The 72,089-nt window shown below is 42.1% G+C and overlaps 1 protein-coding gene across 2 annotated transcripts; it reads right to left on the minus strand.

The window, feature by feature from the left end:
- Positions 1-24,839: 24,839 nt before the first annotated feature.
- On the minus strand, positions 24,840-29,182 carry mid1ip1 (MID1 interacting protein 1). Of its 2 annotated transcripts, none has more exons than XM_008107385.3 (2): positions 28,407-29,182; positions 24,840-27,208 (listed from the first exon to the last, which is right to left on the minus strand). In XM_008107385.3, the coding sequence occupies exon 2, from the start codon at positions 26,965-26,967 to the stop codon at positions 26,413-26,415; it is 555 nt and encodes a 184-aa protein (XP_008105592.2). In that variant the 5' UTR covers positions 26,968-27,208; positions 28,407-29,182; the 3' UTR covers positions 24,840-26,412. The 2 variants fall into 2 exon arrangements, with proteins under 2 accessions (XP_008105592.2, XP_062831262.1); XM_062975192.1 differs by lacking the exon at positions 28,407-29,182 and adding an exon at positions 27,734-28,308.
- Positions 29,183-72,089: the final 42,907 nt, after the last annotated feature.

Raw genomic sequence — 72,089 nt, forward strand, 5'->3', positions numbered from 1 at the left:
TTCCTACACAGAATCAGGCAGACACCCAAACAATATCCCATTCATTTTAATATGCAGATTTTCCATAAGATGGACTGTGTGTTAAGTTGCTTACCACCTTCAAAAGAATCCATCTCCAAAAGTAGCATGAGGCAACAGGTTGTTGCTGAGAAATTTAATTTGTGTCATGTTTTTAAGGCTAGCCATTACTTTTAAAATGTAATTTATAGTATGACTCCCCACATTTTTGGGACCAGTATCCACAGTTGCATTTATCCACATCTGACAAATATGTCAGTTTCTAGGTCCTCTAATATGACTCTATGATATTCCTAGGCCAGAAGTCTTTCATTTCACTTTGTTTCTGATTATGAATCTTGGTCAGCCAGGTTCTGTTACCTGTGAGTCAGGGTACTCTTGTTTCCACAGTTGATGCATCCTTTTTTGGTAGCCATGCCTTTGAGGTTCAGATTTGTAGTAGCATTTCATAATTGTGCAATTTTCTGGCATTGTATATTTTTGCTGCTTCTGTGACTGTTCATTTGTATTTTGATTCCGTAGCTCACTTGTCAATGGATGTCCAGAATCAGCAGCATCCACCTCGGTCCTTTTTATCCTGGGCAACCACCGAGCCAGTATAGACTTTGTTTTGGTTTTATTCTCCATAATGCTAATGGGTTAGGTGCTCTTGGTTCCATTCCTCAGCTGAGGCCTCTCTGGCTTGGTTGGACCTGCCGGTAGTTACACTACCACCAGCACAGCCCTCAGGGTCCTCGGAATGGTTAAGCCCCCCCCACCACGTCAAGGTGGCACCTGCAGGGGGATTATTATTATTATTATTATTATTATTATTATTATTATTATTATTATTATTATTATTATTATTTGAAACACAGCAAGATGAGTCCACAGCAGACACTCTGCTGGCTGTTGAATTGGATCACACGTCGGACACTTCCCAAGTGTCTAGGACTATGTGATGTATCGGCGAATAATGCGAGCAGATTCCAGTAAGGTGGCCTTCTGCAGCTGGCAGGTGGTAATTTTGTCAGAGCCGATTGTGTTTAAGTGCAGGCCAAGGCCTTTAGGCACTGCACCCAGTGTGCCGATCACCACTGGGACCACCTTGACTGGCTCCCCAATTTCCCAACACTCAAGAAACACATATTGACCATGATTTGAATATTTTAAAATGTTATTTGCATCTCTATATGATCAATTGCACAATTAGAACTTAGACATTTTAGTCCACTCTGTTCTGAGAAGAATTTTCCTATAATGTATTCCTCTTCCACTTCTTACATAATTTCTAATACATATCCAACTCTATGCCCTTATACCAAAATCTCCTTTTAAATGTTTTCCAGAGATGTTGTTCAGTTAGTCTTTTCCTGGATTGTTTGTGTCATAATGTTTTTTTAGTCTTTATAATGACAGAATACCCTTCTTTTCCTTATCTTTGAAAATGATTTGAGTTGCTTCTCTTTAGTGCTGTGATATTAAAATTGACAATAAAATAGATGTTAGGGTTATAGTCGTAGACCCTCTCTCTGTAAACAAGCTGCTTGAGAAGCTTTTCTTAAGATTTCCTTACCTTCAGGCTACTATAAAATTGCAAAAAAGAAACAAAATTATATTCTTACTAAAAATCTACAGGAAACTTGTGCATCTGGCAAGGAGGATGTGACACATTATTCAAACTCAAGTAGGATATTGCATGCAATGTGAGTGTCTCTTACTCCTGAAATACCAACCAGAGATGGCTGTAGAACTATATGGAATTATGGAAAGAAAGGATAGGAATTTACCCTTGCCTTAACCTCTCTTCTGGAATGCCGATGGTCCTGTGCAGAACCCAGAATGTGTAAGAAGTCATAAATATCAACAGAGAGGACAAATATGCAGTCAATTCCCTGTCAAAAGAGGAGACATCTCAACCTTCAATGAGCCTTGAAGCAAAGGCAAATCATCCATGTAATCCAAATCTGTATACTACTGAAATCTATGTGTGCAAACTGGCAGTCTGGGCACAGCCAGAAATGCTCTAGGCCTGCATCTATACTGCTATATGATGCAGTTTGCAGTGTAGACCCATATGATGCAGTTTAATGCAGTTCAAACTGCATTATATGGGTCTACACTGATCATATAAAGCAGTCCATACTGCATTATATGACAATGTAGATCCAGCCTAGTGAAATAATAACTCCCAAACCCTGGTCTTCCAGGTGTTTAGGTCTTTAGCTCCCAAAATATTTGGTCATTTGGTAAAGTGAGTGAGGTTTCTGGGAGTTGAATTCCAAAACACTTGGAGGACTAGATTTTGGGAACGTTACTTGTAGTTTTCTGTAGAAAAAAATCATTGATACTTGTTCCATAATTGTTTTGTCTGTCTTATTTCTTATTTCTTATGAAAAAGGACAAATGAGATCCATATAAATTTCAATTTAGGGATAAGCAGAATATGGTGACATTAATAGAGAGCTGTCCAATATAGATAAAGTCAGAATGAAAGACATTTGCTATACAACAGAAGGTCTGACTCATTTAAAATATCAAGGTCTTTTAGAAAATAAGCATGAATAATGTCTTGTTGTTCATGCTTATTTTCTGTTTGTGAATCCATACCTACCCAATTTGCCAGGGACATCCTGATTAATCCTGTGTCTTCCCACATTTTCAGCTTTCCCAAAGTCCAAAATTCAATTACTTTGCATTCAAGGAGTAGAAAATTGCATTTCCCAAAAGGTTCAGGCAAAACCAAACTTTTGCAAAGTCTCCTGACTTAAGTGTTCTTCCTTAGTCATCTTTGCGCACATTTGATGTTGCTTGAGTACAAATTCCACTGTTTTAATCTGTGAAATGTTGGCAGATTTGTGAATCTTTTAATTATCTCTTTCTCTAGTATATGTTTACATTTATAGTCTTGGTTTCTGTGCATAGGTCTTTTTTCAGTAACAATCAGTGTAAAAATCCACAAGGAAGGCCTCTTGAAACCTTTTGTTGTTGGTGGACATGCCATGCGTGTGAGAGGATTGTCAGTTTCCACTGTGGAAACAGCCTTCCTACAATCGAGATTCTACAGATACCTTCTTGTAGATAACTGAGAAATCCCAAAATAAATAATTAACTATGAATTATTCCAAAGTGAGTGTAAAACAGAAAAGCGAAAAGGGTGGAACAAGCTTTACTAAACAAGGTTTATAGATTCTAAACACAGTTTATTTAGCCCTGTAGAAAATGATCTCATGGAGTAGAAAAAAAACAGGAGGTGGATGCCAGGCATGCTTGAAAGGGCTAATAAAGGACACAGGATTTAGACAGAGAGTGAGTCAACAAAAAGCTATGCTCAGGGAGGAGATGACTTGGGAAACAAGTAGAAACATGATGCAATGTCATAGAGCCATAGACTTGAGTAAGCAAACAGTAGGGGTTTTGTCGTGGTGGGGGGGAGGAGGAGATGTTGGTATGAACATATAATATGGAATCCCTCATCCTACATATGCAACATCATGGACTATATTTTTAGAAATTGTCATAATTTGATATTATGACATAGGACTGCATCCACATGCACTTTACTCCAGCATAGATCTGAAGCAGCCCTGAATCCAACATGTAGATGCTGAATCTGGAGTCAGTGCCGGACAAACCAGGATCACACTGACTTTGATGGGCTTTTACCCATCTCAATATTGCTGCTTCCTCCCTACAGAGCTCCATATGAGCACCTGCCCATCATCTGTTGCATCTATTGATGTCAAAACAGGGCACACATGTGATCAGCAAGAAAGAAGAGAAATCAACCCATATTTTTTAATCATTCTCTTTGTACCTTGAATGAATTGTGGGATATTTTCTGATCTCATGAGAATTTCAAAGTATTTAGGGTTAGTAGTAGGCTTAGCATCATGGCTAGTGTTAGAATTAGGATAGTGGAAAACCTTAACGCACAATTCTTGTATTTCATGAAACCACTGAGAATCCCACTGGCCTCTCCCCTGCCCCAAATGAGACCAACGAATTGACAAACCAGAGAAAATCACTTCTGCTTCTCAACATCATGATTCCCTGAAAAATGACACAGAACCTTTTTGATCCAGTACAACAAAAGTAATGTTATCTTGGCTGGGATGAAAATTTATCCTAACAGGGGGGAAAATCATTAGATTTCTTGAATCAGGTTTTGCCTTTCTGCATTTTGACTGCGAAAGAGAAAATGTATACGGTGAGCAGCTGAAATTTGAGAAAGTTGGCCTAAATCTGATGCTAGTACCAACTAAAGTAGACCTAGTGAATGAGTTTCTGAGTGGTAAATCAAGACATATATCAATTCAATTCATTTAACGGCATACTCTATTTGGAACAGCAGATGGATTTAGGCAGCTGTTTACAATTCTTCAGATGAAAATGCCATTAAATGCCTGTATTGTATATTTGTTTCTGTGTAGATTTTGCAGCAAAACTCTCTATGACTTAGACGAAGGGTTAGAAGGCACGATTATCAAGTTTGCAGACGACACCAAACTGGGAGGGATAGCTAACACTCCAGAAGAAAGGAGCAGAATTCAAAACGATCTTGACAGACTAGAGAGATGGGCCGAAACTAACAAAATGAAGTTCAACAGGGACAAATGCAAGATACTTCACTTCGACAGAAAAAATAGAATGCAAAGATACAGAATGGGGGACACCTGGCTCGACAGCAGTACATGTGAAAAAGATCTTGGAGTCCTTGTGGACAACAAGTTAAACATGAGCCAGCAATGTGATGCGGCTGCTAAGAAAGCCAACGGGATTCTGGCCTGCATCAATAGGGGAATAGCGCCTAGATCCAGGGAAGTCATGCTACCCCTCTATTCTGCCATGGTCAGACCACACCTGGAATACTGTGTCCAATTCTGGGCACCACAGTTGAAGGGAGATGTTGACAAGCTGGAAAGCGTCCAGAGGAGGGCAACTAAAATGATCAAAGGTCAGGAGAACAAGCCCTATGAGGAGAGGCTTAAAGAACTGGGCATGTTTAGCCTGCAGAAGAGAAGGCTGAGAGGAGACATGATAGCCATGTACAAATATGTGAGGGGAAGTCATAGGGAGGAGGGAGCAAGCTTGTTTTCTGCTGCACTGCAGACTAAGACACGGAACAATGGCTTCAAACTACAGGAAAGGAGATTCCACCTGAACATTAGGAAGAACTTCCTCACAGTGAGGGCTGTTCGGCAGTGGAAATCTCTCCCCCAGACTGTGGTGGAGGCTCCTTCTTTGGAGGCTTTTAAACAGAGGCTGGATGGCCATCTGTCGGGGGTGCTATGAATGCGATTTCCTGCTTCTTGGCAGGGGGTTGGACTGGATGGCCTGCAAGGTCTCTTCCAACTCTACTATTCTATGATTCTATGATTCTATGATTCTATGTGACTCAAATGGAATCCTGGTCATGAGAGTTCAAGATGCAGCTAAACATACAACATACTTTTATGTATCTATCAGAGAAGCACTACTGAAAGATCAGTCCACACAAAATGAATGCATTTGCACAATAAAACAGCAACTGTCCTAACAATAGTTCTTGAGCACAAATGTTTTCTTACTAGGCCTGAGAGATTATTCAGAAGCTGTTCGGCCGTGGAACTCTCTGCCCCGGAGTGTAGTGGAGGCTTCTTCTTTGGAGGCTTTTAAGCAGAGGCTGGATGACCATCTGTTGGGGGTGCTTCGAGTGCAATTCTCCTGCTTCCAGGTGAGGAGTTGGACTGGATGGCCCACGAGGTCTCCTCTAACTCTATGATTCTATTATTCTAGTAGTATTGGTTTTAAAAGCCATGTTTGGCATTACCGCTAGCCTCTTTGTTTCAAATTGTTGTAATTTCAATTATTAACCCCTTTAAAAATCCAATATGAAGTCTCCCAGATTGGCAAGACTGCAGTTCCAACCATCCCCAGCCATTGCCATGGGAGAAGCTTCCTAAGGGCAAAGAGAGATTTAATCTAACATGTTTGTGGCATAGAAAATGATGGAAGTATGCCTTGAATGGAGCCCCCGGTGGCACAGTGTGTTTATTTATTTATTTATTTATTTATTTATTTATTTATTTATTTAATTTACAGTATTTATATTCTGCCCTTCTCACCCTGAAGGGGACTCAGGGCGGATCACATTATGTACATATAGGGCAAACATTCAGTGCCCATAAACACATCGAACCGAGACAGAGACATCAGACAGACAGACGCAGAAGCAATTTAAACTTCTCCTGAGGGGATGTTCGATTCTGGCCACAGGAGGGAGAAGCTGCTTCATCATCCACTCTGATGGCACTTCCTCACTTCCTCATTCCAACGTTGTAAATTACTTAAACTTGCCTCCCCACTTTTATAAGTGGTACCTTATTTCCTACTTGATAGATGCAACTATCTTTAGGGTTGCTAGGTCAGCAACGAGCAGTGGCTATATTTTATTTTTAATTGACAGGTGCTCACCCCGCCACGGGCTGGCCTCGAACTCATGACCTCATGGTCAGAGTGATTTATTGCAGCAGCTGTTTACCAGCCTGCGCCACAGCGCCGAGCTGCTGAACTTGCATACTGAAAGGTTGCAGGTTCAAATCCATGGAGCGGAGTGAGCCCCCGCTGTTAGCTCCAGCTTCTGCCAACTTAGTGTTGTGGCTGATAGGAGAGATAACACCAAGAGCAACCCTTTCGTTGAGGCTGAAAAGTTTAGTTTTATTTTCAGCTGAAGACTCTAGCATGGACTTCCATCCAAAAGCAAACCAGAGTGAGGATAAAGACATTGACATTGCCTTTTATACATTTTCAAACAAAGAAACCTGCTTCTACAAACATCTCATCATCAGTACGTCACTTCACATATCTACATACATGGGCATAAATATGCACGTCTCAACATTTTTCTATCTAAGCACTCTAAAGCCATTGTCCTCCCAACCCTGCTTTACGCCTGCGAAACGTGGACGGTATACAGACATCACACCAAACTCCTGGAGCGTTTCCATCAGCGTTGCCTCAGAAAAATCCTACAAATCTCTTGGGAAGACAGGCGGACAAATGTCAGCGTGCTGGAAGAAGCAAAGACCACCAGCACTGAAGCGATGCTCCTACGCCATCAACTCCGCTGGACTGGCCACGTTGTCCAAATGTCCGATCACCATCTCCCAAAGCAGTTGCTCTACTCCGAACTCAAGAATGGGAAACGTAATGTTGGTGGGCAGGAAAAGAGATTTAAAGATGGGCTTAAAGCCAACCTTAAAAACTGTGGCATAGACACTGAGAACTGGGAAGCCCTGGCCCTTGAGCACTCTAATTGGAGGTCAGCTGTGACCAGCAGTTTGAAGAGGCGCGAATGGAGGGCTTAAAGGAGAAACATGCCAAGAGGAAGGAGCGTCAAGACAACCCTGACCGGGACCGCCTTCCACCTGGAAACCAATGTCCACATTGCGGGAGAACATGCAGATCAAGAATATGTCTCTTCAGCCACCTGCGGACACACCCCCAAGACCCTGTAACTGGAGGACTATCATCCTCGGCCTACTAGGGATCGCTTAAGTAAGTGAGTAAGTACAGATAGAGATATAGATAAACAGAGCTATAGATTGCTGTATAAATAATATCTTTCCATTTTAAATACCTGGTATTGCTCTCAACTGATATCATTTGTTTAGTATTATTGCCATATTATATCTCTTGATTCCAATATTCTGACATTAGGTTCTCAAATTTATTATTGATATAAATTAAAAATGTATAAGTTGGAAATCAACCTGGGATTGTTATACCCTAAAAGATGACAGTCGGAAGGCCAAACAGGGTATAGGGTTACAGCCTGTGCTAGACAGGGTCACACTCCCCTGAAGGCACAGGTTCGCAGTCTGGGGGTGATTCTAGACTCATTCTTGGGCCTGGAACCCCAGGTCTCAGCAGTAGCTAGGGGAGCCTTCCCACAATTAAAACTTGTGCGCCAGCTGCGCCCATACCTTAAAATGGGTTTAAATTCACAAGAACAAGGTACTTGAAATTAATGAAGCAAGAGTCCGTAAAAGTCACTCAAAGGACTTAGTCCAAAACTGGATATCAAAGTAGGTCCCAAAAAAGGGTATCACAAATAGTCCAAACAGGATTAATTCCAAGGCATGAGTCAAACGATAACCACAGGAAAACAAGACTAGAGTGCAGGATTAACTTCCAAGTCCAAGGTATGAAGTCAATGAAGAAACACAAGACGAGGGTCTTGACTAGAATAAAAACCAAATGGCGAAGTCACTGGAATATCCAACTGGATTCACAGGCCAAGGCAAGACTGGAACTTGAAACAAGATACATGGCTGCAGGAAATACACAGGAACATGGAGCAAAGATCCTTCTTTCTTGAATAAGCAATGTTACCACCTCTGGCTGTGGCAGGGAAAGCAAACCATTTTAAGGGAGATCCAAGGTCTTCCTCCCATGAGAAAATTGCTCATTAGATTGCTTCAAAAGCAACCGCCTGCTTCTTCGCAAAGATTCTCGTTCCCTCCTCTGGTGAGTTATCGCTGCCTTCCTGTCAAACTCATTATCCCCCTCCAGAGTCTCAGCTCTCACATCCAAATTAGAATGTACATCTGGCATCCAGAGATCTGACCTTGACTGCTGTGAGAAATGCAATTCAAAATGCCTACTTGCAACCATTCTGTCTCTGGTCCCAGAATACAATGTGACAAACTCTGGCTGCATGCCAGGCTCTGGCTGCATCTCAGGCCCAAACCCAGAGTCAGGCCCAAACCTAGAGTCTTCTGGCAAAGCAGGTGCAAGGACAATTACAGGCTGAATGGGGCCAATCTCAGGCTGGGCTACCACATGCAGTTTGACATCACATTAACTTTAATGGCTCAAGTACTATGGAATCCTGTAGTTTGAGGAGGTATCAGGACTCTTTGACAGAAAAGGCTAAACACCTTGTGGAACTAAAACTGCCAGGATCCCATGGCACTGAGCCATGGTAGTTGAAAATTGTGTCAAATTGCATTAATTCAATAGTGTAGTTGCACCCTTTGTTAGCCTTGATGTTTTATGTCTGAATGCACATGCTGAGGCAACTATGATTCATACTTAAGCTATTGTGCTTGAGGGCATTACCAGAGTCTACCCCTTGTGACATCACAGGTTCATGTCATGAAATCCCAGGTCCCAGGATAGTCCTGACCTGTCAACCCACCTGTGAGCATTTGTAACTGGAATGTGAACGAGGAGGTGTCCTTCACCTTAACTTCACGGAGTAAAATGTCTTAAGCCACCACTCCCTTTTCCCTCCTCTCACATCATTGGCACTTTTTCCTGCCCTACCTCTGGCCTCTCTATTTGCATTCATCTCTGTGACCCACAATGCACTGATCTGTTAGTAGGAGTGAGCAATTATATGTTTGCACAGGAGTTTGGTCTCATAATCGGTTTACTTTATGTTTGATGACATTTTTGCCTATGCATATAGCAGCATTAGAAATCAGTTTATGCCTGGAAAATATGTATTCCTATATCCGTAAATATATAATAATATTCCACATATACAGTCATGGAAATTACAAATGATATGTTACAAGTACAGGCCCACTGAAAAATCTGGGAGAGTTTCACTAGGAAAAAACCCCACACCAAAAAACATTTCTAAAATATTAACCGTGGCCTGAACTTGGCTTTTTGTTAAAATAATCCAGCTACCAGAACTGCAAGTGAATACAGTGGTTTGTTATCATCCTAAATTTGCATATTTAATGATTAAGACACAAATGATCTAAACACCACCCTTGGAATAAAATATTAAGCTACATTTTTACAGTTGCTTTCTGGAGTATTTGTTTAAGACACAGCTAGTTAATCACAAAACCAAACAGAGGTGTGTCTCGCAGCCACAGTTCCCCAGTTCCTTCCTTGTGGGTATCACTAGATAAAAGTGAGGGAAATTAACTCAAGGAGTGGGAAGGATAGGAGGGGCAGAATTTTGCTCTTCTCTGTAAACATAGGCAAAAGCAAACTGCAGCAGCTTTTCCAAGTTTGTGTGTTCCTTCTTACTATTACATTTGTCTTCTTGACCACACTGTGGTTTTGCTTGGCCTCACATGCCCTGGTTTCTATCTCTTAAATGTAGGAAGTTATGCCCACCATGACATCAGCTTTCTGTGGTGGTAGGATTGCACACTGCCATCAGACAAATTGTTATGTTGATGCTAGCAACATGGCAGATAGGCTTTTGCTGAGGAGCCAAACTAAATGTGCCAAATTACAGCAGTAGTGGGAGATGGTATTGACTGAGGATCTCTCAAAGACAGTGACAGTGGCATAATAGCTAATGCTTGTTAGTACTGCACAAAAGAAGGTAATGGTAAACCTCTCCTGCAGTCATTTACCATGAAATGAATTCTGTGAGGACAACAGTTTGCTCAATACATTTTTCAATCAAGTAAGGAGACAACTGTATACATGGTCATCAACAGATGGCCAATATAGTAATCAGATAGACAATATGGTTGGGAGCAGAAGATAGAGAAACCCATTCTATTTACTAAAACAAGACCAGGAGCAGATTGTGGCATGGATCATGAACTGCTAATATCAAGAGTTAGAGTAAAGTAAAGAAGAACACTAACCCATTATTGTGCCAAAATACATCCTGAAGAACAATCCCTTAGAATTAAAAGATAATATAAAAATAATTTGCTTTATTAAGCCTAACTAACTAGAAGCTAGAAGAAATCTGGACATAACACAGGGACACCACTAGGAAAGAATCATAAAGACATTATCTGCCCCCACCCCCACCCCCCACCCCCCCAAAAAGGAAAAAAAGCTCACTAGATGATAGGTCAAACTTTTCAGGTAGTTAAGAACAGACAAAAAGCAAAAGTAATATAATACCAAAATAGGATTGGAACTCTGAATGCAACCATTCAGTGATTTGCTTGTAAGGACAAGGATGACTACTATAATAATCAATGTAGAGAAACAGAAGATGGAAAAAGATAGGATGAGAGAACTCTTCCATAAGTCCTGAGAATTTAAAGAAAATTTAAACCAAGAAAGGGGATGCTATATGACCACCAGGAGAACATACTGAGTGATCAAGAAAAAACAAAAAGATGGTGGAAACAACACACTGATGAATTACACAAAACTGCTAGGTTGGCAGAAGCTGGAGCTAACAGCGGGCGCTTACTCCGCTCCCAGGATTTGAACCTGGGACCTTTTGGTCTGCAAGTTCAGCAGCTCAGTGCTTTAACACACTTCGCCACCGTAGGTGATAGCAAAACCTTTGATTGTGTGTAAATTATGTCAAACTTTGAATCAGTCTTAAAGAAATGGGTGTGCCACAACATTTTATTAGTGTTGTCGAACATTTGATTGTTCTGATGTTTAATCTGTACGCAAGACTGCAGTCAGGACAGAATACGAAGAAACTGAATTTTAACTGGCAAAAGGTCAGGTGCTACATTTTATCACCCTGTCTGTTTAACTTGTATGCTGAACATATCATATGTAAAGCTAGACTAGACTCCAAGGAAGGAAACATGAAAATTGGAGGAAGGAACATCAGCAGCTATGGATATGCAGCTGATAACTATACTACTAGGAAATAGCAAAGGTTTGGAATGAATATTGAAGAAAGTCAAGGAAGAAAGTGCTAAGGCAAGCTTAGTGTTGAACATTAAGAAAACAAAAATAATGACCCTAGATTGCTGGCATAACTAATGTTAGCAATGATAAATATTAAGATACCATGCAGAGACTCAGTCTTCAGTGAAAATGCAGGTTGCAATCAAGAACTCTGAGGAAGACTAGGACTTGGAAGGGCTACTATGAAGGAACTAGACAAAATTAAGGAACTAGCAGAGAACTTGATGAACCAACCTGGACACAGTATATTATTTGAGAACACAGCAATGCTGGACCACTTTAACAACTACCATGTCAGAACTACACAGAGAAGCCATTGAAATCCACAAGCATGTGGACAATTTCAACAGAAAGGAGGAAACCATGAAAATGAACAAAATCTGGCTACCAGTATTTAAAGAACTCTATAATCAAAACAGTAAATAAGGAACAACACTCTGAAAACAGAGGAATTCCAGACATGAATCAATCAGGGGCAGCCAACACCTCTGAACAAAAGATTCCCCCAGGCAGGAAGAAGCCAGGACATAAAGCTGGCAAGGCCATTAATGCTAAACAAGGCAATTAATTAAAACATTCACTCTGGCCTCCAACTGACAAGAGTTCCTTCTCCCACTCTGGACCTTCCACAGATATATAAACCTTCCTTGCTTAGTTTTTTCCAATATGCCTCACAACCTCTGAGGATGCCTGCCATAGATGTGGGTGAAATGTCAGGAGAGAATGCTTCTGGAACATGGCCATACAGCCCATAAAATGCACAAGAACCCTGTGATTCTGGCCATGAAAGCCTTCAACAACTAGACAAAATTCTGAACGATAAAGATACATAATTGAATACCAACGTAAGGATTGTCCATGCTGTTTCTAATTTCTATATATGGTTGTAAAAGCTGGGCTGTGAAAAAAAAATTACAAGAAAAGAGGAATGTCATTTGAAATGTGGATGCCATAGACTGCCCAAAAGGCGAAATAAATGGGTCCTACAGCAAATCAAGATAGCTAAGCTGAAATGACATTGCTCACTAGCAAAGACAATGATCCTTGGCAAGGTAAAATGCAACAGGAAAATAAGAAGGCCATACAACAGGTGGATAGACCCAATCAAGGTAGCCACATTGCTGAGACTGCGCCCACAAAATGCACTCTGCCAGTGCATGCTGCATGTGCATTAAAAGGAATCCAGCACATTTTTAAAAGTCACAGGAATGTTGCTGCAGCATATCCCAATATATTCTACTCGTACATCAAGGATGAAATTGGCTCTGCAAAATGTGGAAGGCATTGCAGACATTTGACCCTGCTTTCTGCACATTATAGCCACATTTGATTCATCACATCAAAAAGAAAGCTAATTGGAAGCGAGTTCAGAAGATAAAGATGATTCCTGTTTTTTCATAAACTACAACTTTCAGATGACTTGAAGCTTGGTTTGGTATTGTGCAGTAAGTTTGGCTTTTCTTCATGTCTAAAGAGCTTCCAATGCAGTATAAACAATTGTCTAATAATCCCTGGGATTTACAGTTGTCTAGTTTTGAAAATTCAATAAAAAAAGAAAACTGTACCTGAAAAATGTCTTGATATTTTTTTCTGAAAATATTATGTATTCATGTCATTGAGTAGCATGCTGCATGTGCAATAAAAAACATTCAGCACATTTTTAAAAGTCACAGAAAGTCTCTGCAGCATATCTCAATATAGTCTAGATCCAGGGTGAAATTGGCTCTGCAAAATGTGGAAGGCATTGTAGACATTTGACCCTGCTTTCTGCACATTATAGAATCCAGAAGCGAGGCTGCTCAAGGCATGGCTAGGCAGCAGGGAAGTAATTGACTATTTGTACTCTTAACTGTCACTTTCCCTGTTTTTCCACCCCTATATGTGCATCTCTGCAGGAAATGGAAAAAAATTCACTTTCGTTTGAGACCATCTTCCATGTTTAATGTAATCACCTTCCTGACTTCAAAACAGTTCCAGACTTGTCAGTCTAAAAACTCAATTCCTCCCAAACGTATTCCATGTGGCATTACAGTATCAGTGCAGATATGCCCAAGTGACTTTAAAATCTTTAATTCATAGAGTCACCATAACTCAAAGATGCTTTGATAGGAATTAACAATATTCATATTAAAAAAATATCACTTCTCCCAAGCAATGATTAAGACAGTCAGTGTTTAGTTTTGAAGTTCCTTTTGAGTTACAGTAGGTCTCTTTACCCTATACCGGGAGTTCTCAAACTTTTTCAGCCATGGAGCTCTAATTAAAGTGAAAATTTCTCATAGAGCCCCAAGAAATGTTTATATGTTTTATTGTATATTATATACAATGTGGTGCAGTGTATTAAAGTGCTGAGCTGCAGAACTTGTGTACTGAAAGGTTGCAGGTTCAAATCCAGGGAGTGGAGTGAGCACCCGCTGTTAGCCCCAGCTTCTGCCAACCTAGCAGTTTGAAAACATGCCAATAGATCAATAGGTACTGCTCTGGCGAGAAGGTAATGGCGCTCCATGCAGTCATGCCGGCCATATGACCTTGGAGGTGTCTATGGACAACGGTGGCTCTTCGGCTTAGAAATGAAGATCAGCACCAACCCCCAGAGTCGGACACGACTGGACTTCATGTCAGGGGAAAACCTTTACCTTTACCTTATATATATCAGACAAACTTTTTGACGCGTTGTGTTTTAAAATTTGACAGATAGGCCAGGCCAGTGGCAGATGGATGGAGTGTTTGTGTGAATTAATTGAAAAACAAAATATGAACAAATTCCTATGACCACTGCACGTATCTCATTTGTAGTGCAAAAAAGGTAAGAAAGAACAATACAATATTTAAAATTAAGAACAATTCTAACCAACATATATTTAACACTATTTCAATGGAAGATCTCAAGGGCCATCCAGTCCAACCCCTTCTGCCATGCAGTTAAAGCACAATCAAAGCACCCCCAACAGATAGTCACCCAGCCTTTGTAATAATAATAATAATAATAATAATAATAATAATAATAATAATAATAATAGCAGAAACCCAAGGGGGCATCCAGTTCAACTTCCTTTTGCCATGCAGGAAAAACACACTCAAACACACTCTGAGAAGTGGAAGGGAAATGGGGGTTTGGAAGCAATTAAGACAAGGAGAAAAGGATATGGGTGGCGAGTAAGGTGAGGAAGGGAGGAGGGGGAGGAGCAAGAAAGAGGAGCCCCTCAGTATGCTTTGCGGAGCCCCAAAGGCTCCGTGAGCATACTTTTAGAAGTGCTGCTCTAGACAGTTATAGTGCTATGATTCCATGTGAACTGCCACAGCAAAATCCTATTGACTCCTGTGATTTGCAGTTTAAGGAGAATGTTTTAAAAATCCAGGATTTTGTAGGACCCAGCTATGGCAATTAAAGTGTGTGGCCTGAAAGGGTCCCATGTCATCATCCTTCTCCTCATTTTTAACAAGTTCAACAAGATTGACTGCTTTATTGAGACCGATACTATCTGAAGCAGTAATTTTGGTCAAAGGCCATGGGTTAGGCTGAATGGGACAGGGTTTATAGGCATTGTAACTGCTTAGCAACAGAGAAGAGATTGCATCAGTTAATAGGGAGGGGGAGAATAAGATGACTCAAACTGTGGTGAACAAAAGTATTATGCAAAGTGGGTTTACTCTTTATTAGTCAGCTTCTACAGAAGAACAAAATTGGCATCCTGTTGTACAGTTATCTAGAAGCAAATGCCAGAACAAGGAATAATGCAGTTCATATAATGAGCTGGCCATATAATATAGTTTGAAACTCCATTATTTGGCAATGTAAATGTGGCTATGACCAGGCCCATAGCCAAAAAAGGGGGAAGGGTTTAAAACAATTTTCATTTTTAAACTAATCATGAAGAGTAGGTCCATAACACAAAATAATTTAAATTCTATGATTTATTTTTATATAGACTTAATTAAATCAAATTTCTATTTGAGCTAAAATGTTTCAAGTCTAAAAAAAAAACCCCTGAAAATGGCTCTTTATTGGTAATTGAGTGGTTACAAAAGAATACCATAATGCCTGCTGGAAACACTTGAAAACTGTGGCAATACACTTTAACAGAACTCAGGCTCCATCTATAAACTTCAGCGGACACTCAAGAGTGCAAGTCCAGTCAGTCTTTCTTGTCCCATTCTGCTTCTTATGTATGTTTTCAAACATTTAAGAATTGAAAACGGCCTTTCATTTGTAGCTGTTGACACTGGCAATGGTGCAGAAATCTGAAGAAGTTTTTTCACATTCAGGAAAAAAAATGTTCTATCACAGACAATATATGTTTCCAGTGGTTTTTCTGCAGATGCAATCTTTTTCCATTTTCTACACCACAGGTCAAACATTTCCATCAGTGTGCCAATATCTTGAAAGCTTTCATTGTAAAGTTCTGTGCACTTGTTCAAGTTGGAATTTAAATGGCCACAGTTAGTAGAGAGGAATATTTGCAGTTTCTGAACTACTTCTCTGTGCCTTGAAAACCTTTCTTGAAGCTGACTGCAGAAAAGGTCCAGAAATGAGATGTACACATTTGACCAATAATATTCCATTGGTGTTGGTGAAGTTGCCTGCATGTTGCCTTTACATGTCTGCCTTGAACAGATGGGAACATAGGAAAGGGCCTTCTAAGCCATGACACCCCCAACTGTGGAGTGTGCTCTCACAGAATCATAGAAACATAGAGCTAGAAGAGACCACAAGGGCCAACCAGTCCAATCTTCTTCTGCCATGCAGAAACATACACTCAAATAATTCCCAACAAATGGCCATCCAGCCAATATTCAAAAACCTCCAGAGAAAGAGACCCCATCACACTCCACGGCAGCATGTTACTCTGCCGAACAGCTCTTGTTGTCAAGCAGTTCTTTCTAATGTTTTGATAGAATCCCTCTTTTTTAATTTGAAATCATTGCTCGTCGCACCTCAGGTTAACTTCACCTTGCTAAAGACACCAGGCAGCACACAGATCGTAGTCTTTTGTGGCTTATTAGTCAATAGGAAAAAGATAGTTCATAAAAAGTAAAAGTTCAGTTCCAAAAGATAGTTACAAAAACAAGGCTGTAGAATAAATCCATGGAAACATTAAGCATGAAACAAGGTTGTTAAAACGAAACCAAAGTCCCAGAAATGAGAATACATCCAAGATACAAGGTTATACAGGAGAGCAGACATAGTTCTTGAATCAAGCAAAGAAATCCCATCATCCTGAAACTGCATCCCAGAATCCTCATCAGAGACACACAAAGGCTGAGTCACAACATTGCTCCATGTCCTAGACTCTAGAGCAGGGGTCCCCAAACTAAGGCCCGGGGGGCACATGTGGCCCATCGAAGCCATTTATCTGGCCCCTGCGGCAGCAGCTCCCTCCTCCTCCGCTGAGGAAGGTGCGTGCGGCGCCGGGTAGGAAGGAAAGGCACACACCTTTCCTGTCTCCTCCCTCTCCTGGTGCATGCCTTCCAAAGCTTTGCTTGTTTATAATGGTATTTTAATTATTATTTAATTAATTATTAATTATTAAGGGGTGCTTTTCTAGAGCTTTTGGTGCACAAAGGCAGAAGGAGGTTGGACTAAATGGCCCACGGGGTCTCTTCCAACCCTCTTTATTATTTTTATTATGATTATGATTAACATTGAAGCTGTATTTATTCCTGTTTTGTTTTGTTTTTTACTTCAAAATATGATATGCCGTATGCACTGCATAGGAATTTCTTCATAGTTTTTTTAAAAAACTATAGTCCAGCCTTCCAAGGGTCAGAGGGACTGTGAACTGGCCCCCTGTTTAAAAAGTTTGGGGACCCCTGCTCTAGAGCAGCAGAAAACAAAAACAACAATAAAACTTTATTTTTAACCCTCCCTCTCTCCCCAAGGACATGCTGATTCTGGCTTCTTTTCAATACCAATTTTAACCTGGCTTTTTCAAAGAATCATAGAGTAGAAAGAGACCTCTTTGGCCATCCAGTCCAACCCCCTGCCAAGAAGCAGGGAATTGCATTCAAAGCACCCCCGACAGATGGCCATCCAGCATCTGCTTAAAAGCCTCCAAAGCAGCCTCCACCACACGCTGGGGCAGAGAGTTCCACTGCCGAACAGTTCTCACTGTGAGGAAATTCTTCCTAATGTTCAGGTGGAATCTCCTTTCCTATAGTTTGAAGCCACTGTTCCGCATCCAGGGCAGTAGAAAACAAGCTTGCTCCCCCCTCCCTATGACTTCCCCTCACATATTTATACATGGCTATCATGTCTCCTCTCAGCCTTCTCTTCTGCAGGCTAAACATGCCAGCTCTTTTAGCTGCTCCTCGTAGGGCTTGTTCTCCAGACCCTTGATTATTTTAGTCACCCTCCTCTGGACACCTTCTAGCTTGTCAACATTTCTTTTCAATTGTGGTGCCCAGTACTGGACACAGTATTCCAGGTGTGGTCTGGCCAAGGCGGAATAGAGGGGTAGCACGACTTCCCTGAATCTAGACACTATACTCCTATTTATGCAAGGCCCATAACAGACATGCATAGGATTGCACACTAAAGCTTTAAAATGTAATCAACAAATAGCTAATTACAACATCTTAATTTCCCCTGAATACACCTGGCAAATCACTTTTGGCAAGTTTTCCAAATACTTATCTGGGAAATTAAATAAAAATGCATCAACCATGCTGACAGGTAAATTCCTACACACCTTCAAGTGTTTTCCTGAGACGCATTGATCTTGATTTTCAAATCTTTGACTGGCTCAGAATATTGAAAGGATTTAATTGCTAGTCCGCTCACATGCTATCAAAGATTTGCTAAACTCAACATCCTACTCTATCTAATCTATCTATTATTAGCATCTAAATAATGGGAATGACTTGCAGGTGTCCCCTAGACCAGAGCTTTCAAAACTGTGTCACGATACATTAGTGTGATGTGTGTAGGCGTGTCGCACGAATGTAAGGAGAAACCTCTGTGTCTATATGAAATAAGCAATAAATCATGTTTTTAAAAATATAAATGAAAAGTTTAATGTGATATGTTGTGCCTCCATACATTTCATTATTACAATTTATGTACATGTCCATAAAAGGATTGATTTAACCTCCAGTTTGCTAGTAAAACTCAATTATTGTGTTCTGAAATTATGCATATCATAAACATAAACATGCAATGTTTGGAAAGCTCTGCTCTAGACCAGCTACATTTCTTCTTTTTACATCTTTGAAGTCAATGTACCCTAATAAGCCAAATTAAATTGAAAAAGGTGGCATTTCTGAGGACTAGTGGAGGAAGAATCCAAGCAAATCTGATTTTAAAATACCAATTTTTTTAAGTTTGTAAGGAATGTACATATATATTACCTGCATCTTGTAATTAAAACTTGAAAATATATTTGGGGATATAATTACCAGAATGCAATGGTCATCATGACCAGTGACTTTGTGATCTGTAATCCCAAAGATAGACTTGCCAAGATGTGGAGTGCTTTGAATTAGTTTAGGATTAAGGAAGCTTATTTTAAAATCCGCACTCAGTCATACAAGGTTGTATCTAGGGGCTTCATTTTGTTAGACCAATATTTCTCCCACTTGTGAAAACCCCATTTTCATCATCTTGCAAGTGTCAAATCCAATGCTTTTATTCTCAGTGTAGCCTCATCGCCCCTGGCAAGACACATAAGCTACAGTGAAACAAGGTCACCTCTTCTACTTTTTCAGCAAGCATTACCTTGGATGTAATCTGCCAAGCACAGGGCAACCTTGGACAGTCACTATCACTCAACCTCACCTGCTTCAGGGTTATTGTTAGGATAAGATGGTGAGCAGGTAACAGCACGTCGTCTCATCTACAGAATCTGAGCTCCCTGGAAGAAGGATGGCTGAACTCAATACATAAATAACACATCTATACACGTATTCTATCATTTGAACTGTCTGAATTATCAGCGCTTGGTGGAAATTCTCCTACTTGCCACACAGGTCTTCACTCATCAATATAATCCACTCCTTGTAATAAAATAATCTTTTTAGTAGTACAATTGTATTGCCGTAACTAACCATGGGGATTCAAAGACAAGACAAACCTCTTGCTAGGGGTTAGAGCTGCCAAACCTTCAAATTCTTCTAGACTGTGTGCAGGAATTTTCATAATTCCTTTCCATGCATTGACAATTGCTGGTATTATGCACACATATTCCAACAGGCATTATTTTAATATGTGTTTTAGTTGTGTGCAAAATCAAAATACAATATGCAGCATGAAATAGGGCTTTGTAAAGAAGCCAATATAGACTTTAACCAGGAACAAGGTTATGTGGTGTATATTTTAAAACAATGAGAAGTAACATTTAAATTTAAAATGTTTACTGCGACTTTTCAGACTTCAGGTGTGTCTACACTGTAGAATTAATGTGCACTGACATCACTTTAACTGCCACATGGCATCCTGGGATTTGTAGTTTATGGTCAGGCACCAGCAGTCTTTGACAGAAGGCTAAAAACCCGTGATTCCACATTCCCCATTGTTCCATAGCACTGACCTTCACACTTGCAGTGGTGTATCTGTGTCCAAAAAGGATACAGCTTGAAGGTATGTGTAGCTGCTTTGGATCCAAGAGGATTGCTGCATGCAGATATTGTCAACTGCATCCAGTTGCAATGTCAAGATTCACTGGAACCTAAACAATTCGGCTTTTCATCACCAGATTTTGTAATAACTTTCACCATTATGCAAATTTCCTGTAATCCATAGTGCCATCATATTTTAGGGGTGTTGCAAATGTTTGGGAGAGGGTGTGTCATATTGTCCCCAAGTGTACTCACACAGAATTCATTGTCATAATCAGGAGAGGGATTTCTCAGCTGTTCATTTACACTGGGAGTCTTTGTCCTCAACTATTGTCTCCCATTCCCCCCTCCTATTTTTCTCTCCCTCCTTCTTGCCAGTCTCCTTTTGATCCATTCTCATGTTCCTTTTTCTCTTTAATAGTCACCAGTATACATATACAATTAATCATGCTATGAGTCCACTTTTACTACCATGGTAAATCCTATGAAATTCTGGGATTTGTAGTTCAGAGAGGAATTCTCAGTCAGTCTCCCCAAATTACCAACTGCAGGATGCAATCATGGCTAAGGTAGAAGCATATAGTGCTGTTATTGTGTAATGTGAAAGAGACACAAGTTGGAGAGAGAATGGAAAAGGGTGTCCTGAAAAAGGACAAGGTTCGCAGAAATTTTACGCAGGGTACCTCACCCACCCTTTTTCTTTTCCTGTTTTGCATAGATATACTTGCGTGTTCCCTAAAGTATAGTAAAGTATGGCTCATAGTTGGATGAACTTTCCTTATACTCTTTGAAATCTTTTCTTCCACCTCAAACAGTAGGACTCATTCATTCAGCTACCAACTTGCTCAGCCATGATAACCCACTGGGTAGCCCTGGATGAGTCACACACTCTCAGACCAAGAAAAAATTAAGTTCTCTATACACGAGAAACATTAGTCCATGGGATCCGGCTAGGTATCGTATCTTCTCCAGGTCATCTAGAAAGGAGTTTCGCCTATGTCATGTATTCTTCTATTAATACTATTTTTAATTGCACAATTCATAAATATTAATATTAAACACAGCCATAAGCAACCTATGGTTTGACCAGATGTTTAAGCAAGCAGGTTGTCTGTTTCCACCCATTTTCTCATTAATAGAACTGACCTAGATTGTTTGTTATACTTCTTAATTTGTCTGCCTTGTAAAATGACTGCATACCCAGGAATTTCTCTCACGTATGTCTGTGTGTCTTCAATTTTAGTGCCTGGAGATCAATTGTACACTACAGTAGGTGCAGCTGTTGAGAAACAACTATTGCCAGGTGGCTAAACTGCTGAGCAGGATTACTCAACGTTTTCCTCCCAAGCAAAATGCAATGTTACTATGAAATGTGAGCAACAAGGGCAAAAAAATCAACATGGTCAGGACAAAAACAGTTGTTTTCTAATCTCTGAATAACATATGAGGGAAGGGCTAAAGAAAATGGTGTTTCAACTGATGACAGCTTACCAGCAAGAAGTAAGCATAGTAACCAATTTGCATATCTCATATTCATCTCTAGCTAATGAAGAAGCAACATATTGTGTCGTCGTAGAAATTTTAAACAGATTAACAGTGTCTACACAACTGTTCAGATCCATTAGAATCAATGGAGTTTACACCCAGAAAATTGGGCATAGAATTGCAGCTTCTGAAGCACAGTTCAGGTTTGTTGCCATATTCCTTCCAATCAACTGACTTATGACACTAGCAGTTTTCTTGGCAGCGTTTAGACACTGATTGCCATTGTCTTCCCCCTGAGAGAGCATGACATACCCAAAGTTGGTTTCCATGGCTGATTGGGGATCAAACTCAGTTTCCCCGGGTCCCAGTCCAAAAGTCAAATCACTGGACTTCACCAGTTTCAAGTATCAAGAGAGCAGGGGTCAATTTGAACACAGAGAAGTGTTGGTCTCCCTGGTTCAAGTACTTATAAATCATCTATTTTAAAAAGCCACAACTAAAAGTAATACACTTTTATATGCCTGGACTTGTGTGATGCTTTTGGATGCTTGAGAAGGGCTGGGGTGAAAGGTAACTACTAAATAAGTTTTATAATACATTTTTTAAAGCTCTGCAGATACTTATCTATGTTTGAGAAGAAATCTCATATAAAACATAAATACTTTGCTTTGTGTGTGGAGCTGCATTGTTGCTTTCTTACATTATTATTATAGGATACATGAAAACTTATTACTGACAACTACATAGAGACAATAGGACTGCAGTCACATGATCTTGGCTGCTCAGTGATGACATTAACTAGAGTACAAAAATTCTGATGTCATATATTACAAAATCTCCTGTATACAAGTTTAAATTGAGTGTGGACTTATCACCAGTTTATTCAATAGTTGTATTCTAATAGAAAGCAGTTGTTACATTTAGGCCCCAGCTTCTAGAACTAACAGAATGCCAAGAAATTTGATACTGTGCCAGTGAAATAAAAAGGCTGCCACTATTAAGTCATCATACTTCAGAAATGTTTTAAGGGACAATATGGGTAACCTTTTAACAAGTTTCCTTACGTTAATTGCAGATTCAATTTCAAATTATATTTTAAAAAAGAAATACAGCTGTTTTTAAAGCAACAAACATTATGAATCATTAAAATAATATTTTACCCTCCCCATATTTATTAATGCAACCTTTTGGTGAAGGGTGTATTTAACATGGCCTCCTTCTCCCAGCTTCTCAATTTAAAATGCAATCCAAAGTGAGGCATGCATATGCGGTGGCATGATGCTTCCAAATAAGAGGAAACAGAACATGGGGAATGTTTATTACCCTTGCATTTGCATCTTAATCCTTCTCCAGGTAAATGGCACATTTTGGTTTTCAGAACTGTGTTTTGTTGTAGAACTCACACAGAACTAGACTTATGAGGCTGTTTTGTTATTGCATTGCCTTTTCAAGAATGTACAAATAGTTTTGTGACACAAAAAAATGGCTGGGAGAAACTTATCCCAGTAAATCTATTGCTTTTATGTTTAGTTTAGTTTATTTATTTATTTTTGCAGAAGAAAAGGAAATGGGTGGAGAGCAAAAGAGGCCTGGCAGCTATTCAAAACAAATGTTCCACCTCAAGTGATCATTCATTTCCTGGCTCTGAGCATGTGGGTATTGAAGTACTGTATATCTTTGATTCTGCATTCACAAACACTTCCGTGGACATGGGGAACTTGTATACACTGCAACACTGGAATTCTCATTGGAGTCACAAAATACCCCAGATTAAGGTATTCAGGGTTTTTTTTAACCCTAGACAAGGGTTAGAAGGGTTTACATAATTATAGGGTATTTTTGGTTTTAAAAGTGCAAGATTTGAAGCTGTAAGTGTAACCTTGAAATGGACCAATCGACAAGTTAGTTGTGAAAAGAAGGTTTAAGAGGATTGTGGATTAGGCAGGGTGTGTAGTAACATAGCTACACTGGACTGAAAGGGTGTTTGTGTACATATCCTCATCCATATAATATATCTTTATCATTATTGCAAGTACAAGTCAAAATAATACATCCTGATTTAAATTAGAAAATCCTACACATAATGGAGATGATGCAGATTCCCCCAGTGGAAACACTTCCTCTAACAAAGCACATAGTTTATATAGTTCTGGAAAATTACATCTGATTAATTATAAAGCATATTTCAAATATACATATATTTTAATGTTGTTGCTGTTGTTGTTGTGTGTATGTGTGTGTGTATGAATATGAGACAGCCAGTGCAATACAGTGATTTGAGCATTGAAATACAATTCTGGAGACCTGGGTTTGAATCCCCATTTGGTCATGAAATCCACTGGGTAAGTTGGGGCAAATCACATTCTCTCAGGGCCCTTCCAAACAGCTGTTTAAAATCCCACATTATCTGCCTTGATATTCTGCATTATATGGCTGTTGGAAGGGTCCTCAGACACACTGGAAAGCAAAGGCAAAATGAATCCATCTTGCCAATGAAACCATGTGATAGGGTCACCACAGGTCAGAAACTACTTGAAGGCGTGCTACAAATATCCATATTATCCTGTCAAATTTCTGACTTGCAAAGAAGCCTTGAATTTTACTGAGATACTGTGTCTTCTAGGTATACGCTATTTTTAAAACCATCCATCTATTTCAGATGGATTGGGAGCCTGTGCTGTAAACAAGTGACATTTATGTTTTACTTATCTAATCTAGCATGGACATAGCAACAATATATGTGGGCAAATTGGTATTTATATGTTTAATAAAAGTGCTTGGATTATACTCAATAAAAGCAGTTCAATCTTAACGTGAGTGTAGCAATCATACATAGTGTAAAACTGAATACTAAGCTCACAACCCTTCGAAGAGCAAAGGGGATGACCAAGACATGCATGTTGTTGCCACTTTGCTGAGCACCACAGGTCTGGATGTAAAAAGTGCCAGCACAAAAATGTCCTAGGAATTCTTGGGACATCACCTTGAATTCCATAGCAAATGGAATGAACATTAATTAAAACGAAGAAATGAGGACATATTGGAGTTCTTGCAAGAGAAAAAAGGAAGTGAGAAAGACAGGGCTGTTTCTGCAAACACTGCAGCTATATTGAATTAGATCAAGACCCTTTTTTAAAGTGGCTTGAAAAAATATATACTCACAACCTATGTGTTGCAAAGGTTACCATTTAATTCAAGTAGAGGCACAGTATAAAAACAGTTACGTCAACTTCAGTCAATATATTTGCTTATTTATTTAGAATATATTCTACATCTGAATAAAAAAGTTTTAAATAATCTTCAATGCATGTACAACAGTGAGACCCTTTACCCATCCATTGAAATATGGATACACATTAGTGAACTGGTTCCATCCTCTGCAATGGAATATAAACAGTTCTTCAAAGATTTGCAGATTCATATTAACCAGTTGTATGATATGTAAAGCAAAGTGCCTTTATGGAGGAACAATAATTGCTCACCCTGCCTGTTAAAAAACAGTTTAACTAATATTGATGAAAATTCATCTTCGCGCACCGATAAAAAAATCTGATGCCTGAAGCTCTAAGAGCATGAAAATAAGAGAATCCATGGGCTTTATATACATATATATTAATATTACAAAAGTAGTGCAAAAACAGAAAAAGGAGTGATGCAATTGCCACTACTATTGCCGCCGCCACCACACACATGTGCACTCTGCTTTCCAAGTGACTACAAACACACTCTTTCAGTAACTGGCCTGAGCCACTTGTACCTCATACTGTGCCCTCCAAAATGGGTACCGCTACACTTGGCTGCCTAAATTTATGCCCACAATGCCTGGGCAGAGATGATTCACCCTGCCTCCCTGAACATTCACAACTGCCAACCATGAAAAGTCACAGGATGTGCCCAGCATGGAAATGTCTCTCCTCTGTGTACTCCACATCAGTTTTAACTCACTCACAATTGACCTTGCAATATTCTTCTCCATGGCTTGCAGACCATAGCATAACATCTCTCCACACGCATGCAGAAACCACTCTCACATACAAACTCACTCTCACACACTCCATTTTGGCCAACATTCCCTCTAGCAATTTCCAACTTTCTTTTCACTTCCAGACTCTGCAATATTCTTCTCTACCTAATTCTTCTTGTAGACCAGTGGTTCTCAATCTGTGAGTCCCCAGGTGTTTTGGCTTACAACTCCCAGAAATTCCAGCCAGTATACCAGCTGTTAGGATTTCTGGGAGTTGAAGGCCAAAACATCTGGGAACCCACAGGTTGAGAACCAATATTGTAGATCATAGGAGAACATCGCCCAAAATCACTCACACATACATCACTTCTGCCAACATTTGACATTAGCTTTTTTCAAACTCCTCCTTTTCCTTGCCTGGCTCTCCAATATTCTTTTGCAGTTAATTCCTCTTGGACACCACAGAAGAATATCTCCACACACATCTGCACAAATCTCTCATGCACGCATCTGACACTCAGGCTTGCAGGCATTTGACTCTGGCCCTGCCCAACCTCCTCCTTTCCTCCTTTACTGGGCAATATTCTTTTGCGCCTAATTCCTGTTGCACATCAAATAACACCCCCACATACACACAAACTATTCTCTCACACACACTCCATTTTGGCCCCCACGTTCCCCTAGCCCTTTCCAACCTCCTTCTGACTCTCTGGCCCTGAACAGGAGAGGCAGTGGGCAACCGGGCAGGCAGGAGGATGCCCCCATCCCCCCTCCCCTCTTCAGTGGCCCCAACTGTTGCCCCCGATCTCTTGCTTGTATCGGTTGGTGAGCACGTTGGCCTTCCGGGTGAGCTTGCCCAGCACCGTGTGGAGTCCACTGAGGTGGTAGTGGAACTGCTTCTCCAGGTCCTCCTCCACCTCCTCCTCCTCCTCCTCGTCGTGTCCCTCGGGGCCCCCCCGGCCAATGTCCACGGCGCCCCCCTTGTCCTTCTTCCGGGCGGGGGCCTCCTCGCCGGCGCCCCCTTGCACCACGCCCCACTCGATGTCGTTGCGGATGGACTTGAGCAGCAAGTAATGGCTGTACATGTCCCGGCAGGAGCAGTAGGCGCCCACCACGCCGCCTCCGCCATGTGGCCCGCCATTGGTCCCGTTCAGCGGGGCCTCGGGCTCCTCCACGCCGCCGCCGGAGTCCAGCTCCTCCAGGAGGAGGGGCACGTCGCGGAGCAGGCTGGGCACCATCACCGTCTGGTCCATGTTGTTCACCGCCCCGATGAAGCGGTTCATGGCGTTGAAGAGGGAGTGCTTCTGGCTGTACGAGTCGTAGATCTGCATCATCTCGAGGGCGGCGGTGGCGGAGAGGCGGAGGCCCAGGGAAGAAAGCTCGGCCGGAAAGGCGAAGAGGAAGGCGGCCGCCTCAGGTTGCCTCGCTTCTCAAAAAGAAAGGCACGATGGAAGTCCTTCTGCTCCTTTCCTTTCCTCTCGAGGAGGCTGGCTCTCTCCCTCACAGTATCAATAATATGGCTCCACAGGTTTCTCCTCAGGCAGGCAGGCAGGCGCGCGCACGAGAGAGGGGGAACTGCGAAAGGAAGAGGACAAAAGATGGCGGTGACGAGCGGTGACGAGCAGCCCCTCCGGGCCCTGCCTGCCTCCCTCCCTTCCTTGCTGACCCCCTTCCAACCGCCCTCTCCCCGTCGACGCCTGTCTCTCAGCGGTCGAGAAAAAGCAGTAAGCCTGGCCTTGCTCATAATCGGGAAGGAACGGGGGGAGGGGGGCACGGATGCTTGCCCGTGGCCCCGCCCCCTCGCGCGCTCCCTTAGGCGCCGCGCGCGGAGGAAAGCCCACTGGCTCTCCTGAGCATTCGCAGAGCGCCCAGCAGTCGCCAGGTGGTTTAAGACTCTCGGCGGGCTTAAGCCGCTTCCTCTGGCCCCTTGATACTCTTCACAGCTGAAACCATGCCGACTCTCCAAAAATGGGAGCACACGAAGACTACTCCTGAGCATAAGCAGAGCGCCCTATCAATACTTGGCCTTCGATCTTCCCTTTCCCGGTGGCTAGATCTTCTTCTGACCCCTTGCTACCCCCCGGTGGCACAATGGATTACCCTTGTGCCGGCAGGACTGCTGACCGAAAGGTCGGCGGTTGGAATCCGAGGAGCTGGGTGAGCTTCCGTCTGTCAGCTCTAACTCCATGCAGGGATATGAGAGAAGCCTCTCACAGAATGGTAAAACATCAAACATCCGGGCGTCTCCTGTGGAACATCCTTACAGATGGCCAACTCTCTCACACCAGAAGCAACTTATAGTAGCTTCTTACACACACACACACACACACAAAACCCTCCACACAGCTAAAGCCGAGTAACTCCAGCACATGTGGAGAGTACTTCTGAGCATAAGCAGAGCGCCCCATTAATATATGTCCTCAAGTTCCTCAGTAGATAGATCCATCCATCCATCATTCCTTCCTCTTCTTCTGACCCGGTGATATTCCCCACAGCTGAATCTGGGCCGGCCTTTCATGGATGGGAGCGCGGGAGAAGAGTACTCCTGGGCATTAGCAGAGCGCCCCGGAAACCTTAGGTGGCCCTAAAGGCGGGGCGGAGAAGAGGGCAGCTGGACCCTCTCTCGGGATATGGGGGGAAGGGGGGCTCCTAGTGGGCACATAAAAGCCCGGAGCGAGCCTCCCCTCGCCCATCCCCCAAGCCGCGTCTTGCCATTCAAAGCAGCGAAAGGAAGGAAACCCAAGCCTCAACGAGGCCACTTCCTTGCACTCACCGTGGGTTGCAAATAGGGACGACAATCCGGTTCTCCTCGCTGCAGCCTGTCGCCTTGCTCTGTATTTATAGCGTCTAGGTTAAACCGAGGTGTTTCCAAGGGCCACCCCCTTGCAGTGCGGCGAGGAGGAGGGGAAAGGGGAGTGAGTGGGGAGGAGTGACCACGGGCAGCACCGGTTTCTGCTCCCCAAGAAGCGGCCCCGCCTTCCTGCCTGAGAAAAGGAGCCCGGCACCCCGAGGGAGACTGGTTCCGAGCTGCTCTGGGTTTCCACGCAGCCTCCCTCCCTCCCAGACTTCAATTCTGCATCAGCGGCTGGGATGGAAGAGGCGTCGGCTGCCGGCAAAGCACAGCAATAAAATGGGCTTGTTTGAACCGCTCCTCTTCCTGCTGAAGCCTTGAAAGCAAGATCCGGACTCACTCGGTGCAAAGCATCAAGGCGGAAGGAGGTGCTGGAAAAACCAGAAGGATGTTACACACAGCTTCTTGGAACCGGCGCCTAGGTTTTCCCAGCCTTCGCTGCCAAAGCAAACGAGAAGCAGAAATCCCTGGCATCTTCGGTCGGTCGGAGGCTTTTATTGTAAAATCGGAGCAAAAAATAGCTGAACTTACAGGACACGAAAACAGAGGGCTGGAGGCTTTGCTTCCCCTCCCAGGACTCTGGAGTGTATTCTGCCGAATGTGTGCCCAGTGGTGGATACTGGATAGTGTTATGATGGATGGATACTTTTCAGGGCATTTCACCAGACTTCTCACTCTGAGCAGGTGCTTTTAAGCATCAGCCCCAGGACTCTCTCGAGATAAGAGTGACTCTGAGCCTGTACTGAGTGGACTGAATGCTGCCTGGTTCCTGTCAATCAGGTGATCTTACCACCAAGCAGGATCCAAGTGTGTCTCCTTTAAGAGAACAACCCTAAGAAAGAACCAAGGGTGCATCTACTTGCTGGTGCCTCATCAAGCCACAATTAACAGCATTAAGGTTGTTGTGAGTTTTCCAGGCTGTATGGCCATGTTCCAGAAGCATTATCTCCTGATGTTTCACCCACATCTATGGCAGGCGTCCTCAGAAGTTGTGAGGTAATATTGGAAACTAGGTAAGTGCAGTTTATATATCTGTGGAATGTCCAGGGTGGGAGAAAGAACTCTTGTCTGTTGGAGGCAAGTGTGAATGTTGCAGTTAATCACCTTGATTAGCATTGAAAAGCCTTGCGGCTTCAAGGCCTGGCTGATTTTTCAACAGAAAGGAAATCATGAAAATGAACAAAATCTGGCTACCAGTATTTTAAAAACTCTAAAATCAGGACAGTAAATAAGGAACAACATTCTGAAACCAGGGGAATTCCAGACATGAAACAATCAAGGCCAGCTAATGCTTCCCAACAAAATATTCCCCCAAGCAGGAATCGGACAGGACTTTGAAACTACAAGACTTCAATTGCAACATTCTCACTTGCTTCCAACAGACAAGAGTTCTTTCTCCCACCCTGGACATTCCACAGATATATAAACTGCACTTACCTAGTTTCCAACAAACTTGACTACCTATGAGGATGCCTGCCATAGATATGGGTGAAACATCAGGAGAGAGTGCTTCTGGAACATGGCCATACAGCCCGGAAAATTCAACCCAGTGATTCCAGCAATGAAAGCCTTAGACAACACATAACATTAAGCCACGTCAAAGCTTCAAACTGCATTCATTCTACAATGTAGAATCACCCTAAGTTTCTCCACTATCCAAAATCACCAGTCTGATCTCTAAATGCAAAAGACAGCATCAACTCCAATATTTAATCTTTCTCTGCAAATTGTCTCACCTGCTTTCATTTCTTAGGGAAAATATTTGGTGCCACAGCAAACAAGATACATCAATGCTTGTTTTTTTTTAAAAAAAAAATCCTTATACTACCCAAGGACATGGCAATATTGTAAGATTGTGTAATAAGTTAGAGCCCACTGTATCTCTACATATGATTTCAGTTCCAACATTCTACATTCCATCCACAAAAGAGCAGTCTCAAAATTATTCTTTAACACTTTCTTTGCTTCGTGTAGTTTGAGAGAGCCAATCTGCAATTTAGAGGGCTTTTTTTCATCGTCAAAAATAATATAGGCAGCAAGAGAAAGAACTGTAAATAGGAAATGTTTTTGCCTGTTGTTTTACCACACAACAAATCACTTACATTCAGGTTCAAATCTATGTCCAATTGTTTACTTGGCAATAAGTTCTTTAGTTCACTGTTTACAGCCTGGGCCTCAGATCAAGCCAGCTGGGGCTTCTGGAAGTTGTAAGAACATTGTCCTCTGAATGTGCCACGGTGGACCATGAATATAACAAATGCATATAATAAGAGAAGGTACCAAACATTCACACTTCCCCGTTTTGTCTAGTACAAAGAAAGAACACCTCCATTTTCATTTCCCCTGAAAAAAAGGCAAACCTCCCCACTTATAACTATGTGTATTTTTCAGGTTTTTAATTATACTGTAAGTTGCTGTGAGAGCCCTTCCAAACAAAGCCGATATCCCAAGATCTGATCCCATGTTTTCTGCTTTAAACTGGATTATATGAATCCACACTGCCAGATAATCTGGGATAAACAGAACATCGAAGATCAGATTCTGGGATATAGGGCCTGTCTGGAAGGGCCCCGAGTCTGTTTTTGGGAGAGAAAAAGAGTATTGATAATAGTCACCACTATATCCACTGATTCAGCCATCCATTACTTGAAAATATTGCCTTCTCCCCAAGAAAACTTCCAAAAGGCAAGCCTTGTTTTTGCCATTTTATAGAAGACAAAAATGTATATTTTTGCTACACCACTGTATGTAATGATAACTGAACACCCAGGTGGACCCAAAACTAAATAGCAAAAGTGCGAAATCCATGTAAACAGGCCTCTTTTCTCGAGGGGTGTGTCTACATTGTAGAATTAATGCAGTTTGATACCATTTCAACTGCCATAGCACAATGCTATGGAATCAAGGACGTTGTAGTTTTACAAGGTCCTTGGCCTTCTCTGCCTGAGTGCTGGTGGCTCACCAAACGATAAATTCCAGGATTCTATTACACTGAGCCAGGATGGTTCAAAGTCGTGTCAAACTGCATTAATTCTACAATTGGGATGCACCTTAAAACAATCTTTTTTTTTCCCTCCAGAAGTTTTGGGCTTCCGCTTCCAGTATTCCCAACTCTTGACCAAGCTGCCTGGGGATTCTGGGAGTTGAGTCCGAAGAACCTGAAGGTGCCAAGTTTGGAGGTTAGATGTTTTTAAAGTTGCGCGTAGGGTTTCCTCCGCCCTCCTTCGGCATTCCTATTTTGGAAGTCTAGAGTGCATCCCGGGTGAGGCAGGCAGGCCTGCTCGACATTAATGGGGATATCATGCACGGCAGGGAGGCCTTTCACGTCTCCGCCGCGTGAACAGCCGCCTTGCCAACGTGGACACGCCGGTCCCGCGTGTTCGCCCTCCTTCCCAAAGCGCACACCGACGAGGAGGGGCGAGAAGCGCGTGTCTGGAGCACTCATCCGCAGGGAAGACCAATCAAAGAGGAAAGGAAAAGGCGTGCAAAGCCCGGGACAGGCGCGCGCCCCGCCCCTTCGGGCAAAAGAGGTCACAGGCGCAGGAGCGAGCACGCGCGCACCCCCGCCCTCAAAGCTCTCGCGCGCCGCCTCCCGGAGCTCGGCTTTGGCTCGCGCTCCGGCCTAAACAGAGTTCGCCTTCCTGTCGGGATCACCCCACAGCCTCACCTCCAGCCTCAGCCAATGGGCTCGCGCCCTGCCAAGTCAAGCTCCGTCCTCATATGCTAATGAGCGAGCCGCGGAGAGGCCCAATCAGAAACAAACACTTCTTAGTCTCTTTTTCTGCTCTGGCGCCCGTGGCAACAAAGGAGTGGCAGCTGAAAGAGCAGCGCGAGGATCTCGTGGCGAAGGCGGGAGGGGAAGGGGGTGGAGAGAATGGCAGCGGAGAGCGTTGCCCTGGCAACCTATAAACCACAATAAGGCCTGGCGGAGGGACATAATGGGCCCTTATCTAGCCCACTCTCCGCGCTGTATCTATAAAGAGGAACGAGCGCTCTTCTATGACGTGCAGCCTCTTTGCCTCATATTTTACACTTTCCTACCAACCAATATCAGAAAAATACGTTCTCAAGTAGCTTGATTGCTATTATATATTACCTTTAGGTTGCCCACCTTCCATCAGAGTTAATGCATCTAAAACTCAGTTACTGGGGTGGAATAATAGTTATCCTGGAGTATGGATCAAACCAGTGGGCAGGATATTGGAGGCAAAGATGAAGTACTTTGGCCATATAATGAGAAGACAGGAAAGCTTGAAGGAGATGATGCTGGGGAAAATGGAAGGAAAGAAAGAAGAGGGGCCGACCAAGGGCAAGATGGATGGATGGTATCCTTGAAGGGACTGGCTTGTCCTTGAAGAAGCTGGAGGTGGCTCCATGAGGACACAAAGAGTCGGAAGCAACAACAAATAAACAGCAGTCCTTATCCAGTTCTCGTGAAATTAATGCACCTGCAGATCATGGTTGATGATGATGATTTATATTCCACTTCCTTCTCAACAAGACTCAGAGCTACCCACAACACTAAAACCAGTACATACTGCAATTTAAAACCCACAAGATATAAACATTATGTTGGAGATAGCAACCTTCTCAAACCTCCTCTATCTAATGTATTATCTGTTTATAATGTATCGTTTATTTGCTGAAGTGTGTGTCCTCCAAGGCCGGAGTTAAAATTGCTGGAAGAAACATTAACAACCTTAGGTATGCAGATGACACCACTCTGATGGCCGAAAGTGAGGAAGAGCTGAGGAGCCTTATCACCAAGGTGAAAGAAGAAAGTGCAAAAGCTGGGTTGAAGTTAAATGTCAAGAAAACCAAGATCATGGCAACTACACATATTGATAACTGGCAAATAGAAGGAGAAAACGTGGAGGCAGTGACAGACTTTATATTTCTAGGTGCAGAGATCACTGCAGATGCAGACTACAGCCAGGAAATCAGAAGACCTTTACTTCTTGGGAATAGAGCAATGGCCAATCTTGATAAAATAGTGAAGAGCAGACACATCACACTGGCAACGAAGGTCTGCATAGTCAAAGCAATGCTATTCCCCATAGTAACTTATGGTTGCGAGAGCTGGACCATAAGGAAGGCTGAACGAAGGAAGATAGACGCTTTTGAACTTTGGTGCTAGAGGAAAATCCTGAGAGTGCCTTGGACAGCAAGAAGATCCAACCAGTCCATCATCCAGGAAATAATGCCCGGCTGCTCACTGGAGGGAAGGATATTAGAGGCAAAGTTGAAGTATAGTAGAGTCTCACTATCCAAGCTTCACTTATCCAAGGTTCTGTATTATCCAAAGCAGTCTGCCTTTTAGTAGTCGTTGTTTTTGTAGTAAATGTTGCAATGTTTTCGTGCTAAATTCGTAAATACAGCAATTACTACATAACATTACTGTGTATTGAACTGCTTTTTCTGTCAATTTCTTGTAAAACATGATGTTTTGGTGCTTAATTTGTAAAATCATAATGTAATTTTATGTTTAATAGGCTTTTTTCTTAATCCCTCCTTATTATCCAAGATTTTCGCTTATCCAATGTTCTGCCGGCCCATTTATCTTGGATAAGTGAGACTCTACTGTATTTTGGCCACATCATGAGAAGACAGGAAAGCTTGGAAAAGATCACGATGGTGGGGAAAATGGAAGGAAAAAGGAAGAGAGGCTGACCAAGGGTGAGATGGATGGACGGTATCCTTGAAGTGACTGACTTGACCTTGAAGTAACTGGGGGTGGAGACAGCCAACAGGAAGGTGTGGCGTGGAATGGTCCATGAGGTCACGAAGAGTTGGAAACGACTATGCGCTGAGCAGCAACAGTGTCTTCTTTTCTTAGTTCTATGTATTTGAAGCAGTGGGAGGGGCTGCAGACTGTGTGACTGGTTCAGTGACTGTTTATAATGCAGTTTGAAAGGATGACAGTTGAGGCTTGAGTCTGTTTACGTACAGAAGCCAGTATAGAAAGTTAGAAGTCAGTTGAGGCTTGACAGTTCCTTGGAAGTAGACTGTTATTAAAGAGAGCTGTACAGAGCAATATAGTTTTGAAGAGACTGTTAAAGACTATAAGTTAAAGATATAAACTGAAACATTTTAAAGCTTAACCTGACAAGAAATGTACCTGTATATTTAAATACATGAAGTTGTGAGTAAAAAAAAAACATGTTATTTTAAAGAAGTCTACTTGAATCTTTGTCTGCTGAGACCATCGAATAGAAACAAGGTATTTTCACACCCATTACCCAATAAACTAAAAGAACATTCCTGAAACTCTGCTACCCAATATGTTATGATTGTAATAGGTTATAATCCCCAATAGGTTGTGATCCTAACAGGTCATAATCCAATCGTCCAATACGTTAAAATAGTATTAAACACCGAATTGTTAAAACAAATAGTTAAAACAATTTAAAACTCTAAAATAACTAGCACTCAGCACTTCTGACTTGTTCTTTAAACCTTTCTTCTTTAAAAGCCTGCCTTAATACAAATGTTTTTGCTTTATTTTATGTTGGTAGCCATTTTTTTCCATAGCAATTATACTTGAAAAATGACTCGATAAGATGGACTATAATGATGTAGCATTATTTTAGTGGGATTTATTCAGCAGAATTAATAATTAGGTTTGGTGTAGGCTTTTTCTTCCCCTAACAAGGATTTGAAGGTAAATCTCTATAGAAGAAATCCATTGGTAGTTGGAGCAGTCCTAATACAGATTAGCAAAAATTGAGAATAAATTGTACATATAGTACATTTAATAGTTTTAGGAATATTTCAAAACATGAAAAATATGCTAAATGAAGCAACTAAAACAGGAGGGGGTATATCAGGCATGGACAAACTTTGGCCCTCCAAACAATTCCCACAATTCCTAACAGCCTCAAACCCCTTCCTTTCCCCCCTCAGCCGCTTAAAAGGAAAGGGTCTGAAGCGGTTAGGAATTGTGGGAGTTGAAGTCCAAAATACCTGGAGAGCCATAGTTTGGCCATGCCTGGGGTATATTATCTTCTGGTAATGTTATCTTCTATGTTATAACTTAGAAATACCATCTCTATATATAAAAATGTAATGTGCATTTTCCCATGGAATAAAAAACAAAACCACTGAACCAAATCACACCAATTTGGCCACAAAAGACATAGTCAGCCATTCTATGTCTTTCAATAAAAAACCTAGAAAAATAGTTCAAATTACAGAGGGAGGAAGAGCCGTTCTCTCCTTGACTGCCAGTTAGAAGGGTAGGTCCCATCCCCTTTAGGCCCCGGCCACTTTGTGTCCTAGCAACCCCTCAGCCATAATGGTTCACTTAGGGTTCACTTAGGTCTCTTCCACACTGCCTATAAAATACAGATTATCTGAACTGAACTGGATTATATGGCAGTGTAGACTCAAGGCCCTTCTACACAGCTGTATAATCCAGAATGCCAAGACACATAATCCACAGTATCTGCTTTGAACTGGATTATCTTGAGTCCACACTGGTATATAATCCAGTTCAGCGTGGATTTTATACAGTTGTGTAGGAGGGGCCTCATATAATCCAGTTCAAAGCAAATAATATAAGATTATAAATATAATATATAAAAATTACTGCAGTATAATAAAACAGAACAATATAATATCTAAAATCAGTACAGTAAATAATAATAATAATAATAATAATAATAATAATAATAATAATAATAAAACTTTATTTATACCCCGCCACCATCTCCCCAACGGGGACTCGGGGCGGCTTACATGGGGCCATGCCCAGAACAGTACAATATAGCAAAATATAAAACAACATATCATAATACAATTAAACAATACAATAAAATCATGTACAATGCAACACAATATACATATATATATATATATATATATATATATATATATATATATATAAAACATGAGACACTTAGTTAAAACTTGGGGTGAGAAAAGGATAAGAATACAATCACGGAGAACAGGGACATAAGATAAAAAACAATCTAGAGGATAGATGTTGGGGGAGTAACAAAAGAAGTGTGTAATAGTTACTCTCCGAAAGCACATCGGAAAAGCCAGGTTTTTAAATCTTTCCTGAAGGCTAAAAGAGTGGTGGCTTGCCTAATTTCGATGGGCAGTGAGTTCCATAAACGGGGGGCCACAGCAGAAAAGGCCTTCTCCCTTGTTCCCACCAGGCAGGTCTGGGATACAGGCAGTGGCGACAGGAGGGCCTCCCCTGATGATCGAAGAGATCGGGCAGGTTTAACAACACTCTGAAAACGGGAATTCCAGACAGGAAACAATCAGGGCCAGCTAACACCTCCCAACAAAGGATTCCCCCAGGGAGGAATCTGAGGAGGGAGAGAAGTGGTGTGTATTATCAGAATCATTATTATTACTGTTTTTAGTAATATTATTATTACTGTGTTGCTGTGAACCATGACAATGAACACAATCTGGCTCCAAGTATTAAAAAACACTAAAATCAGAACAGTAAATAAAGAACAACACTCTGAAAACAGGGGAATTCTAGATAGGAAACAATCAGGGCCAGCTTACACTTCCCAACAAAAGATCCCCTAGGGAGGAAGCAGCCATGCTTTGAAGCTGAAAGGCTATTGCATGCTAATCATTCCGGCTAATTGCAGCATTCATACTTGGCTCCAAAAAAAAAAAAAAAAAAAGGAACAACCAGAAATGTTGTATATTCACAAGCTTTAGGAAATAACATATACAAACTACCACCAATTCCCCAATACTTTTATTTCTCACACCACCACACTTCGCCACAGCAACGCGTGGCTGGGTACAGCTAGTAATAGTATAAATAGTATAAGATCATGGCAAAGTCCCTCTGAACAAATCTTCCTCAGAAAACCCTGTGATAGGGTTACCGTAAGTCAGAAACAGCTGAAGGCAGACATCATCATCAACAACAATAACAACAAGGCTGAATGCTACACACCCTTAAGACTGGCTTTGTCGGGTCTGTTCATTTTCTAGTTCTAAACTAGAATGAAATTCATAAACCTATGTTCCGATTTGAAAATCAGCAAAGTTTATGAGTCGACTAAGGCAATAACTTCCACTTGCTCCTTCCCTTCTAAACTCAGCCAGAGAACAATCGATTCAAGTGTCTGCATGTCACTGAGTCAACATCCCTCAACATTTTAGAAGGAAAATGTTCTTTGGGGAAAGGGCACAACAGTGATGATCCTTAACGCTTCGCTTGTAGAGCAGTGAGGAAACTCTCGTATTACTGGCTAAGGCACAACATTATCCGGAGATTGTTTTTAGCTGGAAGACTTTGAAGATTGCAGAGTGTTTTTTTAATGATTAAACTGCAGGTACTGAAGGACATTCTGGGGGCACATTGGCCTAGGAGCTTCCTGCACTTCTAATGGGATGGAAACAGTCTGGTATGAAACAAAGGGGTAGTATAGTCTAACCATGTCAAAAAAAGAAGCAGAGCTAGCCTTGTTGGCTATGAGGAGGGGCAAAACCCCTGATAATACCAAGCTAGAAGGGCACTGCTAAGGTTACCCAACCAAAAGATTACAAGAAGATATGCAAACCCTTTAAGACCTTCAGTTCTCTTTGTCAGGTGGGATGTTATAAAAATGAAGAAGTGGGAAACAAGGAAGGGATACTTGAGTCATCTGAAGAAACTGTCATGCAGGAAACTTAAACATTGAGGTCCCCATCCATTTCTTAAGTCTTAAATAAAATTGATCCATAAAGCCACCAGGAATGTGATAGGTTAACATGATATAGGTTCTGTTTGTTTGGGGGTTATACTTGAGTTTAAACTAAGAATTTGATTTAATATTGATTAAAAGAGCTCTAGGGAGCCCTGGGGGCGCAGCAGATTCAAATCCCGCTGTTAGCCCCAGCTTCTGCCAACCTAGCAGTTTGAAAACATGCAAATGTGAGGAGATCAATAGGTACCACTCCGGCGGGAAGGTAATGGCACTCTATGTAGTCATGTTAGCCACATGACCTTGGAGGTGCCTACGGACAACACTGGCGCTTCAGTTTAGAAATGGAGATGAGCACCAACCCCCAGAGTTGGAGACAACTAGATTTCATGTCAGAGGAAAACCTTTAACTTTTACTAAGAGAGCTCAGAAACCTGGTTGATCCAATAAACGTTTGACACAAAATGAACTTTTGAGAAAAACAAATATTTCCATTAGAGCAGCGCTACTGAAAGTGGTGGTCTGTGATGACCTTTACCATGGACAAGTGTCCAGGAAAAAAACTATTGTAGCCAAGAGGCAATCTGGTAAGGAAATGCTAGTCTGCCACATCAGTTCGCATGAAGAGCATTAATTTTAACTCAGTATGGATTCAGCCATTACAGAGAGTTCCACCAGTTTCCTAGTGTTTTTCCATACCCACCTGGCAACTGGACATGATTCTGCATCTTTGGACGTGATTAATGGACGTGATTCTGCATCTTTGAGAGCCAATGTGGTATAATGGTTTGAGTATTAGTCTATAACTTTGGAAATCAGTTTCTGAATGTCTCTTCAGTGATGGAAACCCATTGGGGTGACCTCGGGCAAGACTTACTCTCCCAGCCTCAGAAGAAGGTAAAGGTAACACAATCTGAACAAATCTTAGCAAGATAATCCTGTGATAGAATCTGTATAAATTGGAAACAACTTGAAGGCATGCAACTACAACAATAGCTTGCATCACTTTCCAAAATACATTATTCCTCTGCTTCAGAGATATTGAACAATAACTTCAGACAATCAAAAGTGGAAAGTTCTACCCAAAGGAGCTGGAGATGCTTTGAAATATCAAAGCAGCTCACAGACACAGGATATAGTGGCACTTGTGGCTGGATGTGCCCAGAACATCCTACTAGAGAAAATACCAAGGGGGATTTCCTCTGGGTTGCTGACATTTTGTTATGGGCATCTAAAACAGCTTTTCCCAGGGTGAGTTTCAGTCCAAATTATCTGGAGGGAACCAGGTTGAGAGAAGCTACTTTAAATTATGACTGGGTTAAGACTAAAGCTTGGAGATCTTACATTTTAGACTGCATACTTTCTCAGCCAGCATAAACATGATGGTAGGGGATTCTGAGAGCTGAAATGCAAAATTAACATTTCCAAGTTCTAGTGCTAATGCACAAATAAGGCTCCTCCACACAGCTGAATAAAACCCACATTTTCTGCTTTGAACTGGAATATATGGTCATGTGGACTTAGATAACCCAATTCAAAGCATATATTGTGGGATTTTCTGCCTTGATATTCTGGGTTATATGGCTGTGTGGAAGGGCCCTAAGTTGTAGTGTGCTGTACTGCTGGTCAAAAGCAAGCAGCATTACCACAGTCCAAGCATATGGTAAAATACTGTTTCATCTAAAGGTATTGCAGTTCTGAAAATGTGAAGATGCTAAGCATTTAGAACAGAGCAGTTGTGATCTGAAGAGATCAATAGATCCTCTGCTCCTCAGGTTTGCAATTGTGGTTCATTCCTCTCCCACATTGACATGATAATTATTTGATTGCCGAATAAGGTAAAAACCTGGACTGTTTATTAATAAATAATTGATAATGAATACAGAACTGTAAGGAAAATTTAAAACTAGTTATCAGGTGTCAGCCTATTAACCTTTGACTACAATTAGCCATTTTCTAAAATAAAAGTTAAATTAAAATCTCTGTGGGAGCTTGAATCCATTTCCTTCCCAATTCTAAATATAAATCTAATAAGACAGAAGTTGCTGATTTCATCAAGCTCTGATTTGCATTTCCTTTCTGTCCAGATATCCTTCCCTCAGGATTCTTGCTCCAAAAATCTTTGCTGTTGTTGTATCTCTTCAAGCTGAGTCTGATGTAGGGTGACCGTATCCTGGGGGGGGGGGGGGGGATTTATTCAGATGAAGTTTGTCTTCCAGTTGAAAGAGAGCATGTTGCTCACAGTCATCCAGTGTGTTTCCATGGCTTAATACGATTCAGGCCTTAGTTTCCAGGAGTCCTGGCCCAATACTCAAACCATTATACCATGATGATTCTCCCCCAAAATATAGTTGCCCCCCCCCTCCCAAAAAGGGAATATTACGAGGTGAGTGTGAGGGAACAATGTTTTATTGGGCTGGTTCTGTATTGCCGAATTAAAACAATTGACACAATTTTAAATGCTAGCACATTTAAATGCTAGCACAGCGGATGAAACCGCCAGCCATAGAAGATCCTGCCAACCAGAAGGTTGGCAATTCAAGTTCGGGTCAGGGTGAGCTCCCACTGTGAGCCCAGTTTCTGCTTACCTAGCAATTCGAAAACAACAATGTAAGTAGATAAATAGGCAATGCTTTGGCAGGGAGGTAAAAGACGGTAAAACATGTTGGCAAAATCTGACCAGGAAGGCATCAATGGATGACAGGTTCCTTGGCATGGAACATGAAACAATATCACCTCCCCATGGCCGACTCAAGCATAGCCAGATGCCGGAAATGAAAAGAGGGAAGCCTTTGAGGCGGGAGGTTAAAGAACCCCAGGAAATGCCATATATGGGCAGAGATGGCGACGGCTAGCGAGCTGGGTGCATAAGCTCACAGAAACATGTGATTTCTGGGAAATCACGTGTTTCTGAAGAAATGAAAGCTAAGAATAGACAAACTGCGCATGCGCACGCAGGCGCTCTGAGTGATTGTGAACACGACACAGAAAGAGTGCGCCTGGGCCGCTGGTCAGCGCTGATTGGATGCAAGTCGAGCCGCGTCACAACTCTAAGCCAATGAATTTGCTTGTGGGCGGGCATAACCCGAACCCTGTAATTTGTATAAATATTTACTCAGCCCACCGCTGGGGGTTCTCCCTTGGAAAGCACCGCGTTGTGCTAGGGGGAACCCCAGCGGTCGCTTGCCAATAAACTGTTTTTCTTGGAAAGACTCCAGTTGTCCGTCTTCAATTCCTCCCACTGCGCTCGCATAGACCGTAGCACAAAGGTTCCGCTACATTTTCTGGTGACCCCGACGTGATATCCTGTAAGACGGGCCAGGGAGGTGGAGGCGGATCCCGTTGACGGGACGGCCCCGACTCGGCGGCGGGGGCCGGAGACAACTACCGTGAGATGAGGAAGGGGCCCCTGAACATCCTAAGACCGGCTGCGGTGTTTGTCTCTGCAGCCAACGCCGACCGACAGAGGGAGCTGCAACACCAGCGAGGTTCCATAGAAATCAGCCAGGAGGAAAAGGATCCAGGGAAAAGTCCAGGGGCGAAGGTTGGTCCGACGTCTACAGAAATCTGGCAAGTATAGTGGTTAAGTAAGACACTAGGGAACACCGGCGCCGGGAGGGACACACAAAGGTTCCCAGGGAGGTAGAAAGGGGCTCTGTCTTGTGATTCCTGACGCATACCATTGAGTGTCCGGGTGCCCAGGCCAAGGCAGTCCCCTCTATTAGGCAGGATGGGAGGGAAAAACTCAAAGAGTTCCACTCCCTTACAATGCATCTAAGATAATTTTGGCTCTTTTGCCACCCGAGCCGTAGCAGGCAATCCAAGGGACCTGAGAGATTATAGACTGAGGAATTTGTGTCAGGGAGAATGGCCAGAGTTTGGGTTAGGTTGGCGAGGAGAAGGGACGTGGGATCTGAAACTGATCCGAACAGTGGAAGAATATTGTGCTGTGAATCATCCAAACCAGTGGGTCTATATTGCTACCTGGGAACGGGTAGTTAAGAGAAGATCCAGATTGGGTTCGACAGTGCAAGAATGGCAAATGTATGGTGGTGAAGAAGGAAGGGAAAAAGAAGGAAGTTTTCCAATCCAACGAGGAGGACTACCCAGATTTACAGTTGAGTGTACAGGCCAGACAACAGGAATTATTGCCGCCACCGCCCCCACCCCAGGGAACAGTCCCCGGTGCACCTACACTAGGAACGGGACCCCCACCCTACTCTCCAGAGTCAACCGAAGCAGCCAAGAAACACTATCCTAGCCTAGAAAAATATCAGGAGGAAACAAAGGAAAAGAAGAAGTCACAACGGATGCCCAGTGATGCTTCTCCGGCACAAACTCGGAGACATGGGGCTCCGGTGTGGCCCAGTGATTCACCGACCGGACCGGCCCTCCAGATGCCCTTGAGGACGGTGCCTGTGATGAACAACAGGAATGAGATAGTCCAAGCATACCAGGTAGTGCCTTTCAGTAGTAGTGATATTCTGAATTGGAAGAATAATACTCCACCTTATAGTGAAGAACCCCAAGCTATGGATAGGCTATTGGAAGGGATTATGGCAACCCATAATCCCACCTGGCAAGATTGCAGACAATTGTTGAATATGTTGTTCACATCAGAAGAGAGAAGAGCAGTGTTGAATAATGGGGTAGCCATAGCCCAGGTTGGGGCCCCACAAGATGGTGATGCAGCCGAGTGGGGAGCACAGAGGTTTCCTGTGGAAATAGATCCCCAATGGGACACCGAGCAAGAAGGACATTTGCAGAGACTGAAAGGATTCCAGCGTATATTGGTAGAAGCGGTAAAGAGGGGCCCGCCGCGACCCGTCAACATTATAAAAATTCAGGGAGTGGTACAGGAAAAATCTGAGTCACCAACAGCCTTTTTGGAAAGGCTGGAGGCAGCATATAGAAAGTATAGCCCGTATAATTTGGAGGATGAAAACGGTAGGAGGGCGATTCAACAGTCTTTTATCAGTCAGGCGGCTCCTGACATCCGGAGAAAGATTCAAAAGCAACCAGGATTTCTAGGAAAGACTATGAATGAATTGTTGGCACTCGCAGATCAGGTTTATATGGCAAGGGACCAGGTAGAAGAGGAGAAGAAGGACAGGAAGAAGAAGCAGGGATACCAAGCATTAGTTACCATGATGGAACAGAGTGCAAGTGGACAGAGAGGAAGAGGAGGATATGCCAGAGGGGGACAAGGAGGAAGAACAGGGCCCCCTCGGAGGTTAGGTCGAGACCAATGTGCTAAATGTAAGAAGTTTGGACACTGGAAAGGTGAATGCCCAGAAGGAAAAGAAGGAAGTCAGGAAGGACCGAGAGGAAGAGGAAGGCCTGAGAGAGGAAGAAACCCAGGAAGGGGAAGAGGATGTGGAAACTACCTACCTTTTCCTGCGAGAGAGGTGATAGCTGCAGTAGCTGTGATGGAAGAAGAATGGGAAGATATGGATGAAGGAGAGGAATGAGGAAGCCAGGCTCTTGTTTTGTTGGACCCCGGGGAGCCGATGGTCACACTTGAAATTGGGGACCAACAATTGGACTTTTTAGTGGACACAGGTGCCGAAAAATCAGTAGTAAATACAAAAATTAGTCCACCAACTCGGGAAACTACGAAAGTAATAGGGGTGTCTGGGAAGACCCAGAAGTGCCCCTTCCTCAAGGAACGCACCTGCAATCTGGCCGGACATCAGGTCAAGCATAAGATGTTATATCTTCCAGACTGCCCAGTCCCTTTGTTGGGAAGGGACATTTTATCAAAATTACAAGCACAACTCCAGTTCATGAAGAATGGACAAATGGAAATATCATTTCCTATGGAAGAGGAATGGAGACTGTTTCAAGTTAGGATTTTTACTGAAGAAATACAGTGGCCATGGCATGAGACTCCTTTAGTATGGGCAGAAGATAATCCTCCAGGATTAGCTAAATATGTTCCACCGGTGGTGGTGGAAGTGAAAAGAGGAATGGGACCCATATGTAAGCCACAGTATCCCGTCAGTCGAGAGGCGGTGCAGGGGATCAGAAAGCATCTAGAGCGACTTCTGCAGCATGGGATATTGGTACCATGCAGTTCCCCGTGGAATACGCCCCTGCTCCCAGTCAAGAAACCTGGAGGACAAGGAGAATATCGCCCAGTTCAAGATTTGCGGGCTGTGAATCAAGCCACCGTTCCCCTAACCCCAGTAGTGCCTAATCCATACATCATGATGAGTCTAGTACCAGCATTTGCCAAATGGTTTACTGTATTGGATTTAAAGGATGCATTCTTTTGCATTCGATTGGCCCCTGTATCCCAACCGATCTTTGCTTTCCAATGGGAATCTCAGCAGTCAGGGCAAAGGACCCAGTATGTTTGGACACGCCTTCCTCAGGGGTTCCAGAACAGCCCGACCATTTTTGGTCAAGCCCTGGCCAAAGACTTGCAAGATTTTGTAATACCTAAAGAAGAGGGAATTTGGCTTCAATATGTAGATGACCTGCTTCTCGCTTGCCGGACACTAGGGGGCTGTAGAGAGCATACTTTGAGGTTACTCAAGGAATTGGAAGAGAAGGGTTACAAAGTGTCAAGGAAAAAGGCCCAGTTGTGCTGTCCCACAGTGAAATATTTGGGGTTCCATCTGACCGAAGGAAAGAAGATGTTAGGAGCTGAAAGAAAGGAAGTTGTTTGCGCCATTCCCACTCCCAGTACCCGGCGACAGGTGCGGGAATTTTTGGGATCAGCAGGATATTGCAGACAGTGGATCCCCAACTTCGCCGTGTTGGCTAAGCCGCTGTACCAGGCTACGAGAGGTGGAAGAGAAGATCCGTTTGAGTGGACAGAAGAATGTCAACAGACATTTAAGGCATTAAAAGAAGCATTGATGTCATCTCCAGCATTAGGACTGCCCGATTTGGAAAAACCATTCACTCTGTTCGCTGCAGAGCGGGAAGGAACAGCGGTTGGAGTATTGACCCAACCACTAGGTTCATGGCAAAGGCCGGTTGCCTACTTGTCAAAGCAATTGGACACAGTGGCTCGTGGATTGCTACCTTGCCTGAGGGCTGTGGCAGCATCAGTAGATTTAATCAAAGAAGCGAATAAATTGACCCTAGGACAGCCACTGACAGTTAAGGTGCCCCATAGCGTTAAGGCGCTGTTAGACACTAAGGGACCGCGCTGGCTCACAAGTGAGAGGTTAATGAAATACGAGGGATTGCTGTGTGACAACCCACTGGTGACCCTGGAGACTTGCTCCACTCTGAATCCGGCCACCCTGCTCCCGACTCCAGGAGACACCACGATCCATCAGTGTGCCCAGGTGATGGACGAGGTATTCTCCAGTCGACCGGACTTGAAGGATGTGCCACTGACGAAGGTGGACCACACCCTGTTCACAGATGGAAGCTCCTTTATGGAAAATAGTCAAAGACACTCAGGTTATGCGGTGGTCCGGTGGGGGGGAGAGACGCTGGAAGCAGGGTCACTGCCCCCGGGGACTTCTGCCCAGAAGGCCGAATTGATTGCCCTGACCCGAGCGTTGGAATTGTCAAGCGGAAAGCGGGTTAACATCTACACAGACTCAAAATATGCCTTCACTACCCTCCACGCACACGGAGCACTGTACAAGGAGCGCGGGCTCCTCACGTCTGGAGGAAAGTGCGTGAAACATGCCGGAGAGATTGTGGATCTCCTGGAGGCGGTTTGGAAGCCAAGGCAGGTGGCTGTGATGCATTGTAAAGGGCACCAACGTGGAGACGATCCCGTAGTGCAAGGAAATAGGCAGGCTGATCTGGCAGCCAAAGAGGCAGCTAGGCTGCCCCATATTGAACATCAGGTAATGGCCCTACAGGTAGAATTAACTCAACATAACGTTACATATACACCAGAGGAAGAAGGATGGGCCTTAAAGGAGAAGGGTCAGTGGTCAGGAGAACTCATAGTGATGCCAGACGCCCGTGTCTACGTCCCTAAGGACTTGGCATGGCACATAGTCCAACACATGCACCAAAACACACATTTAGGAAAAATGGCATTGGCAAATCTGCTAGGACGACAGTTGTATATCGATGGATTACATAGCCTAACGGCAGCAGCAGCCCGAAGATGCTGGACATGTATCAAAAATAACCCCAGAGAAGGACCCCTCAAGCCACCAGGGGTCCAACATGTGGGTGGGGTACCCTTTGAAGCTTTAGTCACTGACTTTACAGAAATGCCCCCATACAAAGGATACAAATATTTACTGGTGTTCGTGGACACATACACAGGATGGGTGGAGGCGTACCCTACAAAGACTGAGAAGGCTGTGGAGGTTTCAAGAGCTCTAATGAAAGATGTTATTCCCAGATTTGGCATACCCTTGGAAATTGGATCAGATAATGGCCCAGCATATATTCAACAGGCCGTGCAAGGATTATGTAGAATTTTGGGCATAAAATGGAAGTTACATTGTGCATATAGACCCCAATCTTCTGGAAAAGTGGAAAGAATGAATAGGACATTAAAGGCTCAGCTTGGGAAACTTTGCCAGGAGACAGGATTGCCGTGGACGGTGGTTTTGCCCATGGCATTATTAGGAATCAGATGTACACCACACAAACGGACAGGACTCTCCCCTTTTGAAAGACTCTATGGACGACCCCCTTTGAACTTGAAGGGAGCCTTAGAGACAGGAGCTGAGCAACACCTCATAGGAGAGAAACAGACATTGGCCCAGGTTCAGGCTTTGGGCAGACAAGTGCAGCAGTTAGAAAAATACACTTCTGAATTGAACCCACCATTCCCTACCACACCTCTACATTGTTTTTCACCAGGTGACGAGGTTTTGGTCAAGGATTGGAAGATTGAGCCATTGGGACCCAAGTGGCGAGGACCCTATGTTGTGCTCCTGTCTACCCCCACTGCAGTGAAGGTGAAGGAGATTAAGCTGTGGATACATTACACCCGTGTAAAACTAGCACCTGAGGAGTGGCGGACGGAGCGAGTTCCTGGTGAGGACCTGAGACTCAGGATCATCCGGCAACTCCCTGAGGGGTCAACAAGGCCATGAAGCTGATCCCTTCGGGTGCAACGGAGCGTCGGTGGTCAAGTATGTCGCAGCATGGCCCAACAAAGGCGCTCTCCGGGAGATGGTGGCTAGACATTTTGAGAGGAAAAAGTGGGAGACAAGTTATGAGGAGGGGAGGAAAGCGTACTGTTTTTGGTATATTATTTGTGCTGAGTTTTATTCTTTCTTTTGGAAAAAGAGCACATGGGAATTGGATAAAAGAACATGCCAATTATATGTTTGAACAACATGGAAAAGAGGCAACATTGATTTATGAACACCCCCTCACCGTAGGAGATTTTTCATTTCTTCCCGATTTGATTGATGAACCCCAGATTATTTTAGAGGGACTAGTAAAGGTCCAGAATGCGTGGCCACCCACTCTATTTTCAAGCATATCCCGGGAGTTAAACTCCACCCGATTCCGGCGTTTCAGATATCATGCCTCCACAAGAGGCCTGTGCTTCTGCCATGGGGGGCCGGAGGTTAATAATTCCATGTGGAAACATTGGGGACCCAGACAGGCATTCTTTTCCCGGTTAGGAAACTACTCCTATTGCCGGGACCGTTTCTATCTACATGGTCTGTATAACAAATCATATGCCTTCCCTAATCTAGCTGATACCGAGTGGACATCCATGTACCCCGAATATCTTCCCCCCGAACCTATTCCCCCCGAGGACATGTTCAAAACTGACAATTCTACTGATGGTGAGATGGGATACCTTCCTTATCTTAGTTGGGGGACTGGTCAGGTAAGACGGCCCGTTAGGACCCTGCCTGATATGCCGCCTTCATGGTTAATCAGAGACCCCAACTTGTGGTTCTTTTTTGATAAGTGGGCAACAAACTATCACCCAGGAGGCTATCGATGTGTTGGAATAGGATACTTAACTTTCCCCGTTAAGAGTTTATCATAAAACACGACTTAGACGTAAGCGAGACATAATCCAAACTGATCCTCTGGGACCAGAATGTATAGATGAAGTAATTATTAATAAGGCTTTGTCAGGCTCAGAAGCTTCTTGTGTAGGAGGAGGCTTGGTCACTGGCTTATTGACTCTGGGTGCCTACCCAGGGATTGTAGCCCAGGCTAATTGTAGAAGTGTTCTAGGCCTGACTTGCTGTCTTGAAAAGTCCATAAATGCCACTGGTAAAATTTTCCGGGAAATCCAGTCTGAAGTAGAAGAAATCAGCCAGATGGCCCTACAGCATAAGCTGGCCCTTGACTACCTACTGGCGGCCAGGGGGGGTTTATGCGCCATGGTTAGAGGGCGTTGTGTAGTGAAATTTCATAACTTGAATAGTACTATTGAAGATGACATCGAGTCATTGCAAAAGTTAATTTACAATAATGTCCAGGAGGTAGGAGGTTGGTCTCCCTTCTCCTGGGTGACTAGCTGGTTACCCTCAGTAGAATGGTTGAAGGACATATTGTTGGTAGGGATTTTAGGATTGTTCATTGTTCTCATAGTTATGTGCTGCACTCCAATAATGATGCAAATGTGTACTAGGTGTGTCACACAATCTTTACCTGGAGAAAATATAGCCATACTCCAAGCCAAGCGGGATTGGATGAAACCATAATGCTTTGCTTCAGCTTTTGTACACGCGCTTCGCAAAAAGAAAATGGGGGAGTGAGGCGGGAGGTTAAAGAACCCCAGGAAATGCCATATATGGGCAGAGATGGCGACGGCTAGCGAGCCGGGTGCATAAGCTCACAGAAACATGTGATTTCTGGGAAATCACGTGTTTCTGAAGAAATGAAAGCTAAGAATAGACAAACTGCGCATGCGCACGCAGGCGCTCTGAGTGATTGTGAACACGACACAGAAAGAGTGCGCCCGGGCCGCTGGTCAGCGCTGATTGGATGCAAGTCGAGCCGCGTCACAACTCTAAGCCAATGAATTTGCTTGTGGGCGGGCATAACCCGAACCCTGTAATTTGTATAAATATTTACTCAGCCCACCGCTGGGGGTTCTCCATTGGAAAGCACCGCGTTGTGCTAGGGGGAACCCCAGCGGCCGCTTGCCAATAAACTGTTTTTCTTGGAAAGACTCCAGTTGTCTGTCTTCAATTCCTCCCACTGCGCTCGCATGGACCGTAGCACAAAGGTTCCGCTACACCTTGCCTCTGTTTACGTACTGTCTGTCTTTGTCAATTGTGTAACAGCATTGAATATTTGCCATATATGTACCTGTAATCCACTCTGAGTCCCCTCAGGGGGATAGAGCGGAATATAAATAAAGTATATTAAAAAGTATATTATGGCTAAATGCTATAGAACTGTAGTTTGTTATGGCACTAGCACACTTTGGCAGAGGTGGCTAAAGACCTTATAAAACTACACCACTCATGATTCCAAAGTATAGAGCCATCACAGTTAAAATGGTGTCAAACTGCATTCTTTTTACAGTGTAGGTGCACACAAACAGATTTCCACCTCCCCTTTTCTTTTTAAAAATATTCCTAAAGCTTCTCATTTTTCTGATGATTATGTAGAGAAATTGGGTCATCAAAGAGAAAAAACACACAATTTTCTCAGGAGACATAACATAAAATTCAAGGAAGTCTGAAATGAAGGCCAAGAAACCAACACTGATTTGACCAAAAGAGCCCTCTCTCCAGTTGAGAAACAATAGTAATTAACAAGAGAGCGCCACTGTCCCCGGCTTGTCTATATTTTATGGGCCTGTAACATGCAGAGTGTGAGGAGAGCAGTCAGATGCAAATATATCCCCCCTCTCAGATTCCCATTTTTATTATTTACTAGCTTGGGGACCCAGCAGTGCCCGGGTCATTTGAGAAAGGCAATGTTTGCCTGTGTTTCAAGTGTAGTCTCGATGCAATGTTAGCTGAGGTGAACTATAAATCCTAGTACCCACTACTCTGAAACTTCCAGGCCAATTCCCCTCCAAACCCACCAGTAGTCAAATCTGGGCATATTGGGTCTGCATGGAAAGTTTGGCCCAGGCCCATCCTTGTTTGGGTTCATAGTGCGTTCTGGGTGTAGGTGAACTACGACTCCTTTAAATTCCCCAGTAGGAGTGACAGTGCTCTGACTTGATGCCGGGTGAACTACAACTTCCACCATGTGCAGTTAATCCCCAAAGTCCAGTAAGTTTAGTTGCAGCTCAATTCTTCTCTGTTTGTTATTCAGAGAGATTTTAAAGGGAAGGGCAGTGAGCGGGGCCATGCAAATGCCACAGCAATGGAGAACCCTGGGATGCCTGCCTGTGGTGGAAGAAAAAGCAAAATCTAGAATGAAATGGTCCCCAAATGAAAGCATTCCTTGGGTGGTGGGCCGTAGTGTTTGGGAAGGGCATTGGCAGGGGCTAGGATACAGGTTCATGGAGCTCGCTGTAACCGAATGTCAGTGCAAAGAGGTGACTTGCTAGATTCTCAGGCCTGGGAAGTATAGCCTGTCTGTGGAGGCTGGAGGCTGTCTGTGTGAGTGGACATCCGTGCCACATAAACACATATGGATTTTTACTTTTATTATGGAATTTAGATTAGATTTAGATTTAGATTAGATAGATTTAGGTTAGATTAGATTTAGATTAGATAGATTAGATGAAGCACTTATAAATAGAATCCTTTTGTTCAATTCATTGGCATATTGCCTTTTTCTTGCCCACGGGGTTATCCATCGATCCTGAAGCCAGATCTGAAGATACTACAACCTTCATTGACTATTTTATTTATGTTACATACATGAACACAAGATGGAGGGTGCACAGATTCCCACATGTAGGTGTAAAGGTGGGCACAGAGGTAAATATAACCCTTTAAAAAACATATCTGATGTGGACATCACATCATCAGTTCATCTGAGGAAGCAGACTATAATCCACAAAAGTTCAAATAGAAATGAATTGGTTTAAAGTGTCACATGATTACTTCCCCATTCTTTCTATACTGAAACTTAAGAAGGGTCAATCCTTTAAAAATAATTTCCAGTGAAGTGGGCTAAATTATAGCTAAAGCTCATATTTGGATGAATCCCTTAAGTCTTTTTTTAACTGCAGGAACAGCTCAGTTGGCCATAAAACAAAACCCAATGCCCAAACTCTGGTAATACTTTCAATACACCAACCAAATAATGCAAAACCAACCTTCGCTAGCTTTCAGAGTTGACAAGCTTCTTCATCACCAGACTTTTAATGGAAGTGGTTGTGTCTCATTTTACTGTTTTAAATAAGATTGAACCCCAGAATGCCATTCATTTGAGCTCACATTCTTCTGCTCCAACAGCAACCCATTGAACAAAAAGGCAAACTGAAGCAGTCACAGGCAATAATGAAGTAGAGGATTGTAGTTGGTATCAAAGAGATGTGTGCACATGTATCTTCAAGTTGCCTGTGATGCCCCATGAATTTCACAGAGTTTTCTTAGGCAAGGATTACTCTGATGTGGTTTTGCCGGTTCCTTCATGTGAAACAAAGCCTACAGCACCTGGTATTACTTGGAAGTCTCCCACCCAAGCATTAACCAGGCCTACCAAACTGCCAAGTTCAGATGGGATCTGGTGTAGCATATAAAAATGGCAAAATGCTGTTTAGCCCATCTAAGGGTAAAAAAAAAAAAAAAGTATGATGAGATAGATTTAGAATCTTTTACTTAATCAATTCACTATATTGGTAACAAGTAGAAATAGGGTTTTAGTCTACAATTTTGTACCTGCTTAAGTGTAGGTAAGGGCCATTGAATCCAACAACTGTTTAATTCTGAGTAAACGTAAGTGATACTACAATATTCATCTTAACAAGAATTTAAATAGTGGGCACTTGAACCACAATGGTGTTGTAATGAGTCACACCACAAATTATTAGGGGCTTTCATTGTCTTTGAAATGCTAGCTTTGGGCACACACCAGAAAATATGTGTTTTACTTCCATTCCTCTTTTTCAATCAACTAAATAAAGAGGCAATACCTGTTTTCTTCTTTTGATTTCAGGTTTGATATTATTATCATTATAAAGCATATTTGTCAACTGTTTTCCTCTAGCAGGAAGAGAGGATCCGGTTGAGCATTTTAAAATAAGAGCTTTCGTCCTTCTTATTTGATGGCAGGAAAATTGGTAAAGAAACTGGCTGTAAAAGCCATATAAAATCCTGGGGAATTCTGCTGGGATTTTGTTTTATTCTATGTCCTTGTAAGAAAGGTTTCTGGTCCCAAATGCAAACCTGATTTTTGCAGGCACCTTTATCTTTGCTTTTCCCTGAGCATTGGCAAACTCCTTAGGCAACAGACAAATGCTCCCGCCTGAGTGTAGCAAGAGAGACCCCTGCTGCAAATATATGATAAAATAGCTCACACTGGAGGTTTTCTTAGCAATTTCGCTTGGTTGATCTGTTCCTTAAAGAATACGGGAAATATTCAGCATCTCCTTGTAGATTCTTTTTCAGTTAGATTATTTGGCTTACTCTTTTCTTTCGTATACTTTTTAGGATTGCAAATTCCTGCCATTTTCTATGTAAGCCTCAGTAATCTACACATTAGTGAATAATATTAAATAAGCTGTTTTAAGTATGGGTGTCACTAACAATTTTGCAATTCTTGAATGAGTGATCAAAGTCAAAGGCCATTTGTCCTTAGGTAAAACATTTCTGTTTTGGAATAATTTGACACATATGCGAACAATGCATGCTGCTAATGGCAGCTCTAGAAGGAGTAGGTGATCAGTAACATATGTGCAACAAGAAGCAGCACGGCATAAAAAAGCTGGGTAGCCTGTAAGGAAAGAATACCTTTCCATATAAACCAGTAGCTGGTTGATGAGGAGAAGTGAGCACACACTGGTAGCTTCAGACCTTTATTTAAGTCATTCCCTAGTTCAGAGGTGGCAAATTCCCCAGGGTGATCCCCCTTCTCAACCAGAACAAAGAAAAAACACTTCAATCTAACTAGAGGCCATAGGAGGCCAGGTTTTCCTCTCACAATGTCATTTAGGTTGTGGTAGGTGGGCTTCCACTTTTGAAAAACCACTATCCTCAAAGACTACAATGGGTCTAAAAACAGCTTGAAAGAAACCTTGAGGATACAGAGGAACTTTTTCAGTTAAATTAAGGGGGGGACTACACGTGGTCCAAGGCTCACACTTTGCTCACCTCTGCTCTTTCTGAAAGGCTGCTTGGTCCAAAGGAGAGGGGAAGAGAACCAAAGGAAAAGAGAGCAAAGACCTTCTAATTGCCCATCAATTGCACTACTGCAGCAGACTCAGCAAGCACACACAGGTCACCTGGAGCAATTTCTCATTACACTATTATAAGCACAGCAACATATGATATGGAATCTTGGGATTTGCAGTTTAGGGAATTGCATTTTGCATTCAGAGAGTTCTAGCGCCTCATCCAATTACAAACTCTGAGATTCTGTGGAATGTTTTCATGGCAGTTAAAATGCTACAATTGTGTAGTATGAAAGGGGCCTTGACCACAGCCTTCCCTGTTATAGTGAGAAGTGTTGCACTTCTATTTTTGTTACAGTAACACCTTCAAAAATTTCATATAAACACTTAAATATAGGTTTATGTGCACCTGTGTACATTTTGATATGTATTTCTTCTCTTTTCAACAATACAGCAGAGTCTCACTTATCCAACACTCGCTTATCCAATGTTCTGGATTATCCGACACATTTTTGTAGTCAATATTTTCAATACATCGTGATATTTTGGTGCTAAATTCGTAAATACACTAATTACTACATACCATTACTGTGTATTGAACTACTTTTTCTGTCAAATTTGTTGTTTAACATGATGTTTTGGTAATTTGTAAAATCATAACCTAATTTGATGTTTAATAGGCTTTTCCTTAATCTCTCCTTATTATATTAACATATTCACTTATCCAACATTCTGCCAGCCCATTTACGTTGGATAAGCAAGACTTTACTGTACATAAATGGCTGCACTAAATTTGTCCCAGAGAGTCAGCATAGTGTAGTGGATTGAACAATTGACTGCAACTCTGTAGACTAGCGCTCAAATCCCCGCTTGGCCATGGAAACCCACTGGGTGACCTGGGGCAACTCATGTGTCCCCAGCCTCAGAGGATAGCAAAGGTAAGGTCTATCTAAAGAAATCTTGCAAAAACATGCCACAATAGGTTTATCTTAGGGTTAACATAAGTTGGCAATGACTTGGAGGCACACAACAACAAGGTTTGTCCTAAGGTAGCTGCATTAGAAAACTCTTTGTTTTGAAGCCTGGGCTTTATATCACAGTCAAACCTATTGCTGGATTGTCAGTCCTCCTGATATGAAACATTCTGTTGGCCAGCACTTGGCTTGATTCTTTCAAAACAAATGACATTTGAAAACTTACAAACATACATGTCCAGGAACATTTTCAATAGTGTCCTTACAATACCTACTTGTGTTAAGTGCTGCCCCATGAAACTAAGGAGGCTTGTTAAGCATAATGTCCAGATAATCTTGGCATTATGGCATATGCTTACTTGGATTTGTGACAGAGCATACTTGGATTTGTGACAGAACACATACAAATAAAATCTGTACATTTGAGGTGATAAGGGACTTTATTGGCATAACAAAATAATCCTCCGTAAACCTGGATATTTTCATATCTCTCTTTAATATGCAGAGATCCATACTCCTGGTGTGATGATGTAAATTATAGGGAGATGATATATTAAATTCTGGTGTGTGCATTAAAATGCAATACCTGTGGCTTCAGGAGAGCCTTTAAGCTCTTTCCAGCTGCCAACATGCATTCTAAAATACTTTATAAATCCATATTAAACTGACAAGCCAAAGCGATTTTACATTAATGTGGAGCTTTTTTCCTCCTAGAATCATTCAAAGGTGTTTAGAAAACAGAACTTGCTTGATATGTATCAATAAAATGAAAATCTAGGGCTGGTAGCATCATCCTGCATTCTGCTGCATTTATTCCTTCCTTGCATACCAAATGGTCACACTGAAGAATCAACTTGAACTTGCATTTCATTTTCTGTGTCCATTCACCTGCACTTACACTTCTTACCATGGCTTCTGGGGATTGGGTTTGCACCGTTCCTCTCACTGGGTGGGATAATAATCTCAGCATTGTCTAAACATGGGGGTGCCTTTAATTATCTCACCAGCTCAGCTATTTTCACCCGAATCTCCCTTCTGCCAGGATAAATCTAAATTGCACATTTTCCAGACCGCTTAGCTTTAGGGCAAATCTTGCAGGTATCTTCAAATGACTGTCTTGAATCTTTTGCACCTGTCTAGCACCATCTACTGTTACTTATTATATTGTTTTCCATGTTTACGGCAGCATGTCTATGAATCTCCCTAGATCTCATGCGGTGTTGCTGACACTTCGTAAAAAGTGTGAAGCTTGTATTCACCCAAGGAAGGCTAAAACTAAGAAACACAAATGACAAGTGTATTACTTTTGAAAGATAAACTACGTTCTGTGTTTAAGGCAGGTTATTGCTGAATTGAGGCACAATACATTGTGCATCAGAATTATCAGCCTTGTCTGTATTGCAGACATTCAAAAACTTGTGTTGGCTGTGTATCATTTGCCAAGAAAATAGCATCTTTACGGAAAGAGGAATGTTTTCATTTTCGGCTTCCAATCAATTCACGTCTTCCTTTATGGGGTAGCAAAGTTCTCATACATTACCTCAGATTTTTTGCAATGAGGCATCTGGAATTGCCTGACATGAACATTCCTAAAGCTATCACATTGACGCACTAGGCGAAGAGACTCTCATAAGAGTGTGTGTGTGTGTGTGTGTGTGTGTGTGTGTGTGTGTGGAGGGGGGTTTTTAATATCAGGCACACAGCTACTGACAGAACCCAAATCTGATTTCCACAGGGTTTGGAAATCCTACTTTTCAGGGCCACATATCTCAGAATCCTCCAATTAGTTTAGCCAAGCTGCTTAGGGTAATCATGCTCCCCAAAAGTATTTTTTCCCAACATCTGCATTAGCACCACAGAAATGAAACTGGGATTATTGTCTGAAAGCCATGTGTTTGTGCAAAAATGTAAATCTGACATAGGGGCTCTTATCCTGGAGCAGAGATATTACATCCTGGTTATCTCTCTTGTAGGATTCCCAGATCTCGGGTCTGGCCTTTCTTCCCCAGTCTTCAGAGCAAAGTGGGAAAGGGGAGGAACATCAAGGCAAATGTACTACCTTGAAAACTGTGCCTGTGTTTCTCATTTGTTAGACTTAGTGTTGGAATTACATAGTCTGTACCACTGTAGTTGATGACTTGTTTTAACCCAGTAGGGGCTACCCCCCTGAAACACCACCCTTGTACTATAATTTGGGACCAATCCCTTTGACATCACATGAAGTTGTCTCTGAGGTTTGATCTGTTGGGCCATATCTGTCCTCCCCTGCTATACATACTTACTAGCAGACAAATCCCATTACATTAAATGTGTCTTACTTCTGAAGACAATACTTTATTTCTTCAATTGTACCCAGGGCCGTAGCCAGAAAAAAAAATTCGGGAGGGGTTTTGAAAATTTCGGGGGGGTTGAACCCCTGACCCACCTGCCCCCCGGGTTCAGACCTGTCAATATCTGCTTGAGATAGTGCCTGGAGGGACTCTTAATTTTTTGCGTCTCATAGACTTAGCATGGGGATTTGGTTAACCAGTTAAAATTCATGAGTAAACCAGGTTGTTTTTTTTAACCTGAAAATTTTCGGGTGGGGTTTGAACCCCTAACACCCCCCCCCCCTACAGACCTGATTGTACCACACACTTTTTTCCTAGATAAAGATCTCTAAAAAGGAGAAGTGCCTTAGAATTGCAGGTGTATCTTATGTATTTTTGGTGGTGGTTATACTCCCACAATTGCTAACAGTAGGCTGGGAGATGAAGTCCAAAACACCTGGAGGGCAAAAGTTTGTCAGTGCATGTTTTATACAACAGAGTCTACTTTGCAAGAATCCATTTCCAAAGAATCAGACAACCTGGTGGAGGATAATAACATCACAAGGAAGAAACAACAAAGTGTCTTGAAAGGCATGTGAAAGACTAGCCATTTATATTTGGCATAACCATTCATAGATCTCAGACCACAATATCAGATCCATGGAGACAACAGCCTGTTGTCTCACAGCAATGGCGTTGTTTAAGCAAAGGAAAACATACTAGTATGGAAATCACTTTCACACCTTATCTCTAATAGGATTATGATGCCATTTTGGTGATGCACATTCCCACAATCAGTCTTCCACACTGTTTTGCTTGTCTTAGCCCTCATACCCATGTCTATGCTATGTAGCACAGGTGTAATTGTTTATATTTTTCTAATGCTGCAGTCATGCACTTGCACAATTTTGACACATCTTGCAAATTCAAGGCGGTTTTGTATTTGCATAATTTTAACATATTATGATAGTGCAATTGTGCATATGGGGTAAAACAATTTTAAAATTAAAAAAACTGGGGAACAGAGTTCCTCTACTCAATGATGTCCTCTTTGGACACTGAAAATGGCATGTGATATTGGAGTCATCATTGAGTTTTTTCCTGTCAATGAAAATATGTGATAAAAAATGGAAATGCAATGTAACAACAAAAGAGTCATGATATCATTGATTGAGCATCAACCAAATGTGAATATATGAAACAGGCTCAAAAATTATAGAGAAATAAGCTTTTGCCCTTTCATCTCTTCTTGACATCTCCAGCACCAAGGAGAGAGAGATGTTCCTTTGACAATCATGTCTACAAAAGCTTTAGGAAGAAAACATAATAGGCAATGCCTCTTTTTTCTGATATATCTGAGCCAAATGAGGAGAGATGGAAGGAAGTGATAAAATGTTGCATTACACACACCTCAGCCATAACTGCAGTACATGGTAGGGTGTGTCACTGTTGCTATTATTGTTTTTGTTAATTGATATTATCCTGCAAAGCGTTTTTCAGAATCAGAACACCCTTGAACAAGACATCATATAGAAAAGAGCTTACTTTGGTAAACTCTGCTATTACCTAAATAGCAACATATTCTTTAGTAGCAGATTAGCATGACTAAGACTACTCAGCCAGCATTACATAATAGGCTCACCTGTCTTTGCCCAGATTTGAATAACCAGTTGGAAGAGAGCCCCTTTCTTTAAACCACAGTCTATGCATTTTTCATTATGATCCCACAAGTAAGCCTTATGAAACTCTGCTTGTCCATTCATCCATGGTAATTAATTTGTTTCAGGGCATGTGGAGTATTATGGGCTGGCATGATCACATCAATGGTGGTAAGCAAGTGGATTCATCCAGCAGTTATTCTGAAAGGCAGCCAAAAAGGCATCTCACTGTAATCCTAGTATCGTTTTCCTTGTCCCCTGCAAGAACAAAGCATGACCATGCTACGCCCAAATCTATGCATGTGTTCTCCTGCCATATTTCACAGCTGTCAGCCCCAGCATTCAATCTGAGATGTCTGGAGGAGATTGAAGACCACTCTCTAGTATAACAGCATTTTTCATTTGTATGCATGGAGAGAAGCTTGATTTGTTGTAAATTTGTTTTCCAAAGATGATTTCTCTGACCAAAATCATTAGCTGTTTACAGTGTGTGTCGCTCGCTCTCCTACCTTCACCATGAACATACAGCAGATCTGGAGATGCAGAGGAAATGGAAATAAACCTGTAATAAACATAATTTTGTTCAGGTGGAGAAATAAATCAGAGAGAGAAATAGTTTTGCATAGCAAATAGAAAACATATGTTGCATTATTTGAGCTTTGGCCTTTTTTTCCACAACAAAAGCTCTAGGTCTGCTGTGAATCTGACAAATAAGAGTATATCATTGAGGGAGGGGGGAGAGATCTGATCCAAGCATAGCTACTTCTCTTTTCAGAAGCCCTTCAAATGGACAAAGACATGCAGAAGTGTGCCTAATATTGAAATATACTCATACTGTGTAAAACTTTTATAGCCATAAAACTGGCCATCATAAAATAACAACTGCCTAGGGTCCCATGTTCAGGCTCCCAGCATCGCTGTCTTTTGTTTCTTGGGTGTTTATTGAAACAATTACCTCTTCCTTGCTTTCTCTTACAACATAAATCACCCCATCCTTCTACCAGTTCCCTGAATCAATGTCATAGCAACAAAGGTAAGCCTTCTTTATCAGAGTCTCAATCAGTCACTTTTTCATTCCACACCCATCTCAGCATGTTCCAAACTAACAGGCTCAAACAAAATGCAAAAGTGTCTCTTCTCCTCATTTTTACAAAAATAAAAACGGTCTTATTAGAAGTCTGTGATTGGGAATTAAAAGAGGAAACAAGGTTGCTGTTTCTTACTGCACTTGTCCACCGAAAGCTCTCTCCCCAATTTGCTTTTCTCCTCTGCTGGGAGATTGGATTCTTTCCCATCCCATTTATAGACAGAAAGGTCATTCTCAGCCAATGCAGTGCTTGATACAGCCATTTGTTTGGACTACAACCCACAAAATCCTCCAGACAGCTGGCAGTGGGGATTCTGGAAACTGCACTGCAAAGAAGCAATGTTTTCAACTCTGCAAAGGTAGACTCCCTTGACAAGGTGGGCTGGTGAATGAATGTGGGCAAATCCCCTAACCAGTTATTAAGTGCAAGAATAAAGAGCTTGTGGGGGAAAAAACAGCCAGGAATAAGAAATGTTGGCATTTATACAGATTAATACAGTAAGGGATGTCTACCCAGAAACATTTCACATTTCAGATCAAAGGGTGTAAGTAGTCCTGGGAAGGGAATATAAGAAGGCACACTGATTTTATGTGTGTGTGTGAGTGTGTGTGTGTTATAATTCAGATCATATTTAGGGGGCGGGGGCAGTTTACACATAGGGTCACCAGATCTCAGGGCATCACGTGGAGTCTACATTCTTGAGGTGAGAGATGGGGTTTAAATTCTCCATTTTTCATGGTGACATAGAGGCAGCTGTATGCAAACTCCTAGACAAGCAAAGAACATTCTAGCTGGCTATGCAGTTGGCTACATTTTGCAAGCAAACGTATTAAATTACGTGTGGTAATCTGCAAAGATATTTAATTTTGAACCAGGAAAGCAGTGTGTGTGTTTGTGTGTGTTTGATCACCAAATTATCAACAACTGGTGAATGCATAATGCTTAATAGCATTACCAGATTCTGCACTCATATCATCACCAACAGTTGCCCATGAGTCTTTGGTTTGGCACTTGAAATCTCAGGGCCTGCGATGATCATGACCTGGCAACTCCAATTTTTACAAGCCCCATGCTATTTGGAACAGTCAAGACACCTATATGAGTAAATTAACTGGCCAAACATCACAGCAGTCGAATTGCTTCAAATAGGGGTCTAAGGTCTCGTTTGGGGCTGTCAGATCTAAATGTCCAGACTTCTGCATCCAGTCCATGTGAGTTGCATCGGTTGCAATGTGGGTTGCATTGGTTGCAACTAATCATTTTTATTATTAAAAGTGTTATTGTTATAATAAGAACTATGCAATTATTCCTATAATTATGATGATGATTTTATTGCTAAATCATTTTGGATTAAACTGCCAGTTTATGCTTCTTTCTAATGTATTTGGATTTATGTTCTGTATTCCTCCATTAATCTTTTTTTCCCCAAATAGGTTTACCCTGTAATTATTTGAATGGTCTTGCCACCAAGAAGCTTGTTAATGTATCAGCTCCAAACACATTACCCCTGATAAATTACAGAAGGGGATTAAATAATGTGATATTGCAATGGATGTAATTAAACAAGGAAGACCTAAAACGCTTTTATTTCTGAATGTTTTGGATCCTCAGTTAAGAGGCAAAGAATCAGGTGAGATGGCAGCATTTCTCTGACATAAGCAGTAGCATGAACCTTAGATTGTTTTAATAGAAAGAGTAAGCATTCACTCAGATGAGAAATCTTCCCTCCTTCACTTCACCAACATCGTTGAGATGGAGAAATATTCTCATCTCCATATTATGGATGGGAAGGTCAGAGAGAGCTGGCACTGGGCCCAGGCAAGATGCATGCCTGCTCTTCGCATTGAATATAAGACATTATGGCCACTCGCTAGGCTGAGATAACAAAATTTATTCTGTAATGTACTGTCTACTCTTTCATTGTTTAGATTTAGAGATGGCCCAGGCTCACTGGAACTCTGGGACAAGTCCCAAAGTACTTCTCTGAGTTCTCATTGCATATTTGCTAAGTTTGGGGGGAGACAGGGAAGAATATCTTCTTCTGACATGGAAAAGCATTCTGGATTCATCATTTGTGATGGAGGAATGGTCATTTTGGTGTCACCTCTTCTGATTGTGTTACCCAATGCAGTACCCCCCCGCCCAATGCCATTAAGTTGAGTGCAGCTTGTGTACTTCATATATTCAGAGGAAGGTTTCTACTGCTTCCCCTGCCAAGGCTGAGAAGGCATGGCCTTCCCAAGACCACCCAGTGGGTTTCCATAGCTGTGCAGGGATTCCAACCCAGTCCAACACTCAAACCACTCTGGCTCTCAAATATTGTAGACATGCCATATTTTTTGTTTGTGAGTCCCCTGTGACCCATCAACCAAACTGGTGGGTCACTCACCTCAGCAAGCAATGAACCAATGCCTTTTTCCCATGCAGCTGAAAAAATATACTCTGTTAGTGCACTTCCATGGGGTATATTATATATATTCTGTCCATCTTCTTTGATGCATTGGATAGGACTTCACAGTTAAGATCTTTTTAAAACTGTGACAGTGATATAGGCTACAGAAGCTCAGAGTGAAGGAAAACTCACAATTCTCTTTGGAAGGAAGATTTGTGTGCTTAGTTGGAAAAAAGAATGGGAATGGTTTCAGACTGAAAATGTGAAATTGTAAAGTATCGTGGTTTAGGAAGCCGTACTCTTTACTCGTGTAGTTTTAAATAAAAGATGAGCATTTATGCTAGCAAGTAGAGAAGCCCAATGGTTCAGTACCTCCATGACGCTGAGCAGCATTAACCTAGGCCCATAAAATCACTCAGAAAGGCACTGAATAAAAATAAATGTCTAGGAGAAAAAGAACCACAATATGGAGATTCATGAAGCCACTCCGTTTGCACTCAATCCCCTTGGAGTTAGTAAGAGGAGAACCTGCTAGTAGGTATGTAGGGAGAGTAGCCAGCTAGATGAAAAGTGCACACAGAAACCAAATTTCTAATCATTACTGTGCCACTGACTTCCCCAGTGAATTTAGACAAGTCACTTTAAATTAATTCCCAAATAGGCAGCCCAAGAGCCATGGCTTCCCAATGAATTATGTTTTTGTCTTTGAGTCCCTTTGTGGATTACACCACATCTTCTACTGACACAGGCTTTCCTTGGAGAGAACAAGAAATAATTCACATTTAATTTGCTGTTAAAATGGCCAGGCCTTTCCACTGAAACTATTTGGGTAGAGAAATGATGAGGCAGAAGAATTAAGGCTGCAGTTCAAAAAATCCAGACAAGAGACTTGGCGGGTAAACTCCGGTAAGAGCATTAGGACTTATTTTTGAGAAAACATGTAGTTACTGCTGTGTGTGCTTCATTTTTTAAAGAGTAAATAGCATGGTTTTTAAAGTCAGGACTGGGGAAATATGAGTGATAAATATATCAACATAGGAATGAGGGTGACCTCAGCAGAGGGGAGAAAACTAAAGCTAGCATCCCACTGGTGATAACTGCAAATGTCACTGATGGTTGCACTTATATATGTACTTTTGGGGGCAAGTACTCAGCACCTCCTTCCACAAGGCATCCATTCTGAGGTGTAGCAACATCACAGCTCTGCCTATCAGCCACTGACCAGATGTAGTAATATGCCTAGATTTATTCAGCTGCCTCTGGACACCAAAAAGGAAGGAGCTGTTTTATGCTGCAGTCTGCAACTGGTCCGTCTTCTCCCAGATCAACCTTAATGTGCTCCTCTTCACATCCTCATAGCCATTCAGTAGCTGGGGAAATGGAGCTGTGCCCATTATCTCCTAGCTATTGTCATGTACAAGGTGGGGGTAGGAAGAAAGAACCAGGCAAGGGCAACAATCTCTATCACCTCCCATAATTACACAGAAACTTACAGTTCACCTGTCATGAAGTAGAGTAAGAGTTACCATATCTCAGGGCTTGAACCTAAGTCTCCAGTTTTCATGGGTCATCACCAGGCAGGAGAAAAAAAAGCATAAATTTTTTCCAGTTAAGATGGGCTCAGCTCAAACCCAGAGTGAAATCTCCAGTACAGCAATAAAGCAGTTGCTTCCTTCAATATGCTTCACTGGTTTGTTGGTCCAACTTGCAAAGGGGGGGGGGGGGGGGAAGAGGGTTCCTATGTATTAACTTTGTATTAGTTTCTAGGCTTGCTCAAATAATTCGATTTCCCCGTTACCCGTTATTAATTCGTTACTTTTGTTAGTTTTGAAGCAATATACGGCCTTGATTGTCCACACGTCTGGATATCGTGGTTTCGAACCGCGAGAGGCCGTTTTTTGTTATGTCATCTTTTTTTCGTTAGGAAAAAAAGCTTTTGCAAATCACCCAAACTCCCACCATTCAGGCCCTTTCCTTTTGCCCCTCAGCAAAAGGGGCGTCACGGGCTCAGCCAATGGGAGGGGGCGAGGGGGAAGGAGGCCGAGGAGGAGGAGGAAGACGGAGGGGGGAAATGGCCGCCGCCGCCGCCTCGCCTCAGCTCAGGCCTGGTGTCTCTCTGTGAGGCGGGAAGGCGGCGGATGGAGCCGGGAATGGAGAGACCGAGAGAGACAGAGACACACAGAGATGGAGGCTGGCGCGGGGCCCGGTGGTGAAGAGGAAGAGGCCCGGGATGTGAGGGGGTGTGGGCCAGGCCTGTCCTCGGCTGCTCCCGGGGAGGGAGGGAGGACTACGACTCCCAGGGGCCCAGATTCGCACCCTCCCTCCCCCCAATACAGGTCTCCATACCACGCTACATGAACTTGAATGGATACTGTGGTTGTGTTGTCGAAAGCTTTCATGGCCGGGATGACACTGTTGTGGTATGTATTCCGGGCTCTATGGCCATGTGCCAGAAGCATTCTCTCCTGACGTTTCACCCACATCTGTGGCAGACATACTCAGAGGTTTTGACGTCTGTGCGAAGCTAGGCAAGTGGGGTTTATATATCTGTGGAAGGTCCAGGGTGGGAGAAAGAACTCTTGTCTGTGGGAGGCAAGTGTGAATGTTGCAATTGGTCACCTTGATTAGCATTGAATAGCCTTGCAGCTTCAAAGCCTGGCTGCTTCCTACCTGGGGGAATCCTTTGTTGGGAGGTATTAGCTGGCCCTGATTGTTTCCTGTCTGGAATTCCCATTTTCTGGGTGTTGTTCTTTTACTGTCCTGATTTTAGCTTTTCTGTAGCTAAAAATGCATATAAAATTGATTCTATAGGGAGGATAAATGATTGGATTTCAACTCCTACAGCTTAGCTTTCTCTGCCAATAATGGTACCATACCAAACTAAACCTCCCAAGATTCTGTAGCAGTGAGCCATCTTGGATATTGTAAGGGATTTTTTATTATTATTATTATTATTATTATTATTATTATTATTATTATTATTATTAGACCTTGCTCCCAGGAAGGTGCCTTCGCTGTGGCTCCCAACTTATCTATCTACCTTTCCACATATTTTCCACATTGTGTGTATGTGTATGTATATTATATATACATGAGCCCCGATGGCGAAGTGTGTTAAAGCACTGAGCTGCTGAACTTGCAGACCGAAAGGTCCCAGGTTCAAATCCCGGGAGCAGAGTGAGTGCCCGCTGTTAGCTCCAGCTTCTGCCAACCTAGCAGCTTGAAAACATGCCAATGTGAGTAGATCAATAGGTACCGCTCTGGCGGGAAGGTAATGGCACTCCATGTAGTCATGCCGGCCACATGACCTTGGAGGTGTCTATGGACAACACTGGCTCTTGGGCTTAGAAATGGAGATGAGCACCAACCCCCAGAGTCAGACATGACTGGACTTAACGTCAGGGGATACCTTTACCTTTACCTATATACACACACACACATATGCAGGGACTATATATATATATATATATATATATATATATACAGTATATATCACACACACACCAATTTAACAAAGTTTCAGCCACAAAAACAAAGTTTCTGAAGTAGAATAATGACTTTCACAGTAAAGACAACCAAATTTAACAGGAAATAAGACTTTCAAACCAGGAACAGATTTCTGAAATTATTAAAAAATGGTTTATTATAAAAGCTATGAAAATTCGCCAAAAATCAGAGGATAAGGGAAATGTTCCAAATTTTGGTGAGCTATCAGTGTTAAATGTGTTCTACCACTGTACCAAGTTTGAAGAAGATCACTCAAAAAATGAGGGCGGGAGAGTCCTGTAAAATCTCCCCTCGTGCTGTTTTTTTTTTTTGGCCACTGCGCATGCCATTAACGAATTAATTTAGAAAATAACGAATTTTCGTTAATTTCGAATTTTTTGGGGGGCAAAATTCGGAAATGACATCAGAAACGAAACGCTGGCGCCCCCTGCTTTTGAAACGAGTTTAGAATCAATTTTTTCATGGATCGCTCAAGCCTATTAGTTTCCTAATTTACTCCCAGTCTTTGAAATGTCAGGGCTCACTTTCCCTTCTGGTCATCTACCCTTTGAATAGAAGTATGTAGGCTAGCTTAATTGTTTCTTATCCTAACTCCCTAAATAAGTGAGACAGAATAATCCCAATTTTACTTTTATTTGGGAACATCCCCTTAATATTTAATATTTATGTTTTAATTTCCAAATGTGAAATATGTTCTCTGTGTCTCTTTGTGTGTTTGGAGTCAGCAATCTCCCAAAATGGACAAGAGCACAAGGCATGGAGGCTAATCCCTTGAAGCCCTAAAGCCCTGTATTCTCACGCTAGCACTCTCTCACACTCAAAATGCTGCTCTTATGTCAAAGCAAATAAGGTAAAGCAATTGCTCTTAATTCAAAACACTCTTAAGTTGGGGTGCTCTTAAATCAAGGCTCTACTGTATATTAATTCCCCTCAGATCTCCTTGGACTGTACAGATCTTTATTCCATGTGCTGAAGAATTAATGTAGGTGTACCAAGCTATTTCTGAATCACTATGATAAAATGACAGAGTATATAATCAGATTCTAGGGAAACAAAGATAATGTGCCACTCTAGTTGGTTTTGTTTCTTCTTCAGTAACACTGTGCATGTTCAGGTAAAGATCCAGAAAGCTAGGGCACCAAGGTTTAATATAAGACCTCCTAAAGTACAAGTTATAATTTGAGCTAACTTTGTTCTTCTGTTTCTTTAGTCTGGGTTTATATATAACAGCTGAAAAGGGATTAAACACCTATACACACACCCTTTCTTAGAAGAGAAAGACAGCAATAACTCAGCCAAAGCTACTGGTCCTACTCGTAATATCAGCGATAAAAATTGATTATCCATCCTCACTTGTTTCATGGGCCATGGCTGTTTTTTCATTGGGATCATAAGTTGGTTTATACAGAGTGAGCTAAAATTATTTAAGCAGCGGAGCTGAAGTATATCTTACACGTACAATATACGTACATGTAATATATCTTACACATACTTATGATCTCAGCCACTTGTAAGAAAGGTTGATCTATAAAAGCAATGTGAACATCTTGGGCTTCACACCTGATCAAGCTTCTATTGATTGGAAGAGGAACCTTGCAACCTTCCCTATTGACTGCATACCATTTGATCTGGTTTTCTGACTTTTTTGAATTTGAATTAAGAGTTTGGCCATGCTTGCTTTTAAAAAAATGAATTTATATGTAATAAGGTAGAGCAATCCTTATGCTGGGTTAAAAAGAACCAAGCCCAAGAACTAGAGTCTCCCTATTTCCCTTTGTGAATCATTGACAATCATTTTCTTTTTTTTAAAAAACTGACCTTAAACCCAAATTTGCCCTAAGTAGCATAGATACACTGGAGAAATAAGAACATGTTATGTTGACCCCTTTTCAAGCTGGGTCTACTCTACTCTCGCATGGGTTATAGTGGTCTTCTGGAAATTCAGCATTCCTGGGATAACAGGATAATCCACCATTTATAACTGGTTAAAGAATAGAAAGGAGGCAACATAAATACACTGACAGTTTTCACAAGAATGCAAGAAACAGGAATACACAATTATCTGAATGGTGCTTCATAATATTTCATAAATTATTTGGAATTAGAAGTTTTCAAGTAACCACGTTTTCAGCTGAAATCAAAACTATTCCAGAGACTTGTGGGAAAACATTGAACTGTCGCTGTTGATGAACATGGCAGGGCTGTAGCGCAGCTGGTTAATCATCAGCAGCAATAGATCACTGCCAGCCAGGAGGTGGCAAGTTCAAAGCTCGAGTCGGATTGAGCACCTGACTGCCAAAACCCTAGCTTACTGTCCACCTAAGCAGTTCGAAAACAACTGCAGCTGTGAGTAGAGAAATTAGGGCCCACTTAAATGGGGAGGTTAATTTAATTTAAGACACCATAAAAGAGCAAGAAGGAAAATACTATGATCAAAAAGGACTTGGCGCCATAGTGGATGATGTGACAGCTCCCCCGTGGCCAGAATCAAGCATAACTTCCAGAAGCCGAAGTTGGAAAATGTCGAATTACCTCTATCTGTCTGTATGTGTTGTATGTCTAAAAATGGCATTGAATATTTGCCATGTCTACGTGCATTGTGATCGCCCTGAGTTCCCTTCAGGGTGTGAAGGATGGAATATAGATACTGTAAATAAATAAATAAATAAATAAATAAATAAAGACCTGTAGAGTTTACAGCTAAATACAACCTTGGTGTATTTATTTAATGAAAAAATATTGTTTTATTTCAAAATGGTTTACTTCACTTCATTTTTAGAAGATGCATTAAAGTTGCAATTCCCTTTTTTAAAAAAACAAAAAACAAAAACATATTGTATAAAAAGGCTCTTGAATAACAGTGTTATAGCATTGTAGTGCAATAGAATCCCTAGATAGCTGCCTCGAATCCCATGATAGATAGATAGATAGATAGATAGATAGATAGATAGATAGATAGATAGATAGATAGATAGGTATAGAGAGAGAATGTATATCCCCCTTTCTCACAAGATGGGATTCAAGGCAGCTATTTAGAGGCAGTACATTGTTATAGCTCTAATATTCCACTTTAACTGCCATAGAAATATTTTGTGGAATCCTGGGGTTTATAGTTAAGTAAAGCCTAAGAGCTCTCTGCTGAGAATTCTAAATGCAAACCCCAAGATTCCATTTTATGTTGTCATAGCAGTAAAAGTGGAATAAGAGCACTGTAACAGTGTGGTGTGATAGAATGCTAAATGTGGGCTTATCCCAAAAGAAACTCAGGTCTCATCTACACTGCCATATAATGCATTTTTATGGTCAGTGTAGACTTATATAATGCAGTTCAATGCAGTTAAACTGCATTATATGAATCTACATTGACCATATATAATTAGTTTCAAACTTCATTATGTGGCAATGTAGATAAGGCCCAAGTCTCTGAAAGTATTAAGACATTCTCTGTCAGGACTCAGCCTCCTCTCAAAGGGCCACACACAATAAGTAGAGTTAACAAATGTTTATTAAATGATATTTTGAACTTAGAAACACTTAACTTCAGTGTTCCCAATAAAAGTAAATGTCCTTGTTTCAAGAAAAGGCAAAAAAGCAGGAACAGAAAATAATCCAGATTATCTAGCCTGATAATCCAACTTAACTTCAACCAAAAGTCCACTGGAACTAATGTCACATCCCGCTATGGCACAACGAGCCAAGCAAGAGCCAAACGCCCACCAGTCGTGAGTGCAAACGATGCCGTTGTCCAAAAGCCAAGACGAATCCAGAAACCCAAAGAAAAGCCAACCGGAAGTAGCGATGCCATCGTCAGGAGCCAAGCCAAATTCAGAAACCAACAGGGAAGCCAACCGGGAATAGCAACGCCATCATCAGGAGCCAAGCCGAATTCAGGAAGCCAACAAACGCCAAGCTAGGAACGAGCAACGCCGCCGTCAGGAGCCAAGCCAAATCCAGGAACCAACAGGGAAGCCAACCGGGAGTAGCAATGCTGTCATCAGGAGCCAAGCTGAATTCAAGAACACAAAGCTGTACAGCCAGGACCCAAGGAGAACAGGCAGCGACAAAGCAATGTCCCAAAATGACACCTTGCCTTCTGCAAGGGAACTCTACTTCCAACTCCACTTTTAACTTACACCTCGGAGTCCGATGATGATGAGGCCTCTGCCCTGTCATCATTATCCACAGCTGATCTAGATCTCATATGTGAACCTCGCCCATCATCCTCCAGTCTCTCCATCTTTGTTCAAGACTTAGATCTCCCCATGTCCCTGGTGTACCAGCAGTTTGCCAGTCCCCTGAAGCACCCTCAGAAACTGGCTCTGCACACACATTTACTTGAGTCCAATCTGCAGCATCTTCCATCTCACTCCCAGACCCATCATTCCCAGAAAAACCCTCAAATGTTTCATCTTCCGTGGGAACAGTGAGTATATCCCAGATCTTCTTCCTTTCCCTTTCCTCATCTGACTCCTGCTCCCGAGTTGACCTTTTAGTTCCTCTACTTTCTGGTAATCCATCACCTTCCAGCATTGACTCCTCATCACTAGAGAACCCTTTAAACGTTTCATCCTCAGAAGGAGCCATAAGTATTTCCCGAACCCGCTTTGCTTGCTGTTCCTCATCAAACACCTGCTCACCATTAGCCCTTTTCCTCCTGCTAGCAGTTTCACCAGTAGTACCATTACTGCCCCTTGGCCCAACTACAACATTCTCGGTCTTTTTATGATAATTTTACCTGCCTATTCCTCAGTTTACATCCAAACTCTTTCTTAAAATATCCTGCATTTCCCTACCTCTCTTGTGCTTATTCCTTCTGCTCCCATTGGTCATGTTTCACATCTAGACTCTGGCAACATTTCAGAAAAAGATTTCCATCAATTTTCTTCGTTATTATTATTCAGGAGTTATAGCCAAAGTGCTAAAATAGCCAAGCAATATTAGAATAGTTAAGCATTAGAATCCTTTGGGTTTAGTGCTGACATTCCTTTTTCTGTCACTTGTCCTCCGTTGAATCTGCATCATGGAAATAATAGCTATGTTTTACTGGTAGTAGTCATCTTGGCTAGTTTTGGAATGATACACATAGACCACAAAGCTGAGATACATTACATTTTATAAAACACTGGTTTCATTTAAATTAATCTGAGAAGTTGGAATGAAGTCCTTGCTAATGCAAGGAGCTCCCAGGAAATACTTAGGAATGACAAAAGTGTGACGTACACATCCAAAATAAAATACAACCTGAGACTTTCAGATGTTTTTTCCTCATCTGGAGGAGGCTCTATGTTAAAACAAGATAAAATCATTCACAGCCATGACCAAAAATAAAATAAAACTGTGCAGATCTAACATGCAGAGAACAGAGCAAAAGATTCATTAAAAACTTACACATAACATTGGTCACAACTGGGATCTCCAGAAGAAATCCATAAAACTAGGGTCCTTCCTGTCTTTTATATTGAACTCAAAATATAATGAATGACACTTCTTAAGAAAAGAAACATGGATCAGGATCTTCCCATCACATAAACTCCAGGATATACTATGGGGTAAATCCTGGTTCTCATTAAGTGGAATTAATGACTGGATGCAGCATTTCTATTGCAAGTTCAGCAGTTCCCCATGTGAACTCTCTGAAGCAGTGGAGAGGTAAGTCCACATTTATTTGGCCCTTGTAGACACAGCTTAAATAAATCAGTAGGAATAATTCCCTCATTTTATCATGATGTGGAACAGGCTTAGCAAAGTTTCTTGTCTTAATTTCCAAACAAGAAAATATGTTCTTTCTGTGTGTGTGTGAATGATAAGCTGTGAGCAACTGTAGTTGGTATATAACTTAATGACATCACCAGAGGATGTTTCCGGGTCTCCAGTTTTGTCCTGGAAACCTCATGGCCTCAGATGACCTGAATTGGCAACACTAAAAAAGGTTTTAATATAAAGTTATAAAGTTTTAATAAGTACATGCATCCCAGTGACATTTTTAATTAGTTCTAGAGGTGAGCATGATTTATATAGAACTGGTGTTATATAATCCCAATATCTCAGCACTGCTAGATAATGGACAGCTATATTCTACACCAACTGCAGCTTCTAATTTTTTTTTTAAAAAAAAGATATCCCAAGGCACAGCATATTTTAGTGACCTCAATTATCAAATGAAGCTGGGGCATTAATAAAATTCCACTCTGCCTACCCCTAAAATCTCTGCCCCTAGGAAATAAGCAGAATCTATCCAAAACTATATGCCTGAACCATCAGCAGAGGACATAAGCAACACACATACAGACCCTGTTAGAGCATGTAAAATCAGTTGGTGAATGTGTTAACTGAAAATGGAAAGTACGAAGCTGATTGGTTGGGCTACACCCAGGGAGCTAACTGAGCCTGGGAGTTTTGGCATGTAGTTTTTCTGTGCAGGAGTTACCAAAAGAAGGTTTGCTTCTGGGCTGCTGGAAGAAGACCATTTACATCAGTGGTTCTCAACCTGGGGTCCCCAGATGTTTTTGCCCTTCAACTCCCAGAAATCCTAACAGCTGGTAAACTGGCTGGGATTTCTGGGAGTTGTAGGCCAAAACATCTGGGGACCTCAGGTTGAGAACCACTAACTTACATGGACATCTAAGGACTATTTGAATCTCTCTCAAGGGGCATTGTGTGAGTCAATGCAGCTATTTATATGACTGTATATATGTTGCTTTGCATTTTAAAGAGTAAACTTCTTGCTCTTTACTGATCATTTGCATGGCATATCTCTTCTCTGGCAAGACAGTGTGTGGACTGGCCAAATGTGAACTACTCGTGATTTTCATTCCACCACAGACCCCTTGTGGTCATATGATCTGGAAT

The sequence above is a fragment of the Anolis carolinensis genome, chromosome 3 (assembly GCF_035594765.1).
Source record: "Anolis carolinensis isolate JA03-04 chromosome 3, rAnoCar3.1.pri, whole genome shotgun sequence".
NCBI lineage: Eukaryota > Metazoa > Chordata > Lepidosauria > Squamata > Dactyloidae > Anolis > Anolis carolinensis.

Bases quoted from the DNA above. Each gene is read 5' to 3' on its own strand.
- mid1ip1 (XM_008107385.3), bottom strand. From the start codon at position 26,967: ATGATGCAGATCTACGACTCGTACAGCCAGAAGCACTCCCTCTTCAAC.